This window comes from Impatiens glandulifera, chromosome 3 (assembly GCF_907164915.1).
Source record: "Impatiens glandulifera chromosome 3, dImpGla2.1, whole genome shotgun sequence".
NCBI classification, from domain to species: domain Eukaryota; kingdom Viridiplantae; phylum Streptophyta; class Magnoliopsida; order Ericales; family Balsaminaceae; genus Impatiens; species Impatiens glandulifera.
This window is the reverse complement of record NC_061864.1, coordinates 56,037,209-56,109,297: the sequence shown is the minus strand read 5'-3', so window position 1 is coordinate 56,109,297 and position 72,089 is coordinate 56,037,209. Positions and strand designations below refer to the sequence as shown.

The 72,089-nt window shown below is 31.4% G+C and overlaps 5 protein-coding genes and 1 long non-coding RNA gene across 7 annotated transcripts; 3 read left to right on the top strand and 3 right to left on the bottom strand.

The window, feature by feature from the left end:
- Positions 1 to 29,981: 29,981 nt before the first annotated feature.
- LOC124930436 (exocyst complex component EXO70A1-like) lies at positions 29,982 to 30,470 on the bottom strand. Its single transcript, XM_047470778.1, has 2 exons — positions 30,330 to 30,470; positions 29,982 to 30,257 (listed from the first exon to the last, which is right to left on the bottom strand). The coding sequence occupies exons 1-2, from the start codon at positions 30,468 to 30,470 to the stop codon at positions 29,982 to 29,984; spliced, it is 417 nt and encodes a 138-aa protein (XP_047326734.1).
- Positions 30,471 to 31,378: 908 nt separating this feature from the next.
- Positions 31,379 to 32,296, bottom strand: LOC124930435 (pentatricopeptide repeat-containing protein At2g33760-like). The gene has a single exon (XM_047470777.1). It carries the CDS (start codon positions 32,294 to 32,296, stop codon positions 31,379 to 31,381), a length of 918 nt encoding a protein of 305 aa, XP_047326733.1.
- Positions 32,297 to 36,231: 3,935 nt separating this feature from the next.
- Positions 36,232 to 38,595, bottom strand: LOC124929510 (O-fucosyltransferase 30). Its single transcript, XM_047469891.1, has 2 exons — positions 38,135 to 38,595; positions 36,232 to 38,037 (listed from the first exon to the last, which is right to left on the bottom strand). The coding sequence occupies exons 1-2, from the start codon at positions 38,557 to 38,559 to the stop codon at positions 36,981 to 36,983; spliced, it is 1,482 nt and encodes a 493-aa protein (XP_047325847.1). The 5' UTR covers positions 38,560 to 38,595; the 3' UTR covers positions 36,232 to 36,980.
- A 2,731-nt stretch (positions 38,596 to 41,326) lies between these two features.
- On the top strand, positions 41,327 to 44,101 carry LOC124930318 (GDSL esterase/lipase At4g10955-like). 2 transcript variants are annotated; one of them, XM_047470675.1, is made up of 4 exons: positions 41,327 to 41,451; positions 42,774 to 42,858; positions 42,949 to 43,381; positions 43,439 to 44,101. In XM_047470675.1, exons 2-4 carry the CDS (start codon positions 42,794 to 42,796, stop codon positions 43,931 to 43,933), a joined length of 993 nt encoding a protein of 330 aa, XP_047326631.1. In that variant the 5' UTR covers positions 41,327 to 41,451; positions 42,774 to 42,793; the 3' UTR covers positions 43,934 to 44,101. The 2 variants fall into 2 exon arrangements, with proteins under 2 accessions (XP_047326631.1, XP_047326630.1); XM_047470674.1 differs by having other exon boundaries at positions 42,949 to 44,101.
- Positions 44,102 to 57,486: 13,385 nt separating this feature from the next.
- On the top strand, positions 57,487 to 58,106 carry LOC124932505. The gene is made up of 2 exons (XR_007098748.1): positions 57,487 to 57,800; positions 57,955 to 58,106. It is a non-coding gene; the product is annotated as an uncharacterized LOC124932505 (long non-coding RNA).
- A 25-nt stretch (positions 58,107 to 58,131) lies between these two features.
- LOC124930434 (pentatricopeptide repeat-containing protein At3g47530-like) lies at positions 58,132 to 63,332 on the top strand. Its single transcript, XM_047470776.1, has 2 exons — positions 58,132 to 58,230; positions 62,924 to 63,332. The coding sequence occupies exons 1-2, from the start codon at positions 58,132 to 58,134 to the stop codon at positions 63,284 to 63,286; spliced, it is 462 nt and encodes a 153-aa protein (XP_047326732.1). The 3' UTR covers positions 63,287 to 63,332.
- Positions 63,333 to 72,089: the final 8,757 nt, after the last annotated feature.

Here is a 72,089-nt window from a genome sequence, read left to right as displayed (position 1 = left end):
TCGTGCATCAAATACAACAACTTTTGACTCGAAACTAAGCAACTTTTGACTCGAAAAGAGGAAGACGACTTCTTTGATCAAATACAGGTATTCAAGTTTCAATCCTAACTGCATATTGTTCCCAATAATCAGATAATTTCTCAAGCCATGCATGTTTCATTCATAACCGCATTTATTTCTAATAAAAATATGTATTAATGCGGTATTGTTTGTTGAATTTTGGCAGAATCTAATGAAACTAGAAAAAGTGAAAACTAGACTCCACACACAGTTCGGCCGCGAACCAACACTTGTTGAATGGGCGGAGGCCACATCTAGGGAATTGAAGTCGCGGCTTAATTTCTGTAACAGAAGTAGGGAGAGGCTAATATCTGCCAATCTACGTATGGTGGTTCACATCGCTAAACAGTATCAGAATCCTGGTCTCAAACTTTATGATTTGTTACAGGTACAAGCAAAACTTGAATAAATTATTTAGCATATTTGAAGACTATTATTTTGTCAATTTAAACTGAGTCTTTTGTTGCAGGAAAGGAGCATGGGTCTTCTGAAAAGTGTTGAGAAATTCAAGTCTCAAGCTGGTTGCAGGTTTGCTACTTATGCATACTGGTGGATAAGGCAATCCATTAGGAAGGCGATTTTCCAGCACTCTAGAACGATCTGCCTTCCAGTAAAATATTATTCCTTTCAAGAAGCTAAAACAAAATGGGAGCAGCCAAGGACCTGATGCCTATGCTAACTTGGTCATATAGGAAATGATTTTAGACTAATTGGAGAGGCTATTTTTTACTTATTTTCATTTCAATTACTGGGAAAAAATATAGTAATCTCTTCAAAAGTTTGTTTTTTAATTGGTAATAGATTTTGTATATATATGAAAACATATAATATGTAGTTCACAGTTGTAATTGTAATTTTTTAGTTCATGTGGTAAAAAAGAATAATATGTTTGATAAGACTATTTGTTCTTGGTATAATTTCATTTATGCAGAGCTCTTTTATTCATTGATAGAAGTGAAGTTCTAGTTCTTTATACTGTTAAGATAAAAACAAGATCTAAAGAGACATTTCAAGATTCAAATTTATGTAAGTGAACCCCATATTTGAAGTAATGTTCTTATAAAAACTATTCAAAAAAGGTGTGATTTTTTTCAGATTTCGATTATACTCCATCATGATTGTCTTAAATATGGAATCGAATCCAAGTCATCACGGACTTGAACCAAATGATCAAAAGTTCAATTCAGATTGGATAGTTAGATAGCTCAGATCGGTTTGTATTCTTACCCAACCAAGGTCCATTCATCATAATTAATAAGATGTGTTACTAATATTTTATTATAAAAATTGATTGAAAGTTTAAAATTTGGTTCTCTACAATAGTTGAAAGATTAAACAACACAAATAAGAAGACCCTCTCTATTCTATTCAACTAACAAACTAATAATGAACAACATCATTAGCATGAAGATTCAACCATTCAAATAAAAATCTAATCACCCCATGAAGACTTCCCACAAGTGAAGAATACACAGTATCATTAGGAACAAAACCAGCTTCTTTCATCTCATCAAACAATTCAAATGCCTCATCCGATCTTCCCACCTTCGACAAACCCGAAATCATCGCAATATAACTCACCAAACTCATATCAACACCTTTGCACAATCAGAGACGGTTTGCTTTGAATATAATTGAAGAAGGTTAAGTAGGAACGAGTTGGGACTTTAGGGTTTGAAAGAACAAGGTGGGTGGGTTACTTGGGGATTGAGACTTGAAACAATAGATTGTCTAATCTGGAGAGGTGTTGAAGGAATGGAATTTAAAAAGGATCTTGGAGATGAGATTCGCAATCTCTTCTGGGTTGTAAGTAGGGTTTGTGGGAAAGAGATTCTTTACGGTTGGGAAGAATTTTTGAGTCGCCATTTTTGACAAATGAAAAATTCGTTCCAGTTACATGATTAAAGATACATGATTCAAAAGAACATGAATCCAGGTGGAGTAAATTGGATTGATTCACTTCTCTAATGGCGATTACTTTCACTGTCATAGAGTTTCAGATTCATAGAAAGTACCTTTTAGCCTCTCTACTTTCTTAACGAAATGCTAAGCACTTAGCGAAACGCTAAGCACTTAGCGAAACGCTAAGCACTTAGCGAAACGCTAAGCACTTAGAGAAACGCTAAGCACTTAGCGAAACGCTAAGCACTTAGCGAAACGCTAAGCACTTAGCGAAACGATAAGCACTTAGCGAAACACTAAGCACTTAGCGAAACGCTAAGCACTTAGCGAAACTTCCCTGAAACAGAAATATGAACCAAAAATATGAACGAACCAAATAATAAATATGAAACAATATAAACCAAATAAGAACATAAGGGTTTGAGAATATCATGGAAACATCCTTAGAATCGACACCTTAGAATCATCATTCACCTGACATGCATGCAAAATAGGTTTAGGGTTAGGGTTTGAAAGAAATGAAGATAGTGTAAATTGATTTAGGTTTAGGGTTTAAAAGAAATGAAGATCGTGCAAATCGATTTAGGTTAGATCGCCGCCCCGCCGCCTCTGCCTCCGTCGCCGCCGCCGTGAACGAGAGAACAAGAGAAGAGAGAGAAAGAAAATGAAAAAAATGAAAAAAATGAAAAAAATGAAAAAAATAGAGTATTTATACTAAATCTAATTCACTTTGCGAAACGTTAAGTCCCTTAGCGTTTCGCTACAAGGGTAGTTTCGTCAAAAAAAAAAAATACCACGAACGCAATTTAATTAGTAAATCACCATCGTATCAAATAACCTCATCTTTGAGGTTATTTAATCAAATTTCCCCACTAATAGAGATCAATTAATCCTTTATTGTGCAGGGACCACAATTGTTTATTTGTCATATTATATTTTTTTTTATTAGGCCTTATTCTTTTTTAATTTTTATAAAAATTTAACGAAAGTAAAAATTTTAATTAATTATTTCTAAACTATTATATCATTAATTTTATTAATCAAAATACTAAAATATATTATTTACAGTATAATTGGATAAGATGCATGTACATTTAAAATTAAAATTTTAATATGTCAATTATTTCCCTATCGGTAATACCGTATTAATTTTATACCATTGTTAGTTTATTCTGTCTAGGTTTAGAATGAGGTCATTAGGTTTGTAATATCAATGGATTAATAATAGAATATAATGTGATAAAAAAAATTAAAGTAAATATATATTCATAAATCATAATTTGAACATAATTTTATGTTTTTGTATAAGAGTATTTTTAAAAATCTGTTTAAAAACATTTATTGGTGAAGCAGAGTTTGGTTTGTTGAGAAATTGAAAATTAATTTTTAGATATATATATTTATTTTTGTTAGGTTTGGTATTAAGTATTAACAACATAATTTAATAAGATGCAGATAATTCTAAAATTTATAGGTTTCTTATTTTTTAGATTAATTTTGTTAAGTCATATTTATGATTATTATTATTATTATTATTAGTTTATCAATAACAATATTTACACTAATATAGTTTTACTACTGCCCACATAACTCTATTAAATGACTTGGTATATTTTGTTTGTTATAGACAAGTATGTTCTTTTGTAAAAAAATGGTTATTGTCATTATAATTAAAATTGAGATACACCTAATTTAAAAAATAATCAATCTTCAACAAATGAAATAAAAAAATTTAAATTTTCAAATTGAGTATATTAAAGTGTATATAACTCTTAAAAATAAAAAAAATCAATTCAGTTAAAATCAAAAGCAAGACAATAAAACGTAGTCATAAATTTGAAAAATAATTTGAAATTATTTAATTATAAAAAATTGGAAATAATTTATTATTTATTTATAATTCATGATAATATACTTTTAATTTTATTTTAATCATATAATTTGTATTTTTTATTGAATCGATACATAAATAATTTATTAAACTGACATTTTAATCAACAAATTAAATAGTATTCTTCTATTTTTTTTTAAAGATTAATTAACCAGTTAGGAACACAATTATTGTTTTTTTAAGCATTTTTCATCGTATAGACATATTTATAAATAACATCCTCGTTCTCAGAAATTTTATAAATTAACACATGATTGTTATAAAAATGTTTGTTTGTGCCCTAATAAAATTTCTACCAGGAACGTTTGATTGGAATTCTCAAAAGAGAATGTATTCAATGAACTTGACCATATGTGAATATGTAGACAGTTATTTATAACTTTACAGAAAAAAATTATGAATCTATTTAAAATTGTATTTCTTAACGTTTATAAACAGCTCAGTGCACAAGATTAGAAATAATTAATTAATTTGAAAAACAGAGTTGTGTCGACCAATTTTCAAATTAATTTAAATTTGGATGTGTTTTAAATAAAATAAAAGTAGTAAAAATAAATAAATAAATAAATAAATAAGGCTAATGATATAGTTGTATTTGTATTTGAGACTTGTGTTTTTGTGTTTTACAATAAAATCACAAGAAAATAAAAAAACTTATAATTCGGGGTTCCCTAGAAACCGCAGTGAGCGGTGACGAGTAAACGACCGGCACCGGAGCTGGTGGTCGATCGCCGACAAAGAAGGCAGTGAGGGCAGCGAGCCACCGGGTGAACCAGGGAGAGTCAACCGGGTTGTTTGGGTCAACAGGTGGATGCATGGGATAAATACAATCACTTTTCAGCCCACATTTATTCTCATCATCCGTTAGGCAACTCTTTTCAGCCAACATTCTACCCCGAAAAAGTGGTAAAAAACTTTGCGAGCCCTTCATAACTAAGCATATGAGTCACCGAGCATAGCGCATAGGAATAACCAAAATGATGACATCGAGCCACAGTGATATTTAACCCCGGCCCATGTACGTGTCATTCATCATATAATGGTATCGATTCACGTCTAAAGGCAAGGGGTGCATCAAACGAATCAAATGCGAGTCACAAGGATTCTAATACGTACTAGCAGTTTAGTAAAAACCATTCATTTGAACGGATGTACGAGCCAAAACACCGATAATCCTCTTTTCTAGCCTAGTGGCAACAAGAGGTGGATATCCTCTAGGCCTCCATGAGGTCCTGGGTTCGAGCCCGTCAGGCGGCAAGTTCTGCGCCTGGTTAATTGGTTAAGTATGTTTGCGGGTTATGTACTTAATCCGCGCAGGGGCGGAGCCAAGTGCAAGCTGGCCCGGGCTGTAGCCCGGAGAGCCTTATGCATTTCATCAATAACGACGGTAATTTACCGTCGTTATTGGTTATTTTCCGTCGCTAAAAGGCCATTTTTCGTCGCTAAAAGGCATTGGTGACAGCAAACTATAATACTAGCCCGGATAGATTTTTTTAATAAAAAATTAGCCCGGATAGGTTTCAAATCCTGACTTCGCCCCTGAATCCGCGGGGATTAGTTGCACTCCATAGGAGCAGCGGAACCCAGCGTTCTCAAAAAAAAAAAAAAAAAACCGATACTCATTAAACACCAAACCAAAAAAAACTCTAGAAAACAAAAGAGAAAAGGTTAAAAAGCCAAAAGACTAAAAAATAACTTAAAAGAAAAGTTAAAAGTCAACCACTAAAAAGATTAAACTTAAATTTCTTTTATAATTTTTCAAGGAGTCAAATTAGATAGTAACTCGTATACGATATCCGGTAGAAAATGCAGAAGTGTGTAAGGAGCCTATTTTTAGGTCGTATAGAAACTAAAAGACTATTTAAGAACACATAAAATTGGAGTAAAGTTGAATTTAAAAAAAAAAATGTATATTTAAACTATTATTTTAATAATTAATATTCGAATCAGATATTTGAATTTCATTTTCTTAAATATATTAAAATTTTATTTTTAGTTGAAACCCAAATTTAGTTTTGAATTTACTGTTTCCAAACAAGACCTTAAATAATTTACATTATTATTATTATTATTATTATTTAGTTCGAGGTATGAAAGGAGTTATTAGTTGAATACATTTGTAATTTTGTGTTTAATAAAAATATAAAAATGCATATATATTTTATATTTTGATCATTTTATTGGTGATTCTAAATTGACAAGATAACATAAAGAGGGCAAATTTAGAGGACTGTGATGTATGAAGAATAGAGTGCAACAGATTTTGCCATCAAACTGAATTCAAATCTTATCTTAATAAGTGAGATGGATGACTCTAATAATATTTGCACAATAGATTTAATTAAACTAAGGTAGACTAGTGGTAAAAGATGTCACGTGTTTAATTTTATCTGAAAACGATTTAAATGAAAACAGGGTCATAATTATGGAGTGTCATAATTATGGAGTGTCAGGCTAGTTTTCCATAATTTCAAAAAAAAAAAAAAGTTATTAGTTATTATCTTTTCTATTTATTTGTTTGAATTATTATTTTCTAATTCCACTTACAAAAAAAAATGTTTTATAATATCAATGCATAAAAAAAAACTTTAAAAAAACTCGAGTGTTCGTTTTATTAGATTGACGTGAGAGAGTAAAAGAAAAAAATATTTGATTTTGTAATGATTTAGAAAAGAATAAAAGTCCAAAGTTATTAAAAGTAATTCAAAAAGTTCATCTTAGTATAGTATTTATATTTTGATATTAAAATGTGATTTAATGATGATGGAATAGTGCATGGCTTAGAATCAAGACCTTAATTGGTTATTCAAATAAATGAAGGCCCTTGATATTAAAATGTGATTCAAATGATTTACCCGTGGAACGTTGAAAGTTAGGTTCAAGGCCTTCCATTATTGTAATAACACCTTGAAGCTTGTTAGATTTGTTTTTTCTTTTTGAAAATTTATCTAAATTTTAATGATCTCGTTATATTTTTTTTCAACTCTTTAAAAAAAATATTAATGGCAGGTAATGTTGAGGAGAAGTTTTTTTTGGGTAAAAAATGAGAGAGTATTAATTAATTTATATATATATTTACAAAATATATTTTAGTATTTTGGTTAATAAATTAACGATGATATGGATAAGAGAATGAAATTATATTTTATTATGCTATAAATTAAAAAAAAAACTAATAAGTTTTTACTTTATTTTTAAAAAATTTAAATTTAAAACAAGAAACCAATTATAATAATTTAACTAATTAAAAATTCGAATAACTAATTTATTTATTTATTTTAAATCAAATAAAAATTACTTTAAAAAAAACATTAAAACCTTTAAATAACTAAAATTGAATAATCTTCTAGAATTTGATCTGTTTTCTTTCCTTTTTAATTTTTTTATTATATTATTATCATTTTAATCATAAAATTACTTAATTAAAAATTTTATTTTTTTTATTTTTTATTAATTTGAATATAAGAAGACATTTGATAAAATCTTTTATAAAACTAAAAAAATCAAGATCAATCTCCTGGACTTAAAAGTATAAATAAAACCGACAAAACCGTCTAAACAAAATAAAAGATCAACTGAAACTATCAAATTAAATGACTGGTAATTTGTGAAACCCCTAGACTCAAACTAACATTTGAGTTGGTTTATTGATAGTCGAACAGTCAAACAACTTTTTAAATTTTAAAAATATATGTAATTTGATTATAATTTAGAATTGATACCTAGCTAGCTACACATTTATCTTAATAATTAAGTTTTTAACCATTAAACTAAATATACATAATTATTTGTTTTCAAATTAAATATAACTAATTGATATTTGTTTTTCAAAAGAAATTTAATGTATAATTATAATATTTAAAACTTTTGGGGAAAGAATAAAATTGTTCTAATGGACATAATCGATATTTTAAGTTACTAAACCAAATCGAGAAACTAATAGTGTAAGATTTCATCAAATCAACTTAAAGAATTTTAGTTATGTATTTTGGTGTACAAGGCCAATTGAATCTAACCATTTACACCTTGGATTTATTTTATTTAATTCAAACAATTGAATCTTTCATCTCCATTCACTTATTAGATCAATAATTCAAATTGTTTATTTCATTTCTTTTAAAACATTAAAATCATAAATAACAAGGTCTTTTTAAGTATTTTTTTTTAATCAAATATCATCTCATCAATCCTATATTACTCAATTTATTAACTAAATTATTAAAATAACATATATTTTATAAAATATATTTTATCATTGAGAAGTGATACGGAGAGAATGACGTTATAATCCCGGGAAGTTTCATAGTATGTAGATTAGCACGTGTCATGGACACGTGACAATACGGGTATACAAAGGTGGCTCGAGGTTCGATGCATCTTAACTTTGATTTTCGTGTCAAACATCTTTTTAAAAGAAAACATTATTTTAAAAGATTTTGACAATACTTAGCATCTTTTTAAAATTAACTATGTAAAAATAATTAATTTTGTTCAAATTTTAATAATTTGTGGAAAAGTTTGATTAAAGTCCAATTTTAAATAATCAAACATAATTAATTTAAAAAATATTTATTTGTAAATAGAATCGCTAAATTATTTTAGAAAAATCAGTAAAGGGTACATGTATAATCGTACTTTATATTAGAGTTTTCATAAGGGGTTCGTTGTTTGGTTACACTCGGGAAAGGACTTTCGTGATATATTCTTCGCGCCTGTCAAATGACGTTTTATTTTTTAAAAGTCTATTGAAAGATTTATTTATAACATGTATTCCTTTAATTAGTCGTTCGGGAGTCCTAAACAAGGATAAAATTAAATTACGTAAATAACTGTATAAAATTAGAAGGGCGTACCTGCAATTGCGTTGATATAAGATTGAGTAAAAAACCCTGAAAAATATTTAAAAAATATTAGAATTTAAAAATAAATTCCAAACGGGGACTTAACAAAAATATTTGTTTGGGAAGTATCTTGAAAATATCCAAATATCATTTTTTGACCTTTCGGGATTATTTGAAAATGGATTGGGGGTCCCAAAATTACAAAAATAATTTTGGATTTTAAAAAGTGGAACCAAACAGGCTTTAGGACCAGCTTGGGTCCGTTTGTACCGGTCTAGGCTCGGGTGGGCTCGGTCTAGATCGAGGGTGGTCTGGATCGGGGCTCGGAATACTCGGTCAAGGAACCGAAGGGTTCGGGAGGCTTGATCCCGAACTTGGATTGTTTGGTCCTAGGTCTGAGAGTCTCGGTCCCAAATCTAACTTCCTCGATCGTGGACCTGGGAGTCTTAGTCCCGGGTCAGACCTCTCGGTCATATGTTCAAATTCTAGATCGTATTCATCGGTCCTTGGTCAAGAACATCGGTCCTAAGTCTCAGTCCTAACTCAAGAACACTGGTCATTGGTCTCGGTCCTAACTCAAGAACATCGGTCATTGGTCTCGGTCGGGACCGAGAGTTCACAGTCCTACTTCTCGGTCCTAGTCTTTTATGCATTCTTTTTCCAGACTTCATTTACCTTCTAGTTGGGATTGCGCCTGATAGTATAGCTCTTTTATTTGGGGGACTTCATTAGCTCCCTCATTGTTTCCACTGACCAGTTTACTATCTTTTCATATTCTTCCTTCTTCAGTAGGTTCCAATCTTGAAGATAATGTATATTCAATTGGACGGTTGTTTGCTGTATTTTCTCTTTGTTGAGAACAATCTCTCATTTCTTTGCATGCATCAGTAGCTTTGTGATTTGATTTTTAAGTCCAAAGAGGTTTGCTCTTTCATTATACCCAACCTTCCATGTTCCTTCATTTCCCCCTATTTTCCTGCTACACTTTCTTCAGAATTTATATTAGTAATTGGTTTTTTACCTTTGTTGCATTCCTGCTTTTCATGGATAATTTCTTCAACAATCCTATCGATTTCTTTTTCAGCTACCTCCCTTACTCCTTCCATCATAAATTCTCTAACTTCCTTGTTTTTATTGCTTTTCTTTCTTCCCATTTTGATAAATAGGAGAACACAACAACAAAACAGAGCAATAACAGAATATGACACACTAGAAACCCTAACTATTATAGAACATGGTAAACTAGAAACTCTAACCTTCCGACTAAGCTTTGTAGATGAATGAACGACCTAGTTATTAGAGTCGATACCATGTCGTTCTTACTGATTGTGTCGATCGTGCCCTTCAATTATTGTTATAACTTAAGTAAAAGACATTAACCCATATGCCAGAGGTTATTTAAGATTAGATAAACAACTTAAGTAGATATGCTTAAGAAAATCGTCTAGTTTTTGAGAATTTATAAATAATTAATTTGAGATTTAAATGAATGCAACATTTTTTCAAATTATTTAATTAATTTATATGAGCCCTCTAAAAACTAATTCGGGATAAAATGAGTTCAACATTTAACTAAAATTATTTAATTTATTTGGCAATATTTTTAATTAGCTGGGATTAATTATTACAATAATTATCTCAATTAATTATAAAAAAAAATTTGGTCTTGATTTTAATTATTTTGAATTTATTTATTTAAAAATAATTATTTAAAATTATAAATTGGGTTAGTAAATTTTAGTGCTTATAGAATACCCATATCGACATGTGTTGTTGTAAAACAAACTAGTTTTTAAAAATGTGGGTTCGAGTTTGACATATGGACATTATATTTTCCTTACTCAATTTATAACCTTATCATGATAGCGATAGAAGGATAGAACCTGGAGGTAGTTGATGTTAGTGTTGTCATCACGTTGTTGTGTGTACCACTCGTAGAAGTTTTTCCAAGCATTTATCCATGGTTATTAATTTTTTATATTTTGATAATTATCCTAACGAGGATTAATTCCAGATTTAGGGTCGTTTGACTTTAACTTTTAATCTTGACACGAGTCTTAACAATGCAATCATGTGGGCTATTGGTAAATAGCATTTATAGAAAACGGTCATGTATAAATGATTGTAAACGGTTCTTTGAAGAAAGGATTTCATCTTGATTTTACGTGAAGATCAAAAGATTATTTCCGTTAACTATTAATAAATAATATTATAGTACTATCGGCCAATAGCATTTAATTAGTTGATTTTTCATAATGATCATATATGAATTATCGTAGTTGATGTCAATATACAAGACTTGATGTGACATGAATATCTACATATTATTCACATAAATTATCAACAATTAATACTTCAGAATGATCATGTATAAATGATTGAGAGTGCTATCAACATATAAGTTTATTTCAAAGTGAATGTTGATAAATTATTCAAATAGATTACTAACAAGTATTGTTAAGGACGATAATATATAAATGTTCATGGTATTATCAATAGATATGTTTGATTTGACGTGAATGTTGACAAACTATTCACGTGAGTTATGAACGAGTAATGTTTAAGACGATCATATATAAATGATTGAGGTACTATCAACCTATAGATTTGATTTGACGTGAATGTTAACACACTATTCACGTGGGTGACTAATAAGTAACGTTTATGGCGATCATATATGTTAGATAAGATTAGACCGGTTAAATAGAAATTGTTATATAAAATCAGACCGGTTAAATAGAACTTAACAAACAAACTTCATGTGCAGGAACGGTTAAGAACAAGGATCGGTCAAAGAATACAACCGGTCAAGTAATCCAACCGGTCAAGCAACCCAACCGGCCAAGAATTTAATCAATCAGGAAAACAAGACCGGTTAGAAGACAAGGCAAAAGATGTAACCAAAACCGGAAGTCATCCGGTTAACCCAAACAACCGGTAGACATCCTAAACCGAAATGCATCTAACCATTAAACCGATGAAGAAGCTACTTAGAGAAAGAAGCCAAGAACATCAAACTAAGTACAATCTACAAATCGGTGCAAACAGATACTTTGAGTATCTACGGAAGATGATACCAAAGGAACAGACTATAACATTGCCATATCCATACAAGTCTGAGGATACTCTGCAGGCTGCAGAAGACCGCCTGAAGAGATCTTTCCATTCTGGGATAAGTCAGAGGCGCAACCTTCCAGGTGCAGACAACTGTCCAACCGACAATTGCTACATTAAGTAAAAGACAAACCTAGCCGGTTTGACCTACGCACTGGAAGCCTAAACCGCCAGGTCTAAAACACTGAACCTCTGCTCAACCTATCAGATTCAAGGAGAAGAAATGTGACCGTTGGCACATTTCACCTATAAAAGAAGGAGCTGAAGATGAGTAAATGCAGTTACAAGAGACAACAATTAAGAGTTACAACAACCCAAGTTATAAGTTGCGTTTATCTCTCTAAGATTAAAAAGCTTAAGTGTGCATTTGAAGTGAGAATACAATTTCGGTGAAAATTGTACGAGTGTTTATCGAGCAGCAAATAAGTCTCGATCGGATATTGTGTTTGTATATTCCTCAGTGAATATCCTTCTCGCGGTTACGAGAAGAAGGGGTGACGTAAGAGTTTTATCTCCGAACATCCATAAAAACCTGTCTTGTTCTTTACTTTCTACCAGGTTTACATTCTAACCGATTTATACTAACCGACTCATACCGCCCTAACCTATTAAACATTACCTAAACTGATTTACTGAATCCCAAACCGACCCACTAAACTCCAAACCGACAATTTATCCAAATCCGGCCTTACTCATCCCGTGTGCGTGTTGCATCAGTTTGAAAGAAACCACTTCCGCACTTGAACTCGGTTCAAGGGTTTGTGATAGTCTGTGTAGTATTGAAACCCGGTGTTAATCTCTAACCGGATTAAACACCAACCGTTGAGTGAAAGATGATAACCGGCCAGATCCCGGTTCCCTAGCCCCGACCTAAATCCTAACAATATATAAATGATCGAGGTACTATCAACAAATAGTTTTGATTTGACATTAATGTTAATAAACAATTCACGTGAGTTACTAACAAGTAACGTTTAAGGCGATCATTTAAATGATCAAGGTGTTATCAACAAATAGATTTGATTTGACCAGCTTGATACATGGATGCACATTGGCTTATTAAGTTCGTTCAGTATTACTTTCGGCTTTTAAATTATATTATTTCAACATAAACTTCCCTCTTTTTTTTCAAAATGATCTTCACAACTATTTTAAAACCGTCGATCATTGGCCTCAAACTTTATTTGTGAATAAGTGATACAAATGTATGGATGGAGAGGATATGTTCTTGTCCTTAGTTTTAAAACATCATTTAAAGGAAAAGGCATGGCGATTTTCAACCATAGCTGATTTAGTCAAATTATTTTCTGGAATGGGAATAAACCTTAATCCCTTTAATAAGTTATGATATCATGGATTTGAAACATGTTCGGAGGTTAGTTCTGATCACCTTACATGACTTCTTGTGATTATCTCATAAAAGAAATCGAGTTTCTTTTTCTCTGATTTTCGAGATATTGGTTATAAATTTTATCTCGTATATAAATGATTATCCAGAATTATAACTTTCAAAGAAGTTGGTCAAAACTTTAAAGTGTTAATGGTATTAGCATATTTTTGTTACCTTGCCTTAAGCCACATCTTTTGAAAGTTTACTCATTTCTAGTAAATATTTTAGAGAGTGTTTAAAACCTTTCAACTTTTGAATTTTTTGTCGTTTTATTATTATTATTTTTTGTTGACTCTAGATATATTAGAATTGGTACATTCATTCTCTTTCCGTAACAAAGAAGATTACCGTCTGAGTGAGCATAAATGGTAATTTCAATAATTCAATCAATTTGAGTTGTTTTTTAGCTTTTGGGGTGTATCTGGTAGAATCGATACATGTATGCCCTTGTCGTAGAAATTAAGATTAGAGTCTGAGTGAGCATTAAATGTTGATTTCAATACGTCGACCAACACGGGAGAATTTTCCTTCTGTTTTTTCTTCTTTTTTCCCTTTCAAAGCATTGAGTTGTAAGCTTCTTTTTTTTTGAAATAGATGTGGAATTTTTTCTCAATTTGTGGCTTTTGACTTGGCTTTTTTGTTTATTCCGTTTTTTTAAAAAAAAAAACTCTTTGGAGAGTTATTCCTCTTTATAATTCGTATAGTACGAAATGTGTTTATAGTAGATATCCTTCTAATGGAGTTTTTTATGAAACCGTCGAGTCCGACTTGAGATGATCACTTTTTGTTAGAAGTGATAATCTTAACTTGTTCTTACTTGTTTCCTAAAATCCTCTTTATTAGTTCATATAAGGGATCAATATTTTATTCCTTTCTTATAAATTTGTTTGAAGAAAGTTTGAATTTTTTTGTTTATTTAAGACCGGACCTACAAAAATATAGGATACCTACGTATCTTCTTTCTTTCTTCTTTTTTTTTTAGAATAATCATGTATTTCATAGTTTAGACAATAATATGTTGACTCGTATTGGAGTTTGTAGAAAAAATTGGATCAAATTATGTTGAAACGAATCCTTTTGAGGTTAGATCCAATATCGTATTTTTGTGTGGTATGATTTTATACAAAATATTTTTTGAGCACGTTGAGATTGAATGGAGCAATAAATTCTTTGCCTACTAGTGTAGATAGGCGGACTACTCCTCTAGAAAGGATTTTCTTAATGATGAACGATTTTTTCCATTGGGGAGAACTTTCCTCTTAGGTCCAATAGTTCAAGAGTTTGTTTAAAGACAAATCACCTTCTTTGAGGTTTCTGAGTTTTATCTTCTTGTTGAAAGTGTTTGACATTTATTTTTGGTAGGTTGAGTTTTGCATAAAGCATTCAACCTCTTATCTTCTATGAATGGCAACTGATCATATTGAAATTTTACATAGTTTTTGTAATGATATGACACTCTAAGAGTATTCTAAGAGTAGGGAGTTCAATCTTGATTGGTTGTGTGGTGTCCATGCTGTTGACTAGCGAGTAGGGGGTTTCATCGGTTGAGGCTCGTGTGGTTGTGTGATATCCCCATAAGGCTTATGTCAATTTTCCATGCCAATCTTTATACGTGTTAGTCATTTTCTTGATGATTCTAATCATATTTTTGTTTGCCGCTTTGATTGTACCGTTAGTTTGTGGTCTGTAGAGCGATAATTTATGATGCTCGATTTTAAATTCTTCAAGCAATAGTAACACATTTCCTTAGAAATATCGGCCATTGTCCGATATTAGGGCATGAGGGACTCCTTACTTAGCGATGATGTTAGTATGGGTTAATTTTACCACATGAGACGACTTTATGGTTTTATAAGATATTACCTCTACCCATTTGGTGAAGTAGTCGATAGCTAAGAGTATGAATTCATGTCCATTAGCGGGATTAGGGTATATGTTTTCAATGACATCAAAGCATATACACAAAGCATGTTTTGACCATCGAATGAACGTTTGTATAGTTTATTTGATATCCAAGCGTAATTAGTGAAATATTAACGCAACGCTTGTCATTCCTTTACTCAGAAATGCGATATATTTTCTCCTTATTCTATGTATCTTTGGAGTGTTTCGCATGAAGCAACTGTTACTTTTTTAAAATGAGGCTTTTGTCTTTGTCGGATTTTAAGTAGTTTGATTTTGATTCCTTCAGAAATCTATGTCATGGCTGCGAGGGTAGCCAATGCATCAGTAAAGTGTTTTAGACTTCTTGGGACATGGATAAATGTTACTTGATCAAATTTGTCTATAAGCTAAATATTCACTTTCATCATCTTCGTAAATAATTAGTAAATACTAATAAATTTAAACATCTTAATCCTAACAATAACTTAATAACGTTAAAATGATCACAATCATTTCTTTTTAAATTATTTGCGATTTTATTCATAACGTCGTTGGCTACGTCTACACCTCCCAAAAATTTGGTCTTTCGTGAGTTATTCATTTCAGTTCGAATACGTTGGTTTTTTTGACCTCGTTAATTTTGTTTTTTCCTCAAATTTTTATTGAGAATGAGATTCACATATTTTTCCCAATCCTGTACTATTGGAACGTTCAATATGATTCATTAGCCATGGATAAAATTCATACTTTCACAATTTAGAAAGGATTGTCAAATTATGATATGACTCAATGTGTTGAGCCCAATTGAGATTTCATACAATACAATTATCAACTATATGCTAATATGGAAAGTAATATCGGTATTATTTTTTACCAGAACAAAAAAACATTTACATAGATCAAGATATGCTTGTTAACATTTTTATTATTATATAAAAAGTAATTTATATATGAAAAAAATATGTTATTTTGAGAAATTGAATTCCAAACAAGATTGAGAATTCACCCTGTTTTGAGATGATTAAATGAAAAAAAAAAATATTGTTTTTATTTTTTATTTTATTATGCGTATTTTAAATTATATTAAATAAATATAATATATTTGTATTTTAATACATAAGTTAAAAATTATGAATTCGAGTTGGATTAAGTTTGAATAGGGGATATGAATGAGTAACAGCCTATCATGAACTTGTCTAGAGCTGAAATTATGATAGTTTTATATTAAAAAACTAAATATATATAAATAATACTTAAATATGTTAATAATTGTGGTTTTGAATTCAAGATTTATTATAATAAATTTAAATTATTGGAATAATGTTGAGTGATATTGATTTTGAGAAAGAGTATTTTTTGGTAAAATATTTAAAGGATATTAATATATATAATGATAAAATAAAATTTATTAAATATAAAGTATTTTAATATTTTGATTAATAAATTAAATAATGTGATGGATAATATATGAAATAATGTTTGATTAGAAAAAATATTATATCTTAGTTATTTAAATAACTTAAATTAAACAAACATTATTATATTTCACCTTCATCTTTAAATCATTTAATTTATTAATTAAAATATTCTCAATTTTAATTTATTATTATTTAAATATAATATTTTTTATTTTAAAACATAATAACTGATCATATTTTAAAATTTATGAATGCTAAGTCTTAATCAATTAGGTTAGTTAAGGTGGTAAGAATATCGAGACTAAATATCATCAATTTGTCTCTCTTATAATTTATTAAATAGAACTCCTAACTAAATATGAAATTATGATACTTCGTTTACAAAAATATATAATAATAATTAAATAGGTTAATAATTGTGGTTTTGAGTTCAAAGTCTTGTTTGGTATGATTTATTATAATAAATTTAAATTATTAGAATAATGTTGAGTGATGTAAATTTTATAAAATATTTTATTTTTTATATATTTAAAAGATATTAATATATAATGGTTAAATATATTTTTTTATTTTAAAAATAAAATATATTTTAATATTTTGATTAATAAATTAAGTGATATGAGTGAAAATAAATAAATAATATTTAATTAGTGTAATATTTTGTTTGTACTAAAATATTTTTTTATTTTATTATATATTAATATGTTTTAAATATTTTAAAAAAAAAATTCACATTCTCAAATCCTCAAATATTATTATTATTATTATTATTTTCAAATTAAAAAAAAAAATTGTTGAATTTTAGAAGAAAACAATCTCAACCAAACATACAAATTAGGCAAATTTATTATTTTGTTTTTAGATGCTCATGGAAGACTATAGGTTGTCGGCCTATAATTGTCTCATCCTATGTCCAGAGCCATAAACACAATATGAGAAGTTAATATCTTAATATAATTAATAATGTGTGATATGGTTCATGCATGATATTTGTCACTGGATTGTCTTAGAATTGACTATTTTATTTTCTTATCATATTTTGAAGAAAAATAACAAAAATATGAATATTTAATATAATTTTGTTGATTAATTTTCTTCTGATTTTTTTTATTATATAATTATATTTTTGATATTAAATTTAAACTATTTGTATTTACAAAACAAAATTTGAATAAAAAATTAAATAATTATTTATTTAAATATTATTTTAGTTCAGTCTATTCTTAAATTATTAACACAAAATTATTCAGTTTATTTGCAAGAACTTTTAATAATATACAACTTATTTAATCGCACAACGTTAACACTTACACTAACACACCACTGGGTAAATTTGATTCTCAACTTATTTATTTTTTTATATTTATAATATTATTTAATAATTAATATTATATATTTAATTATATATATATATTAATTTAATTTAATTTTAAATATTAATAATTATTTAAATTAAAAAATAAATTCTTTTAAAATAAATTATATGAATATAATTATAAATATTAATAAATTGTTTAAATTAAAAAGTAAATTATAGGAATATATAATTTTTTATTACTATATAATTTTAAATATATATATATATATATAATATCAATATGATATAAGAATATATATATATAATTTTATTATGATTTATTTATATCTATTTTTATAAAGTAAAATTTAAATTTACAACACAAAATTATATATTATAAAAATATTTGTAATATAATATTATATATAATATATATATATATATATATATATATATATATATATATATATATAATTTAGTAATATTTAAATTTTAGAGAGGGATGAAATATGAATTGTTGAAGGGTATTTATGAAAATCTAATTTTAAAAAACATATAAAAAAAATATAACACTTTTATTTTATTTAAATTCAAATTAGTATTTTTTTCATTTTGAATTCGTATTCACATATATCACCAATATCATTATTCTTATTACCTAAGACAGAGGATTCAAACTGAACACTATAAACTCTAAACAAATTTGGGGTGAGAACGTGAAGTGAATTAGAAAAATTATATATATATATATATATATATATTAAGAAAGAAACTAGTGAATTTTTTAATTTGGTTTAATTATGGTGTGAGATATATGTTTTTATATTATATATGATTTGAAAAAATTGCATTTATATATATATATATATATATATATATAAATTAATGAAAATAGAAAATTTATTTATATCCTTTTATTTAAATTATGATAAAATATAAAATATGTATAATAGTTTTATAATTATATTCATAAATGAATAAAAAAATATTATTTTTAATTGTAATTAGAGTATAAATTAATATAGAGTAAAATTTTCGTACTATACACACCAATAAAAATTATAAAAAAAAATTAATAAAAAAATTATAATAATATTTATTAAATATTTAAATTTTGTAATAAATTACGAATAATATATTAATATAAAAAATAGAATACTTTATTTCACATATTATTCACTTATGTGACAACTCATTTTCTCACATATCTCATCACATATTTTTTTCCAATGAAACTCTTATCTCGTGACTTTACACTCATATTTTTTAATATTTAGGATCATGATCTCACACTTTATCAATCAAATATTTAATTTATATTTTTTTAATCATTTTTAATTGTTACCGCCTATTATTTCTCAGCAAACCACATCTCAATCACATTTGGTTAAATGATTATACTTGTTTTGTTATTTTGCAAGTTCAAAACATACATAACCGTTTTAAATTTATGAGCGGGTCAACCCATAATCCGATCCTAGTATTAATTTACTTTCACATATATATCCAAATTAACTACCGCTCTCGACCCGGGAATTCGAACACTTTAATTTTTAAGTATCATATTATATATATATATATATAAAAGTTACATATTCAAATAACCAACCAAGAATTCTATTTGCTAATAAGAATGACAAGTCGAACATGTAAATGGATAAAAGATAAAGTTAGTTGAGGCCTCAATGATTTTGAAAGACAACTGTTTATTTTATTACATGTTCCATTTTTAAATATGTTTCCATTTTTTTTTAAATAGATTAATACGATTCTCACAATTATTTACCTGAGTTCAATTTAAATCTTCATGAATTTTTTAAATATGTTAATATCATAATTATAATATTTTTAATTTACAAAGTAAAACATAAAATATAGTTTGTGTACATTTAATATAAAAGTGTAATTATATTTTGTTTTTTAAATATATGAAAAGTTATAAAATTATATATATAGATATATAAATAATAAAAAATAATAATAATAATAATAGTTGATATATTGCTCCAAAAAAATTATAAACTAAAAAATTTAATTTCAAAATATCTATCATTTGTTTTTTTATTGGTTACACATTCATATATGTTTAATCTATTTTTTAAGCTATAGTTCCAACTTATTTAATTTTTATTTATAATTATTAATAATTAATATTATATAGAGAGTCGTATATATCTAGAGCTTAGGTCTATTATTATTTTTAAATATTTTTTTTAAAAAATTATAAATATAAAATAATGAACTATTCAATTATATCTTATGTCATTTCTAAACTACAATTTAGTCACAAAAAAACATGTAACATTTTTTTAATTTGTTTTAACACTTATGTAAATCATCATTCATATTTACAAAGCAATGATTTAAATGTTATGAGAATGAGGTTGATGTAGCTGAAGAAATAGAATAAATTTAGTTTTTTAAAATAAAAAATATATAAGATATAATAAATAAAAAAATATTTTAAATTTGGACCTATTTAAAACTAATTTTAAATGATTTATCATTTTATTTAATATTTATGGTCAACTATATTAAGATTATTTAAAATTCAATATTTTTTTTAATCATCACCATCACAATTATAATCATATTTAAAAATTATGAAGATAAAAGTAAAGCTATTTGTTAGGACATGGTAAAACAATAGAGACCTGACTATGTTGAACACTTACACACTTCGATTTGATATTAACTCTGTTAAAAGTTAATATTTGTTTCTATTCTACGCAAGTCGTCACAAACTCTTGAACTTGAACAACGTTCAAGTGCGAAACTGTTTGTTTGGACAGAAAAGTAGGATAATGTGAAATGAAAGAACACAAGACACAAGGATGTTTATGGATGTTCGGAGTAAAACTCTCATGCGTCACCTTTCTTCTCAACCTTGAGAAGGATATTCACTAGAAGATTTGATTTGATTACAACACGTACACAAACCCATTTGGACAACCAGGACTTAGACACTGCCTGTTTCCAAACTCCTAGTACACAACACTTTGTTGATAGAAATAGATTCTATCAACTTACAATATTAAAAACTCACACAGAATAAATAGTATGTAATACAACTTGAACAATCTAATAAACTTGAGAACTCTAGAACTTGAGAGCTTGAGCATTTGAGAGATTGATTCAGAAAAGCTTGAGATTCGTAAGTTGATAAAATGGGCCGCAACAAATTGTCCTCCAACTTCTCCTTAAATAAGAAAAAGGCAACGGACACATTTGCTTTACAGGACATCTGTCCTATTTCGATTGGATGAGGGCCAGAATAGTACATTAGAGAATCATAAGAGAATATACGCTTTTGATCTTGTCTATACTAGATTCAGATAGTGTTCCAAATATCATTAATGGAATCGTGGTGTACTAGGAACGTACATCTCATGGAATTTGAAATAATTTGGCATGTGATAGTCTTCAATAGGTTTAGCTCAACTACTGTGATAAACTGCCAATAACAGATGCTTGGTTAAATATGTAAACACTTCATAAAACTGAACTCTTGTGAATACCGAAAGCGTCTTGATATAGTACTGGACTGGTAAAATATCGGAAGCATTCACATAAAATACCAGAAGGCATATAAAACTGAAGTCAACATAAAATACCGGATGCACTCCTTAAATACCGAACTAGATATAAAATCGGACGCGCGTTGATATAATACCGAAGTCATATAGAACTGGATGCGCTTTGTTATATTACCGAAGTCATATAATACCGAAAGCGCTTTTCCAATATAATACCGAACTATGATATAAAACCGATCTCGATATAATATCGGTTACGTTTCTTCACATAATACCGAAGTTGAATATAAAACCGATCTCGATATAAAACTGATCTCGATATAATACCGATTACGCTTATTTACATAATACCGAACTTGATATAAAAACGATCTCGATATAAAACTGATCTCGATATAATACCGGTTACGCTTCTTCACATAATACCGAAGTTGATATAAAATTGATCTCGATATAATACCGGTTACGCTTCTTCACATAATACTGAAATTGGATATAATACCAATCTCGATATAAAACTGATCTCGATATAATACCAGTTACGCTTCTTCACATAATACCGAAGTAGGATATAAAATCGAATGCGCTTTGCAGAATACCGAAGTTGATTAAATATCGATTTGATCAACTACAGACAGTTTTTCATTTCGATTTTCTTCACTTTGATCCTACAAAATTAATGACACAATTCAATTTTATTTATACATTGAAAATTGATCAAAAACTTTAACTTAATAATTTCTCCCTTTTTGATTATTTAGAATAAATATTCAAAATCTTATAATTTATAATTGTTAACTAATTATCCTAAGTTAATTAGGATCTCTAATATAACAATTTCTAATCTAACACTATTTTATTTTGATTTGTAAGAAATATGTGATTAAATTAGAATAAAAATTTTTAGGTGAAAATTTAATAAAAAAAAGTTTTTGATAAATATTTAAATTAAATTATAAAAAATAATTGTAACAAATAAGCCCAATTTATTAGATTTTTTAATTAAAATATTAATATTAATATATTTATACTTATAATAATTTTAATTTTATTAAAATATAAACTTATCTTATAATAACATTTTCATTTAATTAAATAATTTAAAATAAACATATATAATTAAGATTAAAAAATTATAACTTTGATTAAAACTATTGTAAAAAAGTAATTGAATAGATGAAAACAAATATAAACAAAATAAATAAAATAAAGAAAGAAATATATATACTTAATCAGTATTTTATTTATTCCCCATGCCTTTAATTAAATTAATTTATTAAGTGGGACTTTTTGTGTTTATAAATTAAATCTAACTTTACAAATGTATTTTGAATTTGAGTAAAAATAAGAAATTCAAATGAATTCAAATATGGATATTTTATTTTATTTTATTTATTACTTTTAAATAAAATAATTTTGATGAATATGATTATTAATAACCTAATTTTACACCAAATATTAATTAATAATTATTATTTAATTATGTCAATACAGTATAACTTGATGTTTTAAATGTTGCAGGTGATTGGATCCTTAATCAGTCTATTATATATCTTTTAAATAAATAAATTGAAATTTTAGCTTAGAGATAAAGTTGTTTTATTGGTGAAAAATAAGCTGATTAGGATTTGTAGGAAGTGAAACAACAAAATTATTAATGATTTCAAATGAAGGAATAGCGAAGAAAAATACTGCGGCTTATTTGCTAAAAAAAACAAAATATCATTTTATCAAAAATCAAAACTAAAATTGTTAGAAAAAGTTGATATATATATATATATATATATATATATATATATTAACTTTATTCAAAATTTATCAAAAAATCAATTATTTTTTAAGCTAACAAACTTTAATCTAATTCAATTACATATTTTATATCAAATAAAAAACAAAATCAATTCTACTTTTATTTTCATAAAATTTTAAAGTATTATAATTGACATGATAATCATGAAAATATTAATTTTCAAATTATCCAACTTCTTATAAATGTTTGTTTTTAACCAAATTATAGACATCCAATATATATTATAAGTTTCTTGTATGATATTGGCAAGTAGGACTGCAAATGAGTCAAGCTATTCGTGAGTTGCTCGCGAGCCGCTCGATCAAAGATCGACTTGAACTTGACTTTGATCGAGTTCGAGCCGAGCTCGAGCCGGCTCGTTTAATATTCGAGCCGAACTCGAGCTCATATAATGCTCGCTCGATAGTTTGTCGAGCTTTTTCGAGCCTGATAATATATAATATATAATATATTTATTTAATATAAAAAAAACTTAAAATTTAAAACTAATATATTTATTTAATATAAAAAAACTTAAAATTTAAAACAATTTTTTTTTCTCTCTATTTTCAAAGTCCATATAAAAGGCCTATAATCCACATTATTATATTATATTGTCATAAAACAAAACCCTAGTTTCTAATGTATCAATCATAAGTGACTCTTCGTCTCTTTTTCTTCTTCTTTCTTCCGTCTTTACCATTTCTTCTTCTTTCTCTATCTTCACCATTTCTTCTTCTTCTTCATTCTTCACTATTTCTTCTTCTTTCGTCTTCATCATTACTTTCACTCATTCATAATAGGTTAATACATTTTTTTATGTTATCTCTCATCTACACTACTTCTCTCATTCATTCACAAGAAACCTACAGGTAAATTAAAATGTATTTTCATTTCTATTATAGTTATTGCTCATACTTTTAAATAACTTTGATTTTTTTTAGTATTGTGAGAAATTTTTGCTTATATAGATCGTTCATAGATCTATATGGAAAAACACTATTATATATATTAATCGTTCATAGATCTATATAGAAAAACACTATTATATATATTAATCGGTTCATAGATCTATATAGAAAAATACTTTTAATATATATTGTTCATAGATCTATATAGAAAAATACTTTTAATATATATTGTTCATAGATATATATAGAAAAACACTATTATGCGTCAACAATATTATATTATATATAATATTGAAAGAGATAAAAAAAAATATTAGTATATTATAAATAATAAAAGAAAAAAATATTAGTTTATATTTTGTATATATTATGAAGAGATAAAAAATATTAGTTTATATTTTGTATATATTATGAAGAGATAAAAAATGTTAGTATATATTATATATAATATGTTGAGAGAGAAAATGAATTTACAATATTAATAATATATTATAATATATAAATAAATTAATAGATTCTTGCTATAAATAAGTTAATAAATTTTGTTATATTTGTACTCAAATAATTTAATTATAATAATATTTATAAAAAAAATAGGTTGATTTTGTTTTGTCTGTATTTACCCTTAAACCTTAAAGTAAGTTAAATTTTAGTTATTTGTTTTAACATTTGTTTTTTTATATTAATTATTTTTAAGCTTAAATGCAGGTAAGTGTATTTGTGCTATGTTTGAAGAACGTGACTTAAAAAATATTAATATATTGAATGTTCAAACAATTTACATAGTATTGTACTTTAATTTTAGAATTTTATATTTTAGAATTTTGACTAATAATTGTGGTCGAATGCTTTTTGGATTATCGTGGTTTTGAAATTTTAAATAGTTATGATTTTTTCATATTTTCAATTTTAAATATTATGTTTTAAATTTTGAATATGTATGAAAGTTTGATATTTCATTTTGAAAATAAATTTTAGTTTGAGTTCGAGCTTGAATTCAAGCTCGAGCTTGAGTTTGAGCTCGAACTCGATCTTAAATTCGAGCTTGAGTTCGATCTTTTCGAGTCGATCCAAACTTATAGGTAAATAGTCGAGTCGAGCTCGAACTCAAATTTATAAACTCGTTCGAGCTCGAGTTCGAGTCGAGCTAATAAATACTAAATCGTGTCGAGCTCGAGCTCAAGCAAATTCGAGCTCGACTCGGCTCATTTGTCGCCCTACTGGCAAGGATGGAACTACAATAGGTTGTGATGGGAAGAATTCCTCTCTAGATACTTATATGATATCTATAAGAAATTGTTAATTAAGCATCTTAATAAAATTAAGCAAAAGATGAAATTAAGAACTCATTCTCTTTTAGAGCTAAATATTTGTTGGATTTGTTCGATATTATTTATTTAAATATATATAAAATAATTTTAAAATCTTGATTAATGTTAATTTTAAAAAAAAATAGATTTTTTTTAATAATATTTTTTAAAATATATTAATATATAATAATAATAATAAAGTATTTCTTTTATTAATACTTTTAAAATGAGTATTAAAATTTAAAAAAAAAAACTAATTAATTTCTCACACTAAAATAAAATAAATATAATAATAAAATATAATTTAAAACATTGCAGGTAAAACTGTGAAAGTGATTAGACTACAAAAAAATATATAATGATTAGTCAATTTCTTACAGTTGGCTCAAGTCAATTATTTTGTGATTTATTTTAGTAATTTGGAAACTGAATCAAATCTTTCACTAATTTAAAGATTGTTATTTTTATTTTAATATCACACTTCTTGTCTAAATTTTGTGACTACAAATTTAGAAATAGATTTATATTAAATATAATTTAATGAAGTGAAAATTAGTATGACCCTGAATCCTAAAAATTCCTAAATTTAAAAAAGAAAAAAAAAACTTTACTAACCTATTATATCTGCATGAGGTAAATCATACATAATTTAATCAAGCAATTATATAAAAAAAAAAAAACTTAAAGCTAATAAAATGAATCTAAGTGTGCTAATTTTTTTTATCTTTATCAAAGGACATTATAGCTAATAAATCGGACCAATGAAATACATATCTCCCTTTAATATTTAATCATTTATTATGTGGCTATTATTCAATCAAACATCAAATCAATAAAAGCATGATGAATATTTAGTTTATATTAATCGGTAACGGTTAGAATAATTTATTAAAATCTAAAAAAATGAGAGAATTAAAGATGATAATTAAAAAAAACTTAAAAAAAATTGATTAGTAGTATTCATACATTCTAAAAAATAGAAATTATAAACAGAAAAATCTACATTCAAACATAACCATCTCAACTTGACATTTTCGCATGTCATTCGTTTTTATTGAGAGGCATTTTTCCCCCTTCCTCTAACGATGAAATGAGATTTTATTGAAGATGATGATGAATATTGTTATTTCTCATTTTGAATTCTCTCTTTGTATGAGTCCGTTCTAATTTAATAAAAATAATTATTTTTGAGAATTTCAGGATTTTATCTTTGCTATCTTCAACTTTAATTTCTGTGTTTTTGTCTTTCTTATCTTCGGCTTCAGCTACAGACTCTACATTGGTTTTGTAATCTTTTTTATCAGCTGTAGAATTCTCTGTTTCATCATTGAAATTATGGGTGTCTTATTCTTGAGTTTCCTCAACAACAACTTGAGGTTCATCTTCCATTTCCATCATAATCTTTTGCATTATAGCAAAAAAGAATTCATCTTCACATTGATTCCCTTTACTTTTTTTCCTTCACTGTTTTTCTTTTTCTTAGAATCCTTATTGTTTTCTTTTACAACTATTTGATCTTTGAGCTTAGCCTCCTTTACTTTTTTTCCTTTTCTTTTCTACTTTTTGGTTTTTCTGATTTTTCTGCTCTTCTCTTTAGTACATTTATTGTGCATTAAATGTTACAAAAGGCACACATCTTTGGTTTCCATTCATAAGACACTACAACAAAAAAGGCCTACGGCGACGCTTAAAAAGACTTCTGTCAACCCTTAAAAGCGTCGCCAAAAGTGTTACCGACACTTATTTTTGCGTCGCCGAAAGCAGGGTGGGCGTAAGTTTTAACAACGCTTATTTAAGCGTCGGTACTACTAATTTAAGCGTTGCTAAAAGGTAGGACCTTTAACAACGTTTATTAAGCGTTGGTAATAGTAACTCAAACGTCGCCAAAAGTCTAGTTTATTTTAAAACTATTTTTTAACAATTCTTTTAAAATTTTATTTATTAACTTTATTTTTTCATTTCTTTTAGATGTTTTAATATTTTAATTTTTTTTATAAATTAAATAAAACACCAACATTTCATAGATAATAAAAAAAAATTAAAAAATTAAATAATAAAATAAATAAATATTAATAAGTTAACTTAATATGTATTTAAATAACATACATTAATTTTCAAATAGTTAATTCTCTTGAGATGGAAAGAACTTTACTACTCTCTATTACACTTTGAGACAGAATCCTTAAACGATTATCCATCTTTTACAGCATCAATAGGCGATTATCCATCTTTTATAGCATCAACAGTTTGAACAATCTTACACAATATTGCTTACTTGAGTATTTATATAGTTGTCTCAACTTCTATTAATGCATCCACAATTGCTTACTTGAGTGCTTATATAGTTGTCTCAACTTCTATTAATGCATCCATAATATCCTCATCTTGCTTCTCAACTTCAACTTCTATTAATGTATCCACAATTGTCATTTTCAAGTCAAATGAGTACACAAAAAATGTTGGCAATGGTTTCAACAGTTCTATTAGAAAATAAAGTGACATACATACCTTGTTGCACCACAAATGCTGGCAATATTTTCAACTTTTGAACCACAAATGTTGGCAAAGTTTTCAACTTTTGAACCACAAATGTTGGAAATGATTTCAACTGTAACAAAAGTTATTTTCAAGTCACATGAGTACACAACAAAAATTCTACTCTCCTTGGATAGACGATTAACTACCTTCAAAAAGACAAGTTCTAATAAGATGGAATCTCAATATTGACAATAATCTTGTTAAACTACTTACTGTCTCAGCTTGGTTTCTCCTAACATAATTCAACTCCAAATTAAGGTATCCCTACAGATATAAATAAAATAGAAACTGGTGTAAGAAACAGAAATAAGGAGTAAGAAACAGAAATAAGGAGTTAATGTTTGTTATGTTTATGTGATAAATATTAGATTCTACTAGAAAACTTTCTATGAAAAATATTGTATGATAGAAACATATTTCACTAAGCTTTTCACTTTTCACGTTATTTAATTTTTTCTCAATTGGTAAATTCTGTGAAATGTGTAGTGAGATAACACATCCATAGTCATTAATCAACACTGTAATTTGTATAAAAAGTTGCAAGAACACAAACTAAGCATAATTGTAACCACCACTTGTTGGTATTTCTTTACACTATTAAGTTGAAGACACCTCTACAAATGCTCTATTGTAAACATGAATTATTGGTATTTCTTTACACTATTAAGTTGAAGACACCTCTACAAATGCTCTATTGTAAACATGAATTATTTTTAGGCATGACACTAAAAAAAATAAATAGCAATAAGTTAACATACTAATTATTCAACAAACACTTATCAATTCATTAATTATTTTCTTTTATTTAAGAGACCAAGATTTTTTTTCAAGAATCTTACCAATACGTCGTTCTCTATAATGAATTGTGTAAGGTTTACGATATTCGGATGGTTCATTTTTTGTAGTGACTACAAATATTAAGAGAACATTAGATTCAAGCATCAATATAAATGAGAAGTAAGAACAAATCGATGAATTACATACCTTAATTTCCCTCAAATTAAGACATTCTTCTAAGAGTTATATTTTCTCTTCATTTCTTGATAGCAATCTACACAAACATACACCATCAGACTAATAACAAAAATAATTGTTTGTGTTTAAAGGCACAATGTGTCAGTTCCTACGCCTAGAACTATATGCCACTACACTTATTCATCATCATTTTTCAATATCCCAATTGATTACATTGTATTCTATTTATACTACTATTTTAACCAACTATACTAACTTCATATCATATTAACTACTATTAATACTAACTAAACTATCTACTACACACACATGACATAACCCACCAACGTGATAGTTTTTTATGTTGTGGTTAAATACCAATAAAAGAATTAAATAACACACCAAACATTATTTGAAACCAAACCTAGCATCGAATAATGTTATACTCATCAAACTATCTACTACACACACATTATTTGTTATACTCATTTCTTGGTCTGATCTATTGGTGTCGATAGACTTGACCCATTTCACAAACCAAAAGAACTTTTGATCTAGTCACATTTTCCTACAATGCTTAGTATTTATCTAATGATCATGTTATAGGGAAAAAAGATACTAGCCCTGTTTTAGCCTTTTAGGTTTGATAAAAATATGAACCTATAGGTAAAAATAAATGATCTTTCTGGGTCTTAGTTCATGTTATCTTCTATATTTGCAGATTAGAACACACGCTATCAGGAGAGCTCATGAGAATATTGATAAGACATTGAAGGCATCAGGCGGTAGACATTATTTGAAATCAAACCTGGCATCAAATATTTGTTGGGCTAAGTTGTGCAATAGCGGTAAAGTTCTTGGTGGAATGAGAACAGGCGTTGTGTAAACTGCATCCTCTAATTCAGCGTTGTGATGCTGCTCATGACCAAAATGATGTTTGCCACCTGAATTTCCTTCATTATCTGGTGACTTAGAGGATGGTCTTAATGAACTTGGAAGGCACTCAAAAAGGCGTTCAGGTTCCACAGATTTGCTGAAAATGGTAATTTATAATAAGAAAATTTAAGTCTTGAAGAAGATTGACTAATATGAATAAACAGTCAACAGTTTTAATATCAAAGAAATGGTAAATTAACTGCTTAATATCTATGTGAAATAACGATGGATGAAATTGCAGTGATAGAAAGGGCAACAGTATATGAAGAGAACAACACACCTATAAGATGACATGATTTGCTCAAATTCTTGTTCTAACTTTGATAGAGCTTTAGCAAGTAAATTATTTGAATGATTAATTACACCATCACTGCTCTTAAAACTTTTGTTGTTGCTGAAGAAGCTAATATTGCTCTTTAGTTGTTGGATCGCTTCAAGGTAGCTTTCCAAGTCTTCATGCGGACTTCTAAGTATCTTAGACTCTACCTGCATTGTTACAATATCCATATTATCAAACCTGTATAAACAGAACCAATTACTATTTTATATCAAACTAACCTGACGAGAAATATCAAATTGAGACAATATAACTTCTGATGCCTTCAATGTCTTATCAATATTCTCATGAGCTCTCCTGATAGCGTGTGTTCTAATATGCAAATATAGAAGATAACATGAGCTAAGACCCAGAAAGATCATTTATTTTTACCTATAGGTTCATATTTTTATCAAACCTAAAAGGCTAAAACAGGGCTAGTATCTTTTTTCCCTATAACATGATCATCAGATAAATACTAAGCATTGCAGGAAAATGTGACTAGATCAAAAAAAAATTTGGTTTGTGAAAAGGGTCATGTCTACCGACACCAATAGATCAGACCAAGAAATGAGTATAACATTATTTGAAATCAAACCTGGCATCAAATAATGAGTATAACAAAATAGTTGGGCAAAATTACAGTTAGATATGTCAGCAATTATAACATGAATTTGTGACTTTGTCAATTCTAAGTCTAAGTAGAACATACAATATTATGAACTTGTGACTTTCTTCAATTTTGATTTGAGTATAACAAATGATTAACAACTTATTTCAAGTAGACTAAAGAAGGGACTAACCTTTTTAGCAGTAGAACCCTTTTTTCATTGAATGTCCCGCAAATGTAACTCATTCTTTTTGTGACAATTGTAATTAACGGTTACTGCTGGACACAATATCTTGCAAAATCAAGCTCTCATATCTCATAGTTAAACAACTCTGAAACCACAAGATTAATACATCATCTGGCTAAATAATCACTAGATTTAATTTTATAACTGTAAGATTTTATTATTATAGTTTCTTGAAACTTTAGATACTAGTATTGTGCAAACACTCTGTATAATCACTAAATCGGAACACTAGATAAATCATTATGATCCAGGCGAATGAGCACACTAATTATAACATGCATATTAAGAAAAACTTCTATGTTTTCCACAATTTCTACCGAAGTTAAACCTGCAATTCAATTTATCCCTAGGAAAAGTACATGATAGAAGAAATGACGGATTTGATACACCGATCAGTACGATTATACCAAATAAATCAAAGAGGTCACATTCTTTCAACTCATCCCGTCGAATATCACCCGAGCATACTCAACATTCCCACACTTAGCATACATATCAATTATCGCCGAGCCAAGAATTACATCAATCGAAAAAATCCTCCACAACAAATAATTATGAACTAATCTCGCCTTATTCTTAGCCCCGGTTTTCGCACAAGCGTTAACAACCGTCACCATAGAAATCTTATCGAGAACGAAACCTTCTTCTATCATTGAATCAAACAATACAAGAGACTCACTAAGGTTTCCAGACTTAGCAAATGCACTAACCATAACAGTCCAAGTAGTTAAATCTCTCTTTGGAATTTTATCAAACAGATGGCGTGCATCATCAAGAACATCACAATTAGCATACATATCTACAAGTGCAGCTACTATAAATTCATCCAATTGCAAACCGAACTTGAAAGTGATTTGATGAATCAACTTTCCAAATCTAAGATGTTTATCATCCCTACAGGCTCTAATTACAGAATGTAAAGTATAATTATCAGGAACTAATCCTGATCTAATGTAATCTCTAAACGTTTTGAAACAATTGAAGTAATCACGAACCTTTGCAAAACCACCAATCATGACAGTCCAAGTTACGGCGTCTCTTTCTTTCATTACACCAAATAGAGCGTGAGCGTCTTTAAGGGATTTTGAATATGTGTATAAGTAAAGGAGCTTGTTTACAACAATTAGGTTATGATACAAACCGTAGATAGTAATATGAGCATGAACTTGTCTGATTTGCTCAAGGTTATTGCATTTTAGGAGTGTATCAATGAAATGACGAATCGGATTGAAGTTTGGTTCTTGGATATATGGTTTAGTTTGAGGTTGATGATTATTTGCAGAAGATTTCGCCATGGATAGAGAAGATGGATAGAGCAGATGAAGAAGTAGAGAATAGACGGTTAACTTCATGGCCGAAGCTAGAGGACAGGAAGCTTTTCGTCTTCTTCATTTTCCTTTTTTTCCCTCTCTTTTCGTTCTTTCTTTTATTTTTAGTTTTATATAATTTTGATTAATATTTTTTTTAACATTATATAAAAGAAATAAAAAAATTATATAAATTCAATTTTTATTCTTAAATATAATATAATATTTAATAATTTATTTTTTCTTTATATTATTTTTTACTTTATTTTAATTAAATTTAAATAATAATTAATTTAAATAAAAAAAATTAATAATGTTTTAAACAAAATCAATAATTATGTTATAAAAAATAACAATTAAATTTTAACGTTTATAAAATTTTAAGTCAAATTTAATTTAAAATTTTTAAATAGTGAAATAAAATATTTATAAAATAAAACATAAAAAAATAATTAAATTATAAGGTTGTCAACAAGTAGGTATATGAGAATAATAATAATAATAAATGTTGTTGAATATATATAAAGGTTGGCAAAAATTTGTTTTCTTTTAACTTTTGCCGACGCTTAATATGGGTTGGCATATAAGGGTTGCGAAAAGTATATTTTGTTGTAGTGAGAGATCTCCATGGCATTGTGCTTTCCTTTCCTGTTAACAACTGCTATTTTTATTGGTAGAACACTCCTAAGATGCACTTCAATGTTAATTCTAGCAAAGGACAAGTGCTCTTCTCCATCAGTTATTGGGTTCATATATAATGATTTCTCAGTTGTACATGCAAAATGACTAATTGCTTCAGCATTATATATGTGGGCTGGAATGTTTTAGAACTTGAACCAAATCTGGGCTGTTTCATTTGGTCTCATTTGTAAATTCATATATTTTGACCACTTTTCCAGCTCCATGCAATTTGATCCTACGTAAGTATTCCATTTCTTTAGGATTTCTTTCAGATTTGAGCCTTTTTGAACCGTAGGAATTATATGTCATGTATGTTTGTAGAAAAAATTCCAAACCCATTTTTCCCCATTGTTTAATTAAAGCCTCTTTGATAATTGGAAATGATACTCTATTTTTTCCAATTAAGTTTCCAACCACCACAAACTCATAGTCTTCAATACATTTCTCTTCTACTTTACAATGCAGTTTGAATTCAAAAAGAGAATTGAGTACCTCTACCTTTGTTTGGATATCCTAAGTAGACTTTTGCTTTGTAGGCATGGTCTTCAGATTTTTTTTTTTCTGTTTTATTCTTCCATACCTCGTTGACTATTCATGTTGAATTACTCTGATAGTGTAGGACTTGAATTTTGGGTATTAGCTCCTTCATTGCATTAACTGACCAATTAAGTATCTTCTCATATTTTGCTTTCTTCAGCAAATTCTAGTCTAAAGGTAATGCATATTAAGTTAGATTGTTATTTGTTGATCTTTCTTTTTTACTGAGTGTGATTTCTCCCTTCTTAAAATGAATTGGGAGTTTGATAATTTTAATTTTAAAGACCAAACAAATTGACTATTTCGTTATAACCAATATTCCATATTCCTTGCCATGTTTTTAAGAGTTTAGGCATTCTTTGTAACCTTGATATTTGATTACACTTATAAAGTTAAGTTATATAAATTTGTTATCTATAATAATATTTAATAATTAATATTATATATATTATCTTACAAAAATATTTAAATATATTATTTATTTTCATATATTAATGATGTTAATATTTTTAACAATTTGTTTTTATAAATAATCAATAATAAATAATTTACTATTTAATTATATATTAATTTATAACTTTAATGATTATCATTTAAAATAATTATTTATTTATTAACTTAATTTTAAATATTAATAAATTAAATAAATTAAATAAATAATTTATTTTAAAATAACTTATATATTGGTTTTTATAAAATTTTATTAATATATAATTTAAAATTGAATTAAATATATATATATATATATATATATATATATAACTTATTAATAGAAATATTGATATATACATGTACATATTTTATTAATTTAAATAATAAATTACTTTTATATATTCACTCTAGTAAACCAATGTTTATATTAAAACATAAATTTATATTATTATAATAATTTCATATAATTAATCAATTTAATAAATATATGATTAAATAAATTATAAAAAATATAAAAAAAAAAAGAATTAAAAAGTGATGAAAAGGACAAAAGTTGATGTTATAAAAGGAGAAATATATATATAAATATATATATTTAATTATAATTTTTCTTTCAACTAATTTATATGTACAAATCATTATTGGGAGTTGTTGATAAAAATTTAATCTACTACAATTACAATAAAATTTAAATTATTATTTATTATGAATTTATAAGGTATTAAATATTTTAGTAAGCATTTTAAAATATTAATTATTAATTGTTGTCTTAATTAAATTTGTTTTTAATATGTATCTTCACCTATGTTTAATTTATACATAATATCAAAAAATAATTACATTTATTTATTATTATTTTTTAAATGTAAATAATCCACACTTAAAAATATTTTAAAAAAACATTAAACACGTGAATTTTAATCTTTCTAAAATCTCAAAACTAATTAATTAGTTTATCAAAATTATTTTTATATTAAAATGATAAAGGTAAATTATTATATAATCATATTATTTCAAAAGAGGATTAAAGATGACATAGAGAAGGATAAGAGCTTGTTTGATCTGGATTAATTGGTTTATTTTTTAATCAAATATTATCAAAAACCTTATATAAGTTCATTAAAATTTTATATTAAATAACAAAAATATTTAACCATTATGTATACTCAAATACTAATAATTTAATATTATAATAAGTAATAGTGTTTAAACGAGTGTTTAAACGAGTTAGGCCTAACAATTTTGGGCTCGAGCTCGATTCTTATGTATTTAGTTGGGCTCACTTCGAACTCGACATGTTTAGAGCTCGCTTAAAGTTTGTTAAGGCTTATAGAGTTCGTTTACAATCTACGTTGAGTGAAAAACTTTAGATTTTTTAAAATTATTAAATATAAATTTATTAATAAATATAAAAAATAACATAAAATAAATTTAACGTGGTTTGTCCTAATAAATTGACTACATCCACTTAGAAAGAATGTTATTGAAAAAATTATAACATAGATAATGACATACTAGGTTATAGCACGGATTTATATAGAATGTTATTGAAAAAATTATAACATAAACAATGACATACTAGGTTATACTACGGATTTATATAGCACTCTATCCATTGAAATCCTATATACAAAGTGTAACTGAACCGATACCTTGCCTTACCATAACAAAATATAAAGAAATTAATATTGTATCATTATATTAAGATTATATCAAGGTTTTAAACTAGCCTCTTAATATGTTTGTGAGCGTACTAACAAACCTCTAAACGAACAAATGTGTTACAGAGCCTATTAACAAACTTCTAAACAAACATGTTCAATAACCGAATATATAAGAGCTTTAAGTTGACTTGTTTAAATTTTCAAACAGCTCGACTCAATAAAAATAATGAACGAAATCGAACGAGTTTCTTACCGAGTCGAGATTTGAATAACTGTTTATTTACTACCCTAATACCTGATGTGAATACCTTAACCTTCACTAGTGTTATTTTTACATTGCTATCAAGATAATAACTTAATATTTTATATAGGAAGAATTAGTATCTAAAATACTAAAGTTGTCATCATTTTGATTCATTGTCTGAAAATAAACCTTTTTATAGCTAAATTATTTTGATGTATACTAAATAAATTGAAAAATCAAACCCCAAAAACATGACCACCCTATTCCGTTGTAACTCAAATTTGAAAGGTCTAAGTATTTCTAAGAATATTATTCAGTTTCTAAACCTAATCCTAAATGGATTCACATTCAGATCAGAATTCAGATCTCCTACAAAATATCAAAAACTAGAATGAAAAAAATGTGTTTAATCACAAAGCTATATTAATTTTATGAACTTCATAACAAAATTGCACAAGAAAAAATAATCCAACATGAATATGCCATCAGGACAGACATAATACATAGAAAAACAAAGAACAAGTTGCTCGATCCAACATGAAATTTGAATATAGTCAATTCATTCACATCACTGAAATTAGGTGATTCACTTTGAGCACGAGTGAATCACTCATAAAGACTTACTCGTCTAATACAATTATTCAAGTTGTTTTTCAGAGACAAATTTGAAGAAATGTGACTTCTATATGTAAGGATTATACAGATTGATACTCATTCCTAGCAATCCATTATTTGATAATCATTCAAATAAACAAAAGAGAATAACAACCAAACTGCAAAATTCTTGTCTTTCACAATCTTGATTTCAAGCTCTAACCAATTCAACTTGACTTCATGGTTATGGAGATGAAATATGCTATATACAAACTGCAATAATCAGTAAAAGAGTTTCATGTGTTCTTACATCCTTAGCCAAAATGCAACTTCACCAGCCATTTGGCCACCACAATCCAGATCCTATAATCTTCATGATATCTTGCAAGTCAAAGTGTAAGTACAAATGTAAGGAAAAAAATCGCCTGAAGGAATCTCCAGATTACCGATAAGATTAACACCGTCATGATCCCATTCTCATTTCAATCATCCTGTTTTCAGTTGGAATCAAACTTGAAACCTTTTAATTTTAAGACAGTTATCACTTGAGTTACACTATGTGAGTGGGATATAAGATTTAACCACTACATGGCTGATGCTCTCTCATAAGATCTATACTTTCTGCAATTGTTGATCCAGCAGTAGCAGTAAAACCAAGTGAAGCACAGCTACATACAGTTTCTTCAATGTACAAAAGTATATCGGAAAGAGATGCAGGAGAGCAGTTATTCATCTCATCTAACCTTTGTGGAGTTGAAAAACCAATTTTCATTCCATGCCCAGCATCTGCAAGCTTTTTAGCAGTTTTCGTGATTAATTCATCTTCTTCCTTTAGAACATGCAGCTTAAAGGAATCGGAATTCCTAGCTAGCTCTTCTAAGTATGTTCCTGTCCAATTAGCTTGTGGAAGATCAGTCATTATAAAGATATGGATTGGCCGAGGAGTATTGTCATGACTTAATACTTCGATTTTTTGTTTTAAACCAAGAAAAGTAGATTTCCAGTGGTTCTTGAACTGTCCATCTAACAACCTAAGCTGTGCACATAGAAAAGGTGATCCGATAATCGTAGAAGCAAACTCTTTCCCTGCAGAGGTGATTTCAGGGACAAAAGGGAGAAACTTAATCTTTTCAATTAACGCCTGCAATTTTTCATCTCTTGGAGACTCGTGGATATCGATGTATGACTCGGAGCCTTTATAAACTGATGAGAAAAGAGTACCGAATGCCAGAACAGAGGCTGGTTCAGCTTTGGAACCAGGTCCAAGTGCTTTATAGACGTCTTGACGCCTTCTAACATATGGAATTCTCTTCTTCTTCTTTAGTTGTTCATCTGGTTGAAATGAATCAAGAGACCCATCTTCTTCACCTTTCTGATAAATCCAAACTGTTGTTCTGCAGTCTTCATCAACAGCATATAAACAATTCTCAATATTACCTGAGTATCCAGACAGTAGACTTCTGCACTGTCTAAAGGCATCAAATTGTTTTGATTCTAATGTTGAATCTTCAGAGCAGAACGAGGTTAAGTCCACGCCACACCAGGTGGATGCAAACCGTCGAAAATCTATCATTTTAACAATTGAAGAAGAAACGAGGGATCGCAGATCAACTATATCACCCATGGATATATACCTAGAACCAACAAATTGGAAAGCATTCTTAGATCATCTTACAAAGTTAATTTCAATTTCCATGAATCTTAATAATTTCAACTAGATCACAAACTGACCTGCGACTTCGGAGAAGCTCAATCGAGTGATTCCAAACAGAAAGACGGAGTTCGTTGGGATTCAAAACCCTAAATTTGGGGCAACTGCCGAGAGCAACAGCGTGGTGATCTAGAATAGGAGGTACAATTAGAGTTCGATTCAGTATCGAGGCCATCAACATCGCGTTCTTGAATTCCGAAAGCTGATTGCTGAATCCACTGTGAGGCGCGTACAAGAGAAATCGCTCATCAGACAGGGTTTTTGGCAGGGAGCCGCATTGGGAGTGGGACGGTCGATAGCCGATTGAAATATGTCTGTATGAAAAGAAAAATGTGAGAGAGACAACAATGGAGAGGATGAATATAGGGAGGATGGGGGTTGATGTTGGAATTTGAGAGCCTTTCTTCTTCCATTTGCTGGTTCTGTTAGACCGCAGAATCTCCATGCCTGAAACTGAGAAAGAGAAAGCTATAGTTGAGATTAATAAGCCATAAATTCGAGTTGGGTTTAATTTAATATACAAAATATTTGTTTTTTAAATATGAATATAGAATTTTTTTTAATCTTTTTTCATAAAAAAAAACTATAATTAACTTATATAGAGTGATGATACAATTGAAATCAAATAGAATACAAGCTTATTTTTCTTATCTACTAAGTTCGAAACATATTTATAACATTTTTTTTTTAAGTATTTTTAAAACTTCCTTTAATAAATATTCCCATAGAGACGTGTTAAAGGAAGAGAACTGAAAGAATTAGTATAGTTTAACCAACTTCTTTCTTTCTAATAGATAACCGATGATGAAGCATAAATAGATATATAGATTTCTTAACAAGAAAGATAAATTGGATGTGAATGAAAAACACTAAGTTCAATGCCGGAGATGGTAGCATTTCCCAAAAAAATCGACTTATCATGTTTAACTTCTATGATAAGACCCTCGTCCGACTATTTTGTCATAAGCCCTTCGCTTCTTTTCCTTTGTGGATCCAATTTTTAACAATTATACGAGGCAAAAAGATGAAGGGAAATAAACTCTCTAAATAGAGAGGGGGTATGGTAGAGAGGTAAAGCATGAAAGAAGAAGATTGAAAGGGGAAGCTACACTATTCTAGAATCAATGAGCTCATGGTGGATAACAGATGGAAGGAAGGAAGAAATTGATGTCAAATCGACCTCAACAATACAAACGGTAGATAGTATAGGTTGAGAGAGCTTGAATTAAGGCGTGCGTAAGGTTGTAGTGAATTAATTTGGTTAAAAATTTATAATACACGATTTTGATACAAAGAATGAGTATATTTGACTAAAAAAAACTATTTTTTTATGTGTAAATATTGAAATTATTAAAATTAGTAATAGGATTATCACAAAAGAAAATGAGATCTTTGTTATGGAAATACAATTAAGAAAATATGGTAAGAATATTTTGAAAGTTTTATAAGAGTTTTGAACAAGATATTGATATTAATCTAACTGAGCTTATTTAAAGGAGCAATGAGACACTTTAAAAAGTTAAATATTTGCCTTAAGAATATCATTTCCTTGTAAGTTGTGTGTGAAATTTAATTGTGAGAAAATCATTGTAATACTCAAGTAACATTGTTGATAATAAATTTGAGAGTCTCTTATGATTCGAAAGTGAATGTAGGCCTGTTTTGACCGAACAACTATAAATCTTGTGTTTGTGTTCTTTAGTTGTTTTTTTCGTTTATGCAATTATTCGATGTTGTTGTTGTTCTCTTGAGGGATACTTCATCTCCTATATCCCAATAAGTGGTGTCATAGCGAGGTTGTTCGAGAGGAAAAGAAGCTGAAGAGCTTGGATGATCCTTGGAGGGTTCTTGACAAGTTCTAGGGAGGTTTTCAAAAGATGTCCAAGCTGTAGTTCTTGTTGGTATGAATGAGTCACAAGTTTGAGGTAGAAGAAGTACGATGTACTTGATGTCTAAGGAACAAACCAAGAGGGAAGATTATAAACAATAAGACAATAGAGAATTCATTGCAAGAGGTAAACAACATCATAAGAAAGAAGGAAGACCAATAAGAGTTATAAGTATATATTGAAGACTAAATAAAATGTAAAGTGCTTCCGGTGTTGAGTGAAAAGACACTTTAAAAGAGACTACTTAAAACTAATGAAGCATACTAGAAAATGTTAAGCTTGGAAGTCAAGATATGGACCATTACTAGTGAACAACATACTTTAGTTGTTATAAAAGAAATAATAAAAACAATGTGTATTCTCTTCAAGGTAATTCAAAAGTATGTTTAGTTATTATCTCTAAGAAATTTAATAAACTTCAAGCTCTTGACATCTGAGACTTGGTCTCGAAAATTTGCAAAAATATTAACTCATGGTAATGCAAAGGAAGATGAAACCAATGACAAATACAATTTTCTTTATTGAATTTTTAGAGAATGTCCAAGGATATATAGTTTGTCTAGAAAAGTGTGAAGATAATGTTATGCTAAGTCATATGTGAAATTTGACAAAGTTGGAACACACACAATGAAGACACGAGTAATGATTCAAGAGGAATCAGAACTTGAGGTGAAGATATGTCATCAAAAACACACTGTTAATATAGAGAATTTTCGGGACCATTGAGATTTCTTCTAATGTATGGGAGGATGATCACCTTGATAAAGATGTATCATTGGCTATAGATGAAGGAAAGAATGGTACACACCAAGTTTTATCGAAAAAACATTTATTGATGACAATAATGTCGTACAAGACATTTCGAGCCAAATTGCAAGATTGCATTGAGTTGGCTGTTGATTAACGATTTGATATATTGATAGTTAACACGCGATATTAATGAAAAACTAAGAAAATGGAAACTAATGGAAGACACTTATAAGTTTAAGTGGAGACATCATTAAATCAACTCGCAAACGAACCAAGAAGAATTGTTTGTTATAGGCGATTTTCCCCTATTTGACCGGTAGTTGACCGAGAATGGGGTGGGATGATATTTGTGTCATTGACCCCGACTCCGCTCTAATCTCATTTCGATTACACCCTTAACATTATAAAATATTTAAGTCTATATCTTATAATTATTTAATATATTAATAATATAAAAAAATATGTTTATATAATTTATTAATTTTTAAAAATAATATGAGATAAAACCGCCCCTAATTAGAATCGTGGAATTATATAATTATTAAAATAAATAAATATAAAACTTATAAATGAAGTAATGTAACCGTTTAGGATTCTGGAATCATTCCAACTTCACTGCAAGTCTCAACGGCGACGGGGAAGAAGAAGAAATAAACGGTGAACGAAAGGGTTTCCATTTCATCAGATCTGTGGAAGAGGTAATGATTTCTCCTTCTACATGAAGATCTCATATAAAATACTACGATACGGAAATCGTTATCGTATATATAATGTGGTTTTCTTCGTCAAGTTGTAATCGATATTTTAGATCTATGATTGTTTCAATTGATGATCGTCGTTTACAATGCCAGATTGATCTCGGCTTGATCTGATGTTCGATTCATATCTCGTTTCATATTTCATTATTCATATTTTATTTTTGATTTCAAACCCTTTCTCTACATATTTAGAATTATACTAAAGCTCTGATTTCAGGTGAAATCAGCTTGCTAGTTCTTACTTTGGTTCATGCTGGTTTTTGCTTGCTGTTCTTTTTATATTGCATCTTATTAGGTCTAAACTAAGTGGAAGATTTTATTCTCTATTTTATTCAAAAGAAATTTGATTCTTATGCTTAGAAGTTTGTGGAAAATATCACTGTCTGTCTCCTTTTTCCATTTTGACTGAATTTGGGGATTAAAAGTCAAGTTTTTAGACCAGTTATTTTATTGAAAATTGCCTTGAAGTGAATCTCCTTCATTTGTTTGCCATATAGTTGATTTTCTGCATTTTGATTCAGATTCATGTTTAGATCTAAATATAAAGTTTTTGGATCATAATTTCAATCATAAAATGTCTAGAGTAAAGCTAATCTTGTGTTTGTATATTGATTGTATTGAATATACAATGTGTTTTGATCATTTTTATGTAAATTAGAAGACATAAAATAGGCAAGAAACAAACCTTTATTCAAAGCTTGGAAATTAGAAGACTAGTAACTAGGAATGAAAGTAAATAAAGGAATTATCGAACTTTGTGTAAGGTGGTCATTGTGAGAACACCAAACTCGATATTAAGGTTATTGCATGCTTCTTAATTCTGTTGTGAAATTGATTGATTGTATTGAATTTACAATGTGTTTTGATGATTTTTATAGAACACACAATAAGTTATTTCCTAAATATGAGAAAAGTGTATAAATCTAATATTTGTGAATCTTCATAGGGTGAAGTATATATATTGATCCATTGCTAAAATCCAAGAATTGATTTTACTTTGAGAATAAGGCTCTTACCCGCCTTAGTGCTTTATTATTCTCGTTGAGAAAAGCGCGACACTTAAGTTGGAGATCATGATAATAGGTTATTGTGCTAGCCTCCTCGGATGCGCTAGCCTCCTCGGATGCGCAAAAGGCTGATAAGGCTTATTTGTTCTGTTGTTGATTAGTAGGGAATGACTTGTCATCTAAATTGATATATTTATCTAAAACCATAATCTCTATGTTTATTGATTTAGTGACATTTCTTTGATTTGCTTACAGTGGTAGGTGAATGATCTACAATGGCATCAGACAGGGAAATCTTTGATTTAGCTGGACCACTCTATCTAGCTAATAATGTTAACTGGTATAGCGCGATCTTCTGTTCAATTTCAGATAGGTACTAGGATTCTTTCGTCATTTACAATCGAGTAAAGTTCTCTTTTTGACTTCTCAGGAGCAACGGGGATCATCGAAGATCAGTGGCTGCTTGTTTAGTTCAAGGAGTATACATCCTAGAACGTGACCGTCAAGAGAATCGACATGGCCTCGAATCATTCGCCCCTCCATGGTGGGAATTCTTCGGCTTCAAATTACACAATCTCCTCATCGACAATTCCGATAACTGCATTTTTGGCGCTATCTACGAACACAATCCCCAACCCGATCCCAACAACCGTTCAATAACATTTGCCCAAACCCCGCGATACGTAATTGCATTCCGAGGAACCCTAACAAAAGGAGACGCGTTCGTACGCGACCTCCAGCTCGACATAGACATCGTCAGGAACGGTCTTCACCGATCCTCTCGATTCGAGACCGCGATTCAAGCTGTTCGCAACACCGTGGCTAATTTCGGAAAACAAAACGTTTGGCTAACGGGTCATTCGTTGGGAGCTGCGATGGCATTGCTAGCTGGTAAAACTATGGCGAAAACGAATAATTCTTTGGAGGCTTTTCTGTTTAACCCGCCATTCTTTTCGGCTCCTATCGAGTTAATCAAGGATAAGAAAGTTAAGCAAGGGATTCGAATTGCGAGCAGTTTCTTAGCTGCAGGATTCGCTGTCGCGTTGAAGAATCGACGGGATAAGCGTTTGGAAGGGGACTCGTTTGCGGCGTTTTCTGATTGGGTACCGTCGTTGTTTGTTCATCCTAGGGATCATATTTGTTCGGAATATATTGGGTATTTCGAGCATAGGAAGAAAATGGAGGAGATTGGAGCCGGAGCGATTGAGCGTTTGGCTACACAGAATTCATTGGGAGGCCTGTTTATGAGCGCGATTGGGAAACAATCGTCGGAAGAAGATCCTTTGCATTTGATTCCTTCGGCTAATTTGACGGTTAATCTTGCACAGGCTAATGATATCAAACAGGCACATGGAATTCATCAATGGTGGCAATCTGATCTGCAATCGCATTCTGAAGTTCATCTCTACAGTTAGTTTGAGTTCATTTGTGAGTAATTTTAGTTCTTATTACTCTTTGTTTGAACTGTTGAAAAACCCATCATTTAGCCACTTATTTTTTTAATGTTCTTTTTCTTCTTTGTGCATATATTGTCATGTTTTGAGATGAAAAATGGTTATTCAATTTCTAAATTGAGTTTTCAACATGATCCTATTTGGATTTTTATCCTTGTTAGAAGAATTGAGTGGGGCTTATATTTATTCTTTTTCTTAGATTTTTTATATTTCCTTTTCTTAATTTTTGGATGTAAAGTTGATAATTTTTAGGGTTATTTGATTAAGTTTGAAATAATAATCCACTCTCTTTTCATATATTTCATATTAAACAATTTATATACATAAATAGCTTTAATTTAAAAGTTATTAAATAACCATTATGAATAAAGTCTAAGGACTCACTATGATATTGGGCATTAACCAACTATAACAAAAAAACCAAATAAAAAAAAGGAGATCAAAGTTACATACTCCGTGAATCTTGTTGAAAAAAATATTGTAAGGTTTTAAACAAAATGCAAATTTGATTTTTGAAAAATATTATTGTTGGATAAAAGTGAATTATTTGAAATTATTGATTTAAATGAATACATTATTTTATTTATTTATTTAATATTTATAATTTCTAAAACCAAATAAAGATGAATTTAATATTTTAATGGCCGGATTTATATATTGGGGCTTCTCGTTGGTTCAATTGGAATTTTGTATATCTATATATATATATTATATATATAATGCTTAATTTTTAAAGTGTCCGGATTATCGGGTCGAGAGCTGTAGTTAATTTGGATATTTATGTGAGAGTAATGGATACTTGGGTCGAATTGTGGGTTGACACACACATAAACTTAAAACGGTTAAAAATAAATTTAAAAATGTTAATTGCAGGTTTCGAACTTGTAACCTAACAAAAACAAGTATAACCATTTAATCAACTAGACTAACAACAATTTATATTTAAGATTCAACACCAAATTTTATGAACGCGAGACATTTTAACAATAAAAATTTAAATTTTTAACTAACTAATCTATATATATATATAATGATGCTTAATTTTTAAAGTGTTCAGATTGCCGGGTCAAGAGCTGTGGTTAATTTTGATATTTATGTGAGAGTAAATAGATACTTGGGTCGGATTGTGGGTTGACCCACACATAAACTTAAAACGGTTAAAAATAAATTTAAAAATGTTATTTGTAGGTTTTGAACTTGCAACCTAACAAAACAAGTACAACCCTTTAACCAACTAGGCTAACAACACTTTATATTTAAGATTCAACACCAAATTTGATGAACGCGAGACATTTTAACAATAAAAGTTCAAATTTTTAACTAACTAATAATGCTTAATTTTTAAAGTGTCTGGATTGCCGGTCGAGAGTTGTGGTTAATTTGAATATTTATGTGAGAGTAAATGGATACTTAGGTCGGATTGTGGGTTGACCCGCCCATAAACTTAAAACGGTTAAAAATAAATTTAAAAATGTTATTTGTAGGTTTCAAACTTGCAACCTAACAAAAACAAGTACAACCCTTTAACCAACTAGGCTAACAACTCTTTATATTTAAGATTCAACACCAAATTTGATTACGCGAGACATTTTAACAATAAAAGTTCAAATTTTTAACTAACTAATCTATATATATATAATGATGCTTAATTTTTAAAGTGTCCGGATTGTCGGGTCGAGAATTATGGTTAATTTGGATATTTATGTGAGAGTAAATGGATACTTGGGTCGGATTGTGGGTTGACCGCCCATAAACTTAAAACGGTTAAAAATAAATTTAAAAATGTTATTTGTAGGTTTCGAACTTTTAACCTAACAAAACAAGTGCAATATTTAACTAAATGTGATTGAGATGTGGTTTGTCAATGGATAATAAACTGGTATCATTTGAATGTGGTTAAAGAAATATTAATCAAATATTTAATTGACCAAAGTGTGAGGTCACAATGCTAATTATTAAAAGATATGAATCAAATATTTAATTGAAAAAGTGAAAGTGTAAAGTCATGAAATGAGATATTCATTCGGAAAAAAATATGTGATGAAACATGTGAGAAAATTAGGTTGTTTTATCGAAATGAATAAAATGTGGAATGAGAGCGTTATATTTTTTATTTTAATAATTTTAAATATTGAATAAATATTATTATAATTTTTTAAATTTATTTTATTTTTATCCTTATCCGTGTGCATCGTACGGAAATTTTCCTAGTATATATAATAATGCTTAATTTTTAAAGCCTCCAGATTGCCGGGTCGAGAGCTGTGATTAATTTGGATATATATGTGAGAGTAAATGAATATTTGAGTCGGATTGTGGGTTGACCCGCCCATAAACTTAAAACGGTTAAAAATAAGATTAAAAATGCTATAGGTATGGTTCAAACTTGCAACATAACAATACAAGTACAACTCTTTAACCAACTAGGCTAATAACACTTTATATTTTACATTCAACACCAAATTTGATGAACGCAGGACATTTTAACAATATAAGTTCAAGTTTTTAATTCTAATATATATATATATATATATATATATAATGATGCTTAATTTTAAGAGTGTCCGGATTGCCGGGTCGAGAACTATGGTTAATTTGGATATATATATATATATATATATGAGTGTAAATGAATACTTGAGTCGGATTATGGGTTGACCCGCCCATAAACTTAAAACGGTTAAAAATAAAATTAAAAATGCTATAGGTATGGTTTCAACCTAACAAAACAAGTACAATTCTTTAACCAACTAGGCTAATAACACTTTATATTTTAAATTCAACACCAAATTTGATGAACGCGGTGCTTCATCAATAGTTTTTAATCAGCCATAATTCTATTTTGTCTCTACGCTATAGATTTCACTATTATTAGTGAGTAATAATGGAAGAATTCCGTCATATTTATAGAGATAAGGGACATAATTCATATGGATATAGTAAGTCTCGTCTGGGCTACGTACTTTAATGGTAGTCTTTACATTTTTCATTTTACTCGTAGTATGATGAAGAAGTGGACTCTAAAGGTCAAACTAAATGAGTTAAGGAATCAAACTGTATCAATTGTTTTAGATATTGTTCTGCAATGTGAGAGTAAATGAATACTTGAGTCGGATTTTGGGTTAACCCTCCCATAAACTTAAAATTGTTATACATTTTAATCGTAATATTTTTTTCACGGTTTTTATATTATTACCCGTGCAAATGCATGTGATACATGCTAGTTTTTTTAATTTTTCATAATATGGAGTTTTATATGGTTAAAATTATACAAATTGAGATTTTGTCTTAACAATTTTAAACGTCGTTAATTTATTATTTGTGTGATATTTATAGAAAAATAATATCACTAATTAAACTAACGATTTATTTTACTACCGATTTTTGAAATATGAAAGTTAAAATTAAGAATGGCAACAGGTACTCTACCCGCCGGATAATGATATATTCATTCCCGAACTTGATTTTCATTTTACTACCAAACTTTGACTTCAACCCCGAACCCGTCATATATCTTTATTTATATCAACATTCTCGATTCGTTGGGTACCCGATCATCGACGAGTACCATATTACCCAATTAAATATGTATAAGATTTTATATGTTGAAGAAGATAAAATATATTTTTATTAAATAATAAATATCTTTAAAAGTAATGATATTAAAATTAAAATAAAAAAAAATAAAAAAAAGTTACTTATCTAACTACTTAGTACAATTGAAAGATTATAACAAAGTTATTGTTTTTAGAATTGAAGAAGAAATTAGAGTGAAAGAGATAAGGTTGAAGATTAATCACGCAGGAAGAAATATATTAGTTGACTTAAAGGATTGGGGAGAGTATAATAAATTATTAGTTGACTTGAAGGGTTGGTGAGAGTATATATAAATATTATAATAATTAAAATTTTGAAAAGTCACCTCTTTTATATATATATAAATATAATCGGGTGCGTTTAAATTTGCACACTTTTTTTACTGAATCAGGTCGTGTAATCTTCTACACTTTTCATTCATAACTATGGACTGATCATCTAATCAAAATATTTAATTGGATGAAATTTGGTATTTAAATTAATGACAAAAATTTATTTATTTATTTATTATAAATATCACGTAAATAATAAATTAATAACATTTGAAACCGTTAAGTCAAATATTGTTAGGTATAATTTTAATAATAAAAAATTTAAATTTTGAGATTTAAATAAAGATGTTTGAAATCTCTATCCCATAATAATTAACTTTAATTTAACAATTTTGACATATTTTAGTTGATCATTTAAATATTTTTTTAAGAAAAAATAAATAATTAAATTAATTAAGAGATAAAATAATGAGAATGAGAATTTAAATAACCCTGGAACGAACAATGCCTAAATCAACTTGCAAATTTTAAAACTTGAAATAAAGTTAACTGTATAAAATGTAAGTGATTAGATATTTAAAGGGTTTATTTCCTAAAGTTAACATAACAGGTGTGCGTCAGCTAATGTTAACAGGGGAAAATGGGAAATTTGAGGAAATGACCCCAAAATAGGGCCAAATAGCCGATGGTGCGGGCCCAAGATTTTTATAGCGCTGGTGACCCCCAAATTTTTTAATGACCATTTTACCCATGCGTCACGCACCCTCCAGGTGCGTGACGCACCCCGAACCCTATAAAGGCTTAATTTTTTTTCATTTTCGTTTCAGTTTCTCTCTCATCCAGCCCCCTTCTCCGCCGTGAAACCCTAATGGTGGCGGAGAAGATTTTCTCTTCTTTCTCAGCGATGAAGAACGAATCGAAGAGGCACCGTCGACCATGGCACCATATTCAACGGCCTATAGCTTCGAAGAACATCCAATGGAGACGAGTTTGCACAGCGCTGAGGATTTCGAACAAATTGACATTTCATTCGGCCATTCCACTATATTTTGTGTTTATTTCGTTATTGTTTGTTTCGTGTTTGTTTGTTCCTCATTGATTCGCTGATTCCTTTACTGATTCGTTGAATGCAGATTGTTTGTTTGGTAGGATGCGTCACGTTGGATGCGTCAAGATGGATGCGTCAAGATGGATGCGTCAAGATGGATGCGTCAAGATGGATGCGTCAACATGGATGCGTCAAGATGGATGCGTCAAGATGGATGCGTCAACTCGGATGCGTCAAGATGGATGCGTCAACTCGGATGCGTCAAGTAGGATGCGTCAACTCGGATGCGTCAACTCGGATGCGTCAACTCCGATGCGTCAACTCGGATGCGTCAAGTAGGAGACGATGCGTCACATTTATTTTTATTTTATATAAAAACCCAAATAAGCCTCGACCACTATTCATGCTCTCTCTCTCTCTCTCGCACCCGACGACGCACCTGCCTCGACGACGCACCTGCCTCGACGTCTCTTCCTGCTCGTCTTCGTCTTCATCTTCTCGTTCATTCATTGACTTCTTGAGGTTAGTTTTAGTTATGTTTGTTTATGTTCATGTTAGGTTTTAGGGTTGGTTGCTTCTTGTTTGCAAATGGTTCATTCATGGTTTATGTTAGGGTTTTAGGGTTGGTTGCTTCTTGCTTGCAAATGCTTCATGCATGTTTTATGTTATGTTTTTAGGGTTGCTTCTTGCTTTCAAAAAGTTCATGCATGTTTTATGTTAGGGTTTTAGGGTAGGTTGCTTCCTGCTTTCAAACGGTTCATGCATGTTTTATGTTAGGGTTTAGGGTAGGATGCTTCTTGATTTCAAATGGTTCATGCACGGTTTATGGGTTGGGTTCCGTCAAGCAGCTGCGTCAAGCAGCTGCGTCAAGCAGCTGCGTCAAGCAGCTGCTTGACGCATCTGACAGTTGTTTCTAGCTATTTTGTCGGTTGCTTTTCTTCTCGTTTGTTTATATTTGTTGTGAAATGTTTTCTCAAACATTGTTGTTTTTCTTTTCCCTTTTGTAGATGGCAGACTTCACGGTTCATGATTTTCCTGGTAGGATTTCATTGAAATCTGTCCTAGCCTTGAAAAAAGTATCTGATAGGTTTGAAGCGCTGGGTCTTATGGAGAGGGCTCTAAATTCTCAATTTCAGTATTTATTGAGAGGAGTCCCAGACTTGTTGTTCTCAGGGACCATTTTACATCAGTTGCTGGTTCGGAAGGTGAAGGCCAATTTGAATAGGATGATTTTCAACTTTAATGGGGAGGAATATACTTTTGGTCTGAAAGAGTACGCATTGATTACAGGCCTCAACTTCGACAGATTGCCTGAATACAAAGATGAATGCCGAGGTTGTCCACCCTTGCTGATAAAATATTTCAAAAGGAATACGTCAATTCGAATTATGGATTTGGAATCTATATTCATGAAATGCACCGATAAGGAAGATGCATGGAAGATCGGGTTGATCTGCTTGATTAACCAGTACCTCTTCTCATATGACCCAAAACGGCTTTTAAATCTCAAAATCATCCATATGGTTGAAGATGTTGAAGACTTCCTCCGATTTCCATGGGGGAAGGTGTCCTTTAGATTCACCATGAGGGGTCTTGACCAGGACATGAAACACCACAGGTCCGTATATATGTCCAGGAAAGGGAGTGGAGTTACTAATTCCTTTGCTTATAACGTGTATGGGTTTGTACTAGCACTACAAGTGTGGAGCTATGAGATCATTCAAAACTTGGTCCCTAAATTCGCCACAAGGAAAGACGTTGATGGCCCTTTTCGCCCAAGGATACTGTTGTATCAATCGAAAAGGAAGAATACATTTCAGGAGATGCAATCTGCCTTTAACAGCGCTGTGTTTTCTAAGATGCAAGAGTCCTCCGAGGAGACGAGTTTGTACAGTGGGGAGGATTTTGAACACATTAACAATTCATACGATGATTTGTTTGAGGGAGTTACTGATGGGGGAAAAAAGAGAAAGGCTGATGAAGATGTTGCTGAAGATGATGATGATGAAGATGTTGATGAAGAACCTACTACTGTCCAACCTTCCAAGAGGAAGAGGAATGTTGAATATGATGATATATCCCCCCCCAGCAAAGCAGCCATCAAGCGTCGTAGCCTGCGTAACATGACTCCCCCATCCGCAACTTCAACACCTCCATCATCACCTCCACGTGAACCTGCACCGGCATCTCATGTTCAGATAAAGGATGCCGAAGTGATAAAGAAGGATGTCGAGGAGATAAAGAAAGATGTCGAAGAAATCAAGAGAGACATAAGAGACATCAAATTGAATCAACAAATCTACTTTACGAGGTTTGAAAAGATGATTCTCAGTTTAAGCAGCCAGTTCGCCAGCCATGTCACCAACCAGGTAATTCTGTTAGAGCTTTCTGTTTTTTACTACTTTATGTATTTGACGCGGCTGCTTGACGCAGCTGCTTGCTTGACGCAGCTGCTTGACGCAGCTGCTTGACGCAGCTGCTTGACGCAGCTGCTTGACGCATCCTTAATTTAAATTCTTTTCACTTTTGTAGCAGGAGCAGAAGGAGAATGACATCGGTCTGAATGACAATCGTGACAATGAAGAGGAAGAAAAGCAGAATCATATTCGTGTTGAAGAAGAGGAAGAAAAGCAGATTGACATTCGTGACGAAGAAGATGAGAATGCCATTGGTCTGAATGACATTCTCGATGAAGAAGAGGAGCAAAAGGAGAATGAGAAGGTTAATAATGTTGAATTGGAGCAAGACAATGTTGAATTACCAGGGGAGAAAGAGGATGTTGAGGCTGTTCAACCGATAGAGAATGTTGAGGCTGTTGTCGAGAAAGAGGCCGTTGTCGAGAAAGAGGTCGTTGTTGAAGAAGGGGAGAAGAAAGAAGAAGGGGAGATTGAAGAAGAAGGGGAGAAGAAAGAAGAAGTGGAGAAGAAAGAAGAAGGGGAGAAGAAAGAAGAAGGGGAGATTGAAGAAGAAGTGGAGAAGAAAGAAGAAGTGAAGAGAAAACCGATTCAAAAGACTTTTAAGAAGAAGGTTGGGAAGAAGAAAGACCAAAATGACGAAGATGAACTGGAAATAGTGAATACTCCTCCTCCTCTTCCTAAGAAAGTCGTATTGGTCACGCGAAGGAATAGGAGGCCGAAGAATGATCCAGATTTCACCGACCCCAATCTGAAACAGCCCAAGTTGAAAGATCCTATCACCGTCAATCCACTTCTAAAATATGACAATCAACTTCTTCATCAATTGCAAACATGGCTTAAAGATCCAAACACTGACAAAAACAAAATTGAGCTCCATACTATATTAGGTGATAAGGCATTATTTCGCAGAATGCTAAAAAGGTTCACCTGGCTGACTGATGATGTAAGTAATATTTATGTTAGAATAATTTTAGATTTGCAGATTGTATTTTAAATGTGTTTCTCTTGTGTAGGAAATCGATGCAGGTTGCTTCATTCTGAGAAGAAGAGCTTGGGTATATCCAAAGACATATAAGAAGAACTTCTTTATTGGAGATTGTTGGCTCCACACCAGGTTCACTGCTGAGTACGCTGCGTTTAACAAAAGTCGTATTGAGTTTGACATTGACAACTTTTTCGAATACTTCTTGGGCGATGAAAGCAAGTATAGGAATAGTTGGAAAGTATGCGATGATATATATATTCCTTTGAACATCAAAGACGTCCACTGGGTACTTTGTGTTGTCCGTCTACAGCAATGGCGCGTAGACGTATATGACTGCGATCCTGGATGTTATGCTAATCTTGATGAGTTTGTGCTACCGATGTGCCAAATGATTCCGGTTATATTTGACAAGGCATTGCCTCTTGAAGATAAACAACGATTTCCAATGCTCAACCCTGATTCCGTTTTGCCATACACAAGACGTCCAGAGTCAGAAGTTCCCAAAGCAACAAAGAGTGGAGATTGTGGTGTATTTGTACTTATGTATATTGAGTACTTGACTGCAGGTCTGAATCTATCAGAAGTGACCTCAAATGAGATGAAAGCTTGGAGAGAAAAGTGGGCAGTGAGGTTATTTCATGGTATTGTAGATCCATAGGTTATTTATGAAACTTTTGTACTGTACTGATATCAAATTTGGGGTTATTAATGTTAATCTCAAACCTTTGTAATATGGTTGATTTAATGATATAAAATGTTGTTTATGATATATATGTTATTGTAATTAATTAAATGCCTGAAGTACACAGTTATATAAATCATGTCTAATGTAATAGGTTCTGCACTAATGTAAACCATGTTTCGTCAAGCAGTTTCGTCAAGCAGCTGCGTCAAGCAGTTTCGTCAAGCAGCTGCGTCAAGCAGTTTCGTCAAGCAGCTGCGTCAAGCAGCTGCGTCAAGCAGCTGCGTCAAGCAGCTGCGTCAAGCAGCTGCGTCAAGCAGTTTCGTCAAGCAGCTGCGTCAAGCAGCTGCGTCAAGCAGCTGCGTCTAGAAAAACACTTGGTAGAAAAACCCTGTCCCTGTATTACATTCACCAGAAAATACCAGAAAACAACATTAACACCATTAACAATACAATACACTTTACTGAATCCTTGAATCTTGAATCCTTGATGCAAAAACAACATTAACACCTCCACACAAGACATTTGGTAATAAGTCTAGAAAAACAACATTAACACCACAACACAACACTAGCAAGTTCATTCTAAGCTAATGGCTCGTAAGATTGAGTTGATGGCTCGTAGAGCTGAGATGAGGGCTCGTACAGTTGAGATGATGATGGCTCATTCTGCTGAGATGATGAGGGCACATGCTGCTGAGATGATGAGGGCTCATGCTGCTGAGATGATGCTCTTGCTCTTGCGGTAGACGGTGCAGGCATCACTGCTTTGCATGTTGCTCTATTATGTCCTAGACCTCCACATGAACTGCATCGTCTCGGGACCTTACGGACCTCACCTTGGGATGTCCTACGTTTAGTTTGTGGCCGACCTTTCTTAACCTTCACAGGTGGTTTTAGACACACGCGTTGTTTGATAATATCGGGAAGATCCCAATTCTCTTCATCACCAACCGGATAACATGTCTCCGCATATGCATTCAACCAAGATACAGTTGTATAATACCTATGAGAAGGAAAATAAAACGATTAAAAATAGGTTAAATAAATAAGTTCAAAACGATTAAATACCTTGAGCATAAGTCGTAAGGAACCACATTCCTGTGACGGGCAGCAGCCAGTGCATGTGTACAAGGAAGACCGGAGACTTCAAATACCCTACAAGTGCAGTCCTTGTCCTTCAAATTGACTTTATAATGTGCCTCATTATCATGCACATACAACTCAAATCGGTTAAGGGATGATACTGTATAGAATCTTGCTTTCTCAAAACCATCACATAATAACTTTTCATACGTTGGAGATAAAAATTCTTGGTGGTTGGACGCTTTTTCTCTTCTATCATTAAACCACCCTTGTAATGTTGTTCTTAAAAACTCAAGCATTGCTGAAATTGGATACTTTCTGGCTTCCCTGCACTGACTATTCAAACTCTCTGCATAATTGCTTGTGAGTTGATTGTATCGTTTACCGGGGAAATATGCTCTACTCCATCTTTGAAACCCAATCTCTTCCAAATAGGCAGCAATCCTATGATCTTTAACCCTGATCTTGTCAAAAAACCGATTAAATTGGGGGATAGTGTACGCACGAGAAGCCAAATCAAACTCGACATGACAATTATCAGTTTTGAATTTGGCATTAATATTCATCTTTATGTGATATGTGCACGCACCGTGGTCTGCTTCTGGAAAAACAGCACACAAGGCATTGGCTATACTTGGGTGTCTATCGGATACGAAGACGAGATCATCAACTAATCCAATTGCTTCTCTAAGTTTTTGCATGAAATAAGTCCACGAGTTATTATTCTCTGAATCAACAACGCCAAATGCAACAGGATACAGTTGCTCATTGGCATCCAATGCAACAGCCACCAATAGTTGACCTCCCACCTTGTGCTTGAGAAAACTTGCATCAACACACAATACGGGACGACAGAAGGCTTTGAAACCCCTAATTGAGAGGCCTAGAGACATGAACATATATTTGAAGTGCCCGTGCTCGTCTGTCTGAATATCTGTTATGGTACCCGGATTATTCTTCTCCAACATGTATAGGTATGAAGGCAATTTTCCATAGGAATCCTCTACCGTTCCTCGCACCGCCGTTAAAGCCGTTTCCCTTGCCCTCCAAGCCTTATTATAAGTCAAAAACATCCCATAATCTGACTGCATGTCTTCAATTATTTTTTTAGGCAAGTGGTTATGGTGATGGTCCATGTACTTACCCTTCATGCACTGCCCAATAACCCATGCCGGTGTTTGCATTTTTTTTTCCGGCCTCGACAAAACTGAGCATGAGTGTTGTCGATTGAATTTCCGAATCTCAAACATCTCGGAAAACTTACCTTTCACAGCACGTAAGCTCCACTTGCATGTCTCATCCATACATTTCACAAACCAAAGATGTTTTCGAGACTTTTTCACTTTGAATTCAAAATGATAAGTCATCGCATATTTATATAGCGTCAGTTGAAGTTCTTTTTTAGTATCAAATAACGTACCGACTTCCAATACGGTTTCACTAGTTAACGCCAATGCAAATGAAGGGTCTGTCGGTGATACGTCTGTAGGGTCTGTCGATGGTGTACCCATTGACGCTCTTGCACTAGATGGTGTACCCATTGACGCTCTTGCACTAGATGGTGTACCCATTGACGCTCTTGCACTAGATGGTGTACCCATTGACGCTCTTGCACTAGATGGTGTACCCATTGCTCTTGCACTAGATGGTGTACCCATTGGTGTAGGTATTGACCGGTGCGGCGTGCGTGCAACTGCTGATGCAGGACTAGTAGTAGCTTGGAAATCACTAACCCGTTCATAATTAAAGTCAATAACGCGTTCATGATTAATCAGTTCATGATGAGCCCGTTCATCTTCTTCTCCTCCTCCTTCATTATCACTTTCAAATAAAATCTGTTGAGAAACAACTCGAGAAACTACGCCGGGTATACTTTTTTGAGTAATGATTGGTAGTGTAGTATCCTGACTTGGGTACTTCTCTACTAATGAGACACAAAGTGGTGACGAAGACGACGAACTTCGACCCGATATCAACCGTGATAAATACATGCCCACATCTTTATCTCCCTCAATAACAACAGGGGGAAGTTTTGCAGAAGGATCATACATGACTTTAATCACTAAATCATATGCAGACTTTTGCACGTTAATCGTCTCATAGATTGTATCAACTAATTGAGCAAATGTAGTACATTGAGGTATATCCATGGTTTTGCATGATTGTGCAGAGAAAGACCTGGTACCATTGGCTGCAATTTGCCACTCTCCATTGTACACAACAAATACGTCAGCAAATACTTCAGCTGCAATTGAAAAAATTATAGTATCAATCGAGAGACACCGTAACAATGAAATGCAAGTAATAGTTATAAATGGTCTGGGGTGCGTTACGCATCTGCGTTACGCAACTACGTGACGCAACTGCGTTACGCAACTACGTGACGCAACTGCGTTACACACCCGGTTTCCGCCGCGACGGTGGCATTCCACCTGCTCATTCCCTAATCACTACAGCCTAACAACCAAAGCAATCCAAGCGATAAATGAAGAAGGAGAAGAATACCTGTAGCAGCAGAAAGAGACATGGTGAAGGAAGAGAGGATTCAGCCGTCGTCTTCGTCGGTCGGTGGTTGGGTTTTTTAGAGAGAAGGAGGAGAAGGGAAGTGAAGAAAGAGAAGAAGAAAGAAAGAATGAAAAGAACTGATATTTTTTTCCTTATATAGTAAGGGCATTGTGGACTTTTCACAATGCCCTCAGGTGCGTCACGCAACGGGAGGGTGCGTGACGCAACGGGGGTATTTTCGGCAGAAAAATGTTTGGGGGTCACCAGCGCTATAAAAATCTTGGGCCCGCACCATCGGCTATTTGGCCCTATTTTGGGGTCATTTCCTCAAATTTCCCGGGAAAATTTCAATTTTTATACTCAAAAATTTCAATTTTTATATTTAATTTTATTTTAAAATTTTGGACACTTTTATTTTTTTTATTTTTATTTTTTTTTCATTTCCGTCTTTCCTTTCTCTCTTCCCCGCGACCCACACTCCCTCCCCCTCGACGATTGCCGACTCCACGATCGCCAAGCCCCGCGAGCCCGTCTCCCCGACGTTCACCATCACATTCAGGTTAGTTCGACTGATCCTCCCTCCCTTTGCATTTTGAGTACGAAAGGTTTTAGGGTTTTAGGGTTTTAGGCTTTAGGCTTTAGTGAGTTTTATAGTTTTTGTTTGAAATGGTGTGAGATCTGATAAATATATAGTTTTTTTTTCATATTCTGAATGATTTGTGAATATTTGTACGCAATTGAATTGCGTGGATGTGGATATGCAATTGAGTGGGTCATGGGTCGTGGGTCGTGGAGGTGGGTCATGGGTCGTGGGTCGTGGGTCGTGGGTCGTGGGCGTGGGCGTGGGCGTGGGCGTGGGCGTGGGTGTGGGCGTGGGCGTGGGCGTGGGCGTGGGCGTGGGCGTGGGCGTGGGCGTGGTGTGTTGATAGAATCTCCACAACGATCGAAAGATACAAATCGTTGATAGCCCTCATAAGATAATTTTCTCAACCTGCCCAATTGCTTCAAATTCACGCCCACCTTTACCGCTCCTCATTTATACACGATCCAGATGCATCTCTCTGTCTTCTAACCTCCGTTGCCGCTTATTCCATCACAACTTAACTTATCTCCGACGGATTTTCAATCTCACGCGAAACCCAAAATTGAATCATTACACCGCCATAATCAGAGCTTACTCAAACAGCAAATTTCCTCACGAAGGATTCAAATTATACAGAGAGATGCGACAGAGAGGTATTTCGCCTGACGCCTTATCGTCTTCTTTATCCACAAAGTCATGTACTAGAATGTCTTGGTTATTCGGTGGTTTACAACTTCATGCTAAGATTCTAATAGATGGGTATCAATCCGATAGTTTATTACTAACTGCAGTTCTCTCTGCCTGTAGTCGCTCGGGAATTGTCGATGAAGGTTTGATGATTTTCGACTAGTTGTTAAAAGAAACCATAATAAAGTCAACCATCCATCATTAGCTCGTGAAGGCTATCTCGAGAAAGCATACGATCTTATTCTTTAGTGTCAGTTTGTAGAACTCAAAACCAAAATCATTCTGTCATTGCTGGGAATGTGGTTGAGCATTTGGTTACTGAATATATATTCTTCGTTGGGAATCCACGATGAGGTTGAGGAAACGAAGGCCATGATGGGTGAGAAAGGAATCGGGGTTGTTAGAAATTAAAGTAATAATAATAATAATAACAATTAAAGAATCTTTTTGTTATGCAAGAGTCTCTTGGATTGTCCGAGTCTCTTGGATTGTCCAAGCCTCTTGATCTTATCTTTAGTAAATGAGACTCTTCATGTCTCTTAGTTATGCTTACTTTATTTAAGTTTTGTAATCGTGTTCTTCTTTCTATCAAGTTCAATAGACAGATTATCCTTCCAGTTTGTTTTACATTCTCTAATTTTTTATTCACTTTCATATATATTTCTTCACTGTTCAATCATCGAAGTCCTGATTGTGACTTCGTTACATGGTATCAGAGCTTTGGTAATATTGTTGAAGAAGATATCGTTGTTATTCGATATGGAAAGTGGTGGTCGTGTAGCTGGACTCGGTTTGGAGTTGTTAAACCAGTCAAACTACCGGATATGGAAAACTTGTATGGAATCATACCTGGTTGGCGAAGATTTGTGGGAAATCGTCGTAGACGATGATGATGTAGCTCTTGAGGATGTTGCTGAAAATGCGGAAGCATCGAAGAAGCGGAAGAGACTCAACGCGAAGGCAGAATTTGTGTTGAAGAGGTCAATCTCCCATAATCTGTTTGAGCACATCATCGATTGTGGATCTGCTCGTGAGATCTGGGAAACACTTGATCGTCTTTTCAATAAGAAGAACGAGGCTCGTCTCCAGATGCTTGAAAACGAGTTGGCAGCCGCAAAGCAAATCGGATCTGTCTCGGAGTTCTTTCTTAAGGTAAAGAATATTTGTTCAGAAATTTCTTTATTGAACCCAGATGAGAAAATCTCAGAGGCTCGAACAAAGAGGCATATTGTTCGAGGACTTCGACCCGAATATACACCATTCATCACCTCGATTCAAGGTTGGGCTCAACAACCTTCACTCGAGGAGTTTGAAAATCTCTTGTCATCTCAAGAGTCGTTGGCCGCACAAATGGCTGGAACGAGTATAAAGGAGGAGTCGAACAGTGCGTTGTTCGTGAAGAAATCGAGCTGGAAAAAGGGAAAGTCGAAGAAGGAAGAAACAGGTCAAGATTCTTCAAATACTCCTAAGAAGTCCCTTAAGTGTTTCAGGTGTGGCAAGACTGGACACTTCAAGAGAGACTGTCGAGTAAATTTGAATGGAAATTTTGTTGGTTCAAATTTCGGAGAAAAGTCTAACCAGCGTGTTGAGGAGGACTGGGACAAGGCTTTTCATGTCGATGTGACGACTTCGAAGGAAAAGAAAACAGAGGCTTCTCATGGTAAACAAGAGATCGATCAAAGGTGGATCGTCGATTCAGGGTGCGGACATCATGTTACTGGAGATGGTTCTGTGTTCTCGTCGAGTCGAGTTCATAATGGGGGCGCTGGCATTGTCACGGCTGATAACTCGGTTCACGAAGTTAAAAAGGAAGGATCAGTTGTCATTGAAAGCGATAAAGGAGAATCTATTACTCTAAAGAATGTCTACCACGTTCCAGGAATTCAGAAGAATCTCTTCTCGGTTGCAAATGCTGTAGACGCTGGAAATTTGGTGTTGTTTGGTCCAAATGATGTGAAGTTCTTAAGAAACGTGAAAGAAATCAAGGCGGATGTGGTCCACACTGGAACTCGGGTAAATGATCTCTTTGTCCTTTCAGCTTCAAATTCGTACATAGAAAGGGTGAACGACAAAAGCACCTCTTTTCTATGGCATGCAAGACTTGGGCATGTCAATATGACTAAGCTCAGTGTTATGTCTCGAAAGAAACTTGTCGAAGGTCTACCTGAAGATCTGAGAATTGAGGAGGGCAGTGTGTGTGAAGGATGTCAATATGGGAAGGCTCATCGACTTCCTTTCGATAACTCTGTATCGAGAAGTAAGGGTCCTTTGGATCGAGTTCATAGTGACTTGATGGGACCAACTCGAACTGCCTCATACTCGGGAAGTAAATATATGTTGTTGTTTGTGGATGATTTCTCCAGGTTCACTTGGGTGTACTTTGTGAAAGAGAAGTCTGAAGTGTTCTCTAAATTTCTCGAGTTCAAGGAGACGGTAGAAGGATAACAAGAAAGGAAAATTCGAGTATTACGGACAGACAATGGTGGGGAATTTTGCTCAAAAGAGTTTGAACTGTTTTGTAGGAAAAATGGCATAAAAAGAGAACTCTCTTGCCCTGAGACCCCGCAACAGAATGGGATAGCCGAAAGGAAGATTTGACACCTTACAGAGACTTGTAAGTCTTGGCTGCATATGAAGAATATACCAAGGCAGTTATGGGCAGAAGGCATGAGTTGTGCTGCTCATGTCATCAATCGAGTTCCGCTTAGCCCAAATGAGTTCAAATCTCCATTCGAGATGCTTTTTGGTTTTAAGCCAAATGTTAAACATTTTCGAGTTTTTGGATCTACTTGTTATGTCCATATTCCAGACTCGAGAAGGAGCAAATTGGATGCGAAGGCAGTCAAATGCGTGTTTGTCGGCTATGACCAGAGAAGGAAAGGGTGGCGGTGTATGGATCCGTCAACTCACAAATGCACTGTGTCGAGAGATGTTGTTTTCGACGAAATTTCTTCGTACTATATGAAGGATGTTGAAGAAACTATTCAGACTGATCTTCCCATTCCCACGTCTACGGGAAGCTCCTGTAGTAATAATAGTGACAGGGGGAGCCCTGACTTAGCTCAAGATACTTCAGTCGATGAAGGAGCCAATGGTGAAAGGTTACCAGGAAGTCCACATCAGGAAGAATCAAGTCAACAACAGAATGGGGAATCTCGACCAAAAAGGAACATTGTAAGGCCCCTTCGATTTAGGGATGATAATTTTGTAACAACCTTCTCTTGTTTCTTGGCAAACGCAATAGACGACGAAGAACCCACTTCTTATAATGAAGCAAAAAATGTCAAGGAATGGGTGACAGCAATGGAGGAGGAAATACATGCTCTCAAGAAGAATGAGACATGGGACGTTGTTTCGAAGCCTCCTGATACTCAAACAGTCACATGTAAGTGGGTGTATCGAATCAAGCGAAAGGCTGATGGAAGCATAGATCGATATAAAGCTAGATTGGTCACTCGAGGATTCTCACAGAAGTATGGAGAAGATTACGAGGAGACATTCAGCCCAGTTGCGAAGATGACATCAATTCGCACTGTGTTGGCCTTAGCAGCAAGTTCTCGATGGAAGTTGTGGCAATTGGATGTCAAGAATGCATTTCTCTACGAAGAACTTGATCGTCCAATATATATGGAACAACCACTTGGATTCGAGAAGACTGATGGTTCCCAGTTGGTCTGTAGACTTAAGAAGGCACTATATGGATTAAAGCAAGCCCCGCGTGCTTGGTATGGAAAGATTGCGGAATATATTCAATTTTGTGGGTACAAGGCTTCAGAATCCGACTCAAGTCTATTTATAAAGAAGAATCATGGACAGATGGTGGTGGTGCTTCTTTATGTGGATGACATAATCTTGACGGGCAGTAACTATGATGAGGTTGCTCGTCTACAAGATGAGCTCTCGCTTCGTTTTGAGATGAAGAAGCTTGGTGAACTTGGAACCTTCCTTGGTCTGCAAATCGAAAATTTCGATAAAGGGTTGTTTGTATCGCAGATCAACTACGCAAAGAAGTTGGTAGAAAATTTTGGTATGACTGATGGAAAAAAGAGCTATACTCCTCTCGACGTAAATCCCAGACTTAGTCGAGACGAATGAACATGTCTACCAGATCCTCGTCCTTATCGTGCTCTTGTGGGAAGTTTGATTTATCTGACTATAACAAGGCCTGACATTGCTTATGCAGTTGGAGTGGTGAGTCGATACATGCAGGAGCGAAGGAAACCACACCTCGAAGAAGCAAAGAAAATTTTGAAGTATATTAATACCTCACTAGATATTGGTCTACTATATGAGAAAGATGCAAAATTTGTCTTGCAAGGATATGCAGATGCTGACTTTGCTGGAGATCGAGACGATCGAAGGTCCACATCTGGGTTTGTTTTTCATTGTGGAAACACTAGTATATCTTGGAGTAGTAGGAAACAAGGATCGGTATCCTTGTCTACAACAGAAGCAGAATACAAAGCATCAACTCACGCAGCACAAGAGTGCATATGGCTTCGTAGACTCTGGGAGGATTTTCATGTCAAGTTTGATCATCCAGTTCCTATACATGGAGATAATTTGAGTGCTATTAAATTGACTTCAAATCCTGTGTTTCATGCGAGGACAAAACACATTGAGTTGGAGCATCACTTTATTCGTGAAAAAGTATTAGAGGGAATCATTGAGATGGTTGCAGTAAGAAGTGAAGATAATGTTGCTGATATCTTCACAAAAGCACTTCCTAAAGGTCCTTTCGAAAATCTACGATCTAAGTTGGAACTAGTTCATCGGGCATCACTTTAAGGGGGAGTGTTAGAAATTAAAGTAATAATAATAATAATAACAATTAAAGAATCTTTTTGTTATGCAAGAGTCTCTTGGATTGTCCAAGCCTCTTGATCTTATCTTTAGTAAATGAGACTCTTCATGTCTCTTAGTTATGCTTACTTTATTTAAGTTTTATAATCGTGTTCTTCTTTCTATCAAGTTCAATAGACAGATTATCCTTCCAGTTTGTTTTACATTCTCTAATTTTTTATTCACTTTCATATATATTTCTTCATTGTTCAATCATCGAAGTCCTGATTGTGACTTCGTTACAGGGGTATCATCCGATTGCAGCACAATCGAAGTGAATCGGAAGGTGTATGAGTTTTTTGCAGAGGATATCTCGCATTATCGAAAGACTGAAGTTTACAGAATGGTGGAAGAGGTTGGACAACAACTGAGGATTGCGGGTTATGATGGAGATGGATTGGATTTGCATAGTGAAAAGTTGGTGATTGCTTTTGGGCTTTTGTCGACTAATCCTGGATCGACAATAAGAGTTGCGAAGAATCTGGATGTTTGTTCTGATTTCCATAGTTATGTTAAGTTGCTTTCTAGTGTTTATAATCGAGAAATTATTATTAGGGAAAGAACCAAATCGCATAGTTTCTGGCTTGTGCGGTGCTCGTGTAATGCCTAGTTTTGAATTCAAAACACTTTCTCGATCTGAATCTGAATATTTGTTCGACAAAAATTGAAACATTTCATTTGTGAGGTATCTCAACTAGAACCACACCACATGGTCCAAATCCAAGATTAAAAAGTGCCTCCAAATGGTGGATTGATCCTTTAAAATATAGGTAAGCATTACATTATTTTTTCAAACCAACTTTCACTTTCATTTATGTCAATTGTGACTTCAATTGGGACTTCAATTTGTGGGACATTTTAGGAATGATTCAATAAATTTATGAATTTATATTCAATTTGTCAATATGTTATAAAGTGGCGTGTAAGAAATTGTATAGTGGGGAAGAAGAAACATTCAATAATAATTTAACAACATTAATGTCTTCTCCCCTAACACTAAATGGTGATACATATATTATAACCATGAAGAATTTTGTTCTCAAAACTAAATTGACCTAAAATGGCTATAGATTACCCACAAATAATGAGTAATTTTAACACGTTTCATGAGAATTTTGGAGCAAATCATGTCCATGAACGAATAAACAATCAAAACAGCCTCGATAGGTCGTGGCTTTGGATTGTGGCGATTATTAGCTTCTGATCCCGGGTAATCATGGAGCTCAACATCCATTCTTCTTATCATACTCGTCTCTTCCACATCAATCATTTTCTTCTCGGGCTCCTATCCATTATAAGAAGAGAGAAAAAACTCAACTCAACAACAAGAATATGAGCCATTCTCTTTAGCTTAATTAACCCGAATATATATAGAATCATAGATTGACATACATCAATAAATCATGATGAGTTTGTACATACCAAATTGATAAGGGTGTTTTTCGAATCTTCAAAACCTTAAACTTCATGCATTATGGCTATTGTTCCTATAACACAAAAATGTAAGAGATGATGAAGAATATGAAGGAAATAGTCAAGATGAATGAGTAAAAATAGAATAAGGCTTTTGAAAACTCACTTGTAAGTGGAATGGCATTCAATGAGTTCATATGAGAAAACCCTAGTAGAACAACCACTAATATAAGGAGAAAAGTTTATCTTCATGGCTGCAATTCTATCTCTAGTAACCATTTACAGGCTTTCAAACTTTGTTGTGATAATAAAAGCTAGCCAACTAGTATTTATATATAATAGCCAACTTATTATGTTTATGCACTATGTGTGACTACTTTAATTTGCATGAGAATAGCCAGCAATCTTGCTTTTAAAAGTAAAAAAGATGTTGCAATAACCCTTTTTTATTTGGTCAAAAGTTCACATTCATGTATATTGAATTTAAAGAAATATCTTAAATATCATTTCCAATAGAATTTTTTTTGTTGTGAAGGTAGATCGAATACCTGATCTTCAGTCTGACGCTCTCTTAATTGAGTTATTCACGCTTATTAATAAGCTTATTAAATTAGTTTTACATATTGCGTGGTACGCAATTGAATTGCAATTGAATCCACGCCCCACGTCCCACCCACGCCCAAGCCCACGCTCCACGCCCCACCCACGCCCAAGCCCACGCTCCACGCTCCACGCCCCACGCACTACCCACGCCCAAGCCCACGCTCCACGCCCCACTCACCACTCACCACTCACCACGTCCCACGCCCCACTCCCCCGACCCACTCAATTGCGTACCAACGCAATTCAATTGTGTACCACCGGAAAATATTCACAAATCATTCAGAATATGCAAAAACTATACATTTCTCAGATCTCACAGCATTTCAAACCAAAAATATAGAACTCACTAAAGCCTAAAGCCTAAAACTTAAAACCCTAAAACCCTAAAACCTTTCATACTCAACATGTAAAGAGAGGGAGGAGCAGTCGAACCTCAACGTATCTGATGATACGGAGGGAAGGGCCGCCCTCGAGCAACGTCCGCCTGAGTCTCCTGCCCTGGAGCTGGAACAGCTTCAAAGGCCAACTCTTGAAGATTTTCGCCAACTGCTTCTGGAAAACCATCCCCGTCTTTCCGATACCATTAGACGGATATTCCAAGATCTGCATACGCGGGTACCTGCGGGGTTCCAAAGTGAACGTCTAACAGAGATGTTAGAAGAACGCTATGGAGGCGAAAGTTTGGGGGTGATCCTCCGGATCCTGCAGGAAACCTGAATGCGATGGGAGAACGTCGGGGAGACGGGCTCGCGGGGGCTTGGCGATCGTGGAGTCGGCGATCGTCGAGGGAAAGAGTAAAATGAGGGAAAAGAAAAAGGAAGAGGAAGAAAAAAAAGGTTAGTAAGAATAAAAATGTTCAAAAATTTTAGGTTATTTTTAGAAATGACCTTCATTTGATCAAATTTTCCTATAAATAGACCTTTTAATTTTTTCTATCTTAAAGGTGTCAAATTAGACTGGCATTATTTTTTTTTTACTTTGCCATTTTTGTTTGTTAAAAAATGAATAATTGATTTTTTTTTAAATTAATAAAATATTTTTATCTTTAAAATTTAAATTTAATAAAAATAAAATAAAAATATTTTAATTAAATAATTAAATATTTAAAATAATAATAATAATATAATATAGAAATATTTAAAAAAACAAAAAAAAAATCAATATCAAATAACTAGTCAAAAAAGTCAGAAGTTTGCTTAATATTCTGAAAATAGTTATCATCTTATTGTATAAGAATGAGTAATAAATTGTAATAGAAACTCTACTAATTTTCCAGTTTGTAAATTCATTTCGAATATAGTAATATAGTGAAATGAGATAGCATTTCATGTAAGCAAGAAAATATTATTTGACTAATTAAGAAGATATTATAAAAGGTTTAATTTTTCATTAGCATATTTTTATAATCATTAAACATGAATATATAGAATAATAACATGACTACCAATAATGAACCATTTTGAATAGATGAGTTTTGTCAAAGACACGTGATACCCAATTTAAATAATATTATTGATGACAAATGAGAATGAGATTAGTTAAATCCAAATAACTCTTAATCAAACAAGACCTAAAATGAACTTGGTAAAATGATTGAAATTGAAATAAAGTTAAAGGTAAAAATGTACAAGAGTAAATATTCAAAGGGTTTATTCCGACTTAAGATGTTTTTTCAAAAGAAAAATGAAAGAAGAAAAACTGCAAATTCAAATCACATGAATTTCTATCTTTATATTGGAACACATAAAAATCAATAATCCTCTGTTACCAATTTCAGTGTTTCCAGTATTATTATTTTATTATTAAATAAGGTGAATATATGTAAAATCAAACCTGATAAGCAATGCAAATGATGTGTTTTACATGATGAAGCATAGTTTCACTTCATTGGGTTCTATCCATTTTATCCGTGACAGTAAATAATTAATATATTTTATTTATAATTATATATATAAACATATTTATAATTTTATTTCTGATGTATTTAAATTAATTAAGTTATAATTTATATAATTATATATATATAAATATAAAAATATAATTATAAATTAATTGGTGAGATATTTAAATTAATTATTAATTATTTTATTTGTGATATAACATATTTTATAATTTATATAATTAAATTTATTTGTACAAATTATTTCATATATTATATAATTATATATTATATAATTATATATTATATTATATTATATTATATATATATATATATATATAATATATATATAACAACTTATTTTGAAATTTATTTGTAAGATATTTAATTAATTTTTTTTTAATTATTTTTTAATTTATATACTTATATATTAAATATATATATAAAACAGCAAATTAATTTTTTTTTGTGTAAGATATTTAAATGAATGTGTAAAACAAAATATTTTAAAATTTATTTGTAAAATATTTAAATGGTTCATTTAAAACCACTAAGACATTAAATATTTTATATTTTATATTTTAGATATTTAAATATTTTATATTTTGTATAATTATATATTAAATATATATAAATGGTTCATTTAAACCACTAAGACATTTATGTAAAATTATTTAAACGTTCAAATGAGTGAGTATGTAAAACCACTAAGGAAATAAAAAATATGAAACAAGCGCTATCTAGTGAGTCTTGCTTCACTAGATATTTACAGCGCTCAAATAAGTGAAACAAACGCTACCTGGTGAGTCTTGCTTCACTAGATATTTACAGCGCTCAAATAAGTGAAACAAACGCTACCTGGTGAGTATTGCTTCACTAGTTATTTACGGTGCTCAAAGAAGTGAAACAAACGCTACTTGGTGAGACTTGTTTCACTAGGTATTTACAACGCTGATAAGAGTGAAACAAACGCTATTTGATGATGCTTGCTCCACTAGATATCATTCATTTGTGCTTGCTTCACTTTTATTTACATTATTAATAAAAGTGAAACTAACTTCACTTGAGTAATAATTTAATATATAGAAAATTTTCATGCTGCACTCCTATTATTCACTTTCTCTGTTATCGATTTTTCAAACCCTAACACGAATCTTTTCCGCTACAATCTTCTCGCGAAAATGACATTTGATAGGGGTGACGATGAAGGTTCTTTGTGGTTTTTAGGATGATGCTAATGCAACGAATCCTTGAAGTGTGTAGCAATTTATTGTTATACATCAGCGATTTCTGTGTTAAAAATCGTCCGTCGAGTTTTTATCTTCTTTTTGCAGATTCAGGTTAACTAGATCTGCAAGAGAGTGTTCATCTTCTTTTTTGTTTTTAATCGTCTTCTCTAAGTGTCCGGATGAAGCCGTCTGTTACCCAGGTAAAACCCTAAATGATCTTCTCGTATTTCTTAACAGGTACAATGTCGTATTTCTTTAACAACTATTGCGACAAAAATACTTCATATCATTCATTATTCGTCAACATGATTACTCTATAACTCAAAGATTTGTTTATTTTTCTCATGAACATGAGAATGATTATATATGTGTAAATGAAGGGTATAATGATTGTTTCTTATTTGTTCGACTTCGATTCTTAGAGACATATGTAAGATAAGATCACTTTGCCTGTTTGTCTGTCATTTTTATTAGATATCTGTTATTAATAATAATCTAGTTTAGGTATATCAAGTCTCTTTACAAAGATGCAATTTTTTTATTTCATCTCTTTGATAATAAAAGAACATTATAATAGATTATTAAATCACTATTTTTGTATTTCTTTTAGGTATTGGATGGTGAAAATAGCAATGAAGGTGAAAATTTTGAAAAATACATAAGTAAAACTTTGGTTAGTACAGTTGCATATAAAGTTAATAATTTCTTGAATGATGAAGTTCTTGAATTCTCTTCAACTAACATTTGATTATGTTCCTTGTTTATATATATTGCAACAGTAGCAGCCGAATATAGAAGTAAACGTATTAGAGAAGCAGAAGCCTCAAACACTTAATTCACAGTTTGCAAACATGAAGGAGGAGATGATGATGAAGGCTTTGGAGAAGCAGAATAACAGTAATAATAGAGGGAAAATGGTGGGTTTGAACAAAACAGCAGCAGGTGACATCAACAACATCAGTAAGGTGGAAGAAGTGGTTAGAGCGGTTACTGATCAGATTTCTCTTATGAATGGATGGATGTATACCATTTTGTTGATAGCAACAAACAAGACAATAGTGAATCAAATGATTGGTTTCTTTTACTTTTGTTGTTTTAAAAAAATATGTTTTAGTAGAATTCTAGTTCACTTTGATGAATAAAGACACATGTCTTTTATTGTTTAATACAAATCCGTTTGTATTTTAGTTTTTGGGTCTAACTCTTTCTTTTTTCATTGTATAACCAATTAGAGAAAACAAGAGGATTCTTACATTTGAATCACTGCCATAACCTTCTCAGACATTTGAATGATTAATTCTTCTTCTTTTTCATATTTAATTCAAGAAGTCATAATGTTGTTGTCGTCTATTTAACCAAGTAAAGTCATGAATGCTATTGAAAAAAGACAAACAAGTGGAGCTGATGAAAAATAGATTATACAACATGTCTGCAAGTCTTATTATTATGATAACAATGCTAAAGTAGTACTACAAATTTCAGACACCACAACAAAAACGATAATTCTAAGACAATTTTATTTGAAATTAGCTACTAAGTCTTATTCGCATTAACAACAACATGGCGCACTTAATGTAGAAAACCTTGGATTGCACCAGCACCAGAAAGTCTACGGCCTGCACAATACCAGCAGCCGCACGATCTGCAACCCGCACAAGAACCAGCAACTGCATTTGCACAGTCTCACACAGTACATCAGTAGACGCTTCCACAAGAAGATGAAGAACCAACACCTGCAATAGAACATAAACAGCAGGGGTGAACTGCGACTACACCAGCAAAGCCTACGGCATGTACAATACACAATAGTCGCACAAACTGCAACAAACAACATACATCATTGATGAACTACGCATGCCTTATTCAACAAGGGACCGCTCCAGCACCTTCACCAAGACGCCAACACTTGAAACGGAACTCAATTAGCTACAACAAGCAAGACCCGTGTCTCCAGGAAGAGCAGTCGGACTATAGTCCTACACCCCAAAGATCTGTACATGCACTTGCACAACACCAAAGGAACATACCACACATGTACTAGGGCAAGACAGAGACTGCCACAACAAAGTGCATGAGGTAGGACGACGAACAGGGGGAGGGTGCAGCAGAATGTCTTTCGACCGCGCTAGAGGATTTTCCCCGATGTGCTGAACATGCCAGATGTGTTGGTCATACCGAACGTTCCAGACATGCCGACGATCTTTACTCTAAACACGTTTCTCGTAACTGACTGTGTCGAACGTGCCAAATGTGCCAAACGTACCAAACATGCCGACAATATTTATTCCAACGCGATTCTTGTTGAATATGAAAATGTTCACGTTCTTTAAAATGTGGCCACAAGGGAGTTTGATTACCTAGCTTGATCATCACTGTAAACTGCTTCATACAACACAAAAGTCCTATGATTAAATGACAAGGTAAAAAGTATATATAGATCTTATTAACACAAACCCAAATTCAACAATCAAACTCAATAAAGTTTATAGTGTCTTGGGTCTTTTTGACTTGCATATTTTGATAGAATTTTATAACATACCACTAAAGGAGCATTTTGTTCTGCAAATAACCAAAACATCCATATATAACAACTGAACTTAATGTACTCATATATGGTTGAATCAACAGGTACAACTCTGTTTTTGCCTCCAGCTTCAACAACCATATTACACAAGATTACACTCTCTTCCATTTTTGCAGAAACAAGACAAACAAAAAGTATTAGGTTACCAATGAACGAAATCTATATACTCTGATCTCGCAATAGTTGTTAAAGGAAGCCGATATTGTACCTGTTAAGAAATACAATAAAATATTTTAGGGTTTTACCTGGTTAATTGACGGCTTCATCCGGAAACTTTAAGAAGACGATAAAATCAAAAAAAGAAGATGAACACTCTCTTGAAGATTTGGTTAACCCGAATCTGTAAAAAGAAGACAAAAACTCGACGGACGATTTTTAATAGAGAAATCGCAGATGTATAACAACAAATCGCTACACACTTCAAAGATTCAATGATGCATTAACATAATCCCAAATATCACAAAGAACCTTCGACGTCACCCCCATCAAATGCCATTTTCGCGAGAAGATTGTAGCGGAGAAGATTCGTGCCAGAGTTTGAAAAATCAATGAGAGAGAAATTGAATAATGAGAGTGCAACATGAAAAATAGTATTTAAATTATTACTTAAGTGAAGCTAGTTTCACTTTTATTAACAATGTACTTAAAAGTGAAGCAAGCACAAATAAGTGATTGATTAATTTAAATACTAGTGAAGCATGTCTCACAAAGTAGCGCTTGTTTCACTCCTATCAACGCTGTAAATATCTAGTGAAGCAAACCTCATCAGATAGCGCTTGTTTCACTCCTATCAGTACTTTAAATACCTAGTGAAATAAGTCTCACCAGGTAGCGCTTATTTCACTCATTTGAGACCTGTAAATAACTAAAGTGAATCAATACTCAACATGTAGCGCTTGTTTCACTCTTTTGAGCACTGTATATATCTAGTGAAGCAAAACTCACTAGGTAACACTTATTTCATATTTTTTATTCTCTTGCAGAGTTTACATTAAGAAATAAATGATTTTATTTGAACGTTTAAATGTTTTTACATGAATGTCTTAATGGTTTTACATGAACCGTTTATATATATATATATATTTAATAATTAAAATAAATTTATTTAAATATTTTACAAATAAATTTTAAAATATTTTGTTTTACAAATTTATAGTGAATCAATACTCAACAGATAGCGTTTGTTTCACTCTTTTGAGCACTGTATATATCTAGTGAAGCAAAACTCACTAGGTAACACTTATTTCATATTTTTTATTCTCTTACAGAGTTTACAATTATGACATAAATGATTTTACTTGTACGTTTAAATGTTTTTACATGAATGTCTTAATGGTTTTACATGAACAGTTTATATATATATATATATATATATATATATATATATATATATATAATATAGTTATATAAAATAATTAAAATAAATTTATTTAAATATTTTACAATAAATTTTAAAATATTTTGTTTTACAAATTTATTTAAATATCTTACACAAATTGTTTTTGAATATGTTGTTTTATATATATACTTAGAGAAATGATTAGGTGAGGGAATTTGGTGAGAGAATGACTTGACATAATCTTATTCGCTGAAAAAATCAAATAATTTCTCTTTTTTCTCTCTTTCCTCCCACTTTTATATTTTCCAACCAATGAAGGTGATGCAAGGTGATGCAAGTCATTCCCTCACTAAATTCCCTCTCTCT

What these genes read in the sequence shown, in the direction of transcription:
- LOC124929510 (XM_047469891.1), bottom strand. Translation starts at nt 38,559, where the DNA reads ATGGAGATTCTGCGGTCTAACAGAACCAGCAAATGGAAGAAGAAAGGC. An exon ending in GAGCTTCTCCGAAGTCGCAG is followed by an intron (nt 38,038 to 38,134) that starts GTCAGTTTGTGA and finishes TGTTGGTTCTAG; the next exon opens with GTATATATCCATGGGTGATA.
- LOC124930435 (XM_047470777.1), bottom strand. Translation starts at nt 32,296, where the DNA reads ATGAAGTTAACCGTCTATTCTCTACTTCTTCATCTGCTCTATCCATCT.
- LOC124930434 (XM_047470776.1), top strand. Translation starts at nt 58,132, where the DNA reads ATGTGGTTGAGCATTTGGTTACTGAATATATATTCTTCGTTGGGAATC. An exon ending in TGGGTGAGAAAGGAATCGGG is followed by an intron (nt 58,231 to 62,923) that starts GTTGTTAGAAAT and finishes TTCGTTACAGGG; the next exon opens with GTATCATCCGATTGCAGCAC.
- LOC124930318 (XM_047470674.1), top strand. Translation starts at nt 42,794, where the DNA reads ATGGCATCAGACAGGGAAATCTTTGATTTAGCTGGACCACTCTATCTA. An exon ending in CTAGCTAATAATGTTAACTG is followed by an intron (nt 42,859 to 42,948) that starts GTATAGCGCGAT and finishes TTGACTTCTCAG; the next exon opens with GAGCAACGGGGATCATCGAA.
- LOC124930436 (XM_047470778.1), bottom strand. Translation starts at nt 30,470, where the DNA reads ATGATCTTTCTGGGTCTTAGCTCATGTTATCTTCTATATTTGCATATT. An exon ending in AATTTGATATTTCTCGTCAG is followed by an intron (nt 30,258 to 30,329) that starts GTTAGTTTGATA and finishes GTAACAATGCAG; the next exon opens with GTAGAGTCTAAGATACTTAG.